We start from the raw sequence: 72,089 nt of genomic DNA on the forward strand, positions 1-72,089 counted from the left end.
CAAGGAGTACGAAGGAACGATTCGGAAAGGAGAAACAACAAGGATGGGCGAATGTACAAGAATTTCTTGGGCGCCAAGCCGTCAAGTCTTTCTGGAAGCCCAAAGCTTGTTGAGACTATGGATTGGATCTCCGAAATTGAGATGGTATTTGAAAGTTGCGACTGTAGCAACAAACAGAAGACTGTCTTTGCAGTTAGACAACTGAAGACTGGAGTCTTGAGTTAGTGGAAGTTGTTGGCAGATACTATGCCACGAGGAGAAACCCTGAAAATGTCATGGGAGGAGTTCTTGGAACAACTAAGGGTGCAATATTGTTCAGAGATAGATCTGATTGATCTGAAAAATGAGTTCCAAAACTTGAAGAAGGGGAGGATGAGCATATATAGATGACTATGCTATTGCATTCACTGAGAATATGAAGTTATTTATGTACCTAGTGCCAACGAAACTCTCTAAGATTGAGAGGTTCGCTAATGGACTACCTGCCGACTTTGGCCGACAGTCAAGATGGCAACTACTCTGAAAACAGTTGTTCGAGCAGCTAAGAATGTGGAGGCCCATCAGAAGGAAAAGGGTCTGGAAAGGATAAAGGTTGGTGAAAAGAGGAAGTTCGATGGAACTTCAGGGTCCAACAAGAAAAACAAGTTCTCGAAGTCTAGTTCGAGAGGAGGAGGAGGGGAAGCGAAATGGTGCGAAAAATGTAAGAAAAAGCATCATGGGAAATGTGAGGTAGTGGCCACATGCTTCAAATGTGGAAAGCCAGGGCACTATGCCAATGAATGCACCCTCACTAAGAAAGTTTGTTATGGTTGTGGTGAGGAGGGACACATGTCGAGGGACTGTCCGAAAAAGAAGGAGGCAGCAAAACCCAACATTCCGCCAAAGCCGAAGGCGAGAGCATTCCAGATGACACTGGAAGCTGCTAAAGATGAAGCTGATGTCGCTTCAGGTACCTTTCTCATAAACAAATTGCCTGCCCAAATTTTATTTGATTCTGGAGCCAACTACTCCTTTATTTCACATGAATTTGGTAGAAAACTAGCTTTGCCTGTTGATAGACTAGATAATGCTTTATTAGTCGAAGTTGCTAGTGGCAAGTTTGTACCTGTTAGTCATCGTATGAAAAACATCTTAATTGACTTAAATGGGAATAAGTTCCACGAGGAATTATTTTCTATAGAACTTAATGGTTTCGACATCGTGTTGGGAATGGATTGGCTTAGCGCCAATGACGCTGAGATATTTTGCAAGAAGAAGATTGTAAAGGTAAACCGGCCTGGGAAAGAGTCGTTTATGGTGTATGGAGATAAACGCAGAGTAAATTTTGGAATCATTTCATTGATGAAAGCCAGAAAGTGTTTGGCCAAAGGATGTACGTCGTATCTAGCATTTGTGATAGATGCTAAGAAGGAGAAAAAGGTGATGTAGAGCATTCCTGTCGTATGTGATTATCCGGAAGTATTTCCCGAAGATCTTCCCGGATTACCGCCTGATAGACAAGTGGAGTTTAGAATAGACTTGTTACCAGGGACAACGCCAATAGCAAAAGCACCTTACCGATTAGCACCGACGGAGATGAAGGAGCTGATGATGCAACTTCAAGAGTTATTGGACAAAGGTTTCATTAGACCTAGTTCATCGCCCCGCAAAGCTCCGGTGTCATTCGTAAAGAAGAAAGATGGGAGCATGAGGATATGCATTGATTACAGAGAGCTAAATAAAGCAACAATAAAGAACAGATATCCATTGCCGAGGATTGATGACATGTTCGATCAACTTCAAGGTTCGAGCTATTTCTCGAAGATCGATCTTAGGTTAGGATATCATCAGCTGAAAGTAAGAGAGCAGGATATAGAGAAGACTGCATTCAGAACACGATAAGGGCACTACGAGTTTTTGGTTATGTCGTTTGGACTAACCAATTCTCCATCAGCATTCATGGATTTAATGAACATGGTTTGTAATCCGTTCCTAGATAAATCTGTGATAGTGTTCATAGATGACATTTTGATTTATTCAAAAAGCCAAGAAGAGCATGGCAGACACTTGCAAGAAGTGTTGGAAGTCTTGAAGAAGGAGAAGTTGTATGCTAAGTTCTCCAAATGTGATTTTTGGATTCGAGAAGTCCAATTCTTGGGTCATGTGGTCAACCAAGAAGGGATAATGGTTGATCCAGCAAAGATTGAAGCTGTGATGAAGTGGGAACAACCAAAAAGTCCCACGGAGATCCGAAGCTTTTTAGGATTAGCCGGATATTACCGAAGGTTTATCCAAGGATTTTCTTCGATCGCTACTCCATTGACAGCTTTGACCCACAAAGGAGCTACTTATGCTTGGAGTGATAAGCATAAAGAAGCATTCGAGAAGCTAAAGAAGAAACTATGCGAGGCACCGATACTTTCTCTACCCGATGGAGTTGAAGACTTCGCTGTTTATAGTGATGCGTCTGGGGTTGGATTGGGTTGTGTTTTGACCCAAAGAGATAAGGTGATCGCATGTCTCGACAATTGAAAGAGCATGAAAAGAACTACCCGACTCATGATATGGAGTTGGCAGTAGTAGTTTTCGTTCTGAAGATATGGAGGCATTACCTCTATGGCACGAAGTGCAAACTTTTCACTGATCATAAGAGTCTCCAATATCTCTTTAATCAGAAAGAATTGAATATGAGGCAATGACGCTGGCTAGAGTTACTTAAGGACTACGACTGTGAGATACTTTACCACCTCGGTAAAGCAAATGTTGTTGCTGATGCTCTCAGTCGGAAAGTCAGTCTTGAAAGGAAGAGGCCAAGAGGGTTGAGAATTGAAGTTGTCTCGACCATTGTGGAAAGTATAAAGAAAGCTCAAGAGGAAGCTTTTGAGAAGAATGACCGAAAGGAGGAACGTTTGGGCAAAACGTTGGTGTTTGGTATAAACAGTCATGGACTGAAGGTGTTCCAAGATCGGATTTGGATACCTAAGATTGGAGGAGTCAGAGATCTTCTGATGGAAGACGCTCATAAGACCATGTACTCGATTCATCCCGGTAGCACTAAAATGTATAGGGACCTGAAACCCTACTATTGGTGGCCGACGATGAAGCTTGATGTTGCAAAGTATGTGGCTGAGTATGTGACTTGTGTGAGAGTAAAAACACAAAATCAGAAACCGTACGGGTGTTTAGAATCATTGCTTGTGTCTATGGGTAAGTGGGAAGACATTGTTATGGATTTTGTCACTAAACTGCCCAGAATAAAGAATGGTCACAACATGATTTGGGTGGTCGTTGATCGATTCACTAAGAGTGCGCATTTCATAGCAGCCAAGGAGAAATGGTCTATATATAAGCTTGCGAATTCTTACGTGAAGGAAATTATGAGGCTTCACGGTGTTTCGTTAACGATTGTGTCAGATCGTGACAACCGTTTCACCTCACGATTTTGGAAAAGTCTACAAGAGGAATTGGGTACCAAGTTGAGTTTGAGTACAGCTTACCGTCCACAAACTGATGGTCAGAGTGAACGGACGATACAAACACTTGAAGATATGCTGAGAGCATGTAACGTGGAATTCCAAGGTAACTGGGATGAATATTTACCTTTGGTAGAATTTTCCTACAATAATAGTTTCCACTCGAGCATAAAGATGGCACCTTATCAAGCTTTGTATGGACAGAAGGGTCGTACGCCGTCTTGTTGGCTTGAGGCTGGGGAAAAGCAGTTTATGGGACCGGAGATAGTCCATCAAACTGCTGAAAAGTTGAAAATGATTAGGGAAAGAATGTTAGCAGCTCAGGATCGTCAAAAGAGCTATGCTGACAACAAGCGAAGACCGATGACTTTTGAAGTTAGAGATTCGGTTTTGCTTAAAGTCTCACCGTGGAAGGGACTTATAAGATTTGGTAAAAGGGGAAAATTAAGTCCAAGGTTTATTGGACCGTTTAAAGTTCTTCAGAGGATTGGGAACGAAGCTTACAAGCTCGAACTACCAGAAGAACTGAATGGAATTCATAGCACATTTCATGTGTGTTATTTGAGGAAGTTCACAGGAGAAGTTCCCGACATGATTCCACTTTCGGAGTTGAGAATCGATGAGAACAAAAGGTTGATTGAAGAACCACAGGTAATCGTTGACCGAAAGACTAAGAAGTTACAACGCAAGATGGTCGAGTTAGTGCTTGTCCGATGGAAACACACTAATGAGCCGAATCTCACCTGGGAGACGGAGAGTGACATGATGGGTCGCTATCCGCATTTGTTTGTTGACGTGTGATTCCGGGGACAGAATCATTCTAAGGTGGAGAGAATTGTAACGCCTGTGTTTCTAGGCTTGTCATTAATGTTGATGTAATGGTCTAGGTTAACCTTTGTAACCCATTTTAAAATAATAAGAACGTATTATTTGAGTATTATGTGTTTTGTGCTTAATTGCTTAATTATGTGATTTGATTTAATTAAGAATAAAATAAGCGTCAAAATTTAAGTGTAAAATAAACCCGATATCTTTGCATAAAGTTGTGGTGGCCGAAACGAGGTTTCCAAATATATATAGAACGCCCAAATCTAACTTCGTATGAGGAAGTTGTGATTTTCTAAAGTTTCGACTTAGCAGTATGCAGCCCGAATACTCGATTTGAGATCGAGCGGTCTTTAGCCGAAACAATCTAAACGAGAATCGAAGATCTCGTTAGTAGTAGCGAAGCGATAAAAAGATAGGCGAGAACGGACGTCGGATAAAGAAGTTATGAATTTATAACGAAGTTTTCCTGTCCCGACCTACTAAAAATAAATAAAGAACGTCGAAATAATTAATATAAAAATAAAAGTCAAAATTAGCCGACAGAGTCTAAATGAAAGTTGTAGAGCATAGTCTCATCTACGCGTGGGTATAAAGAACGTCGAAAACGGAGTTTGTATGAGGAAGATATGAATTTTTGAAGTTTATTAAATAATTAATATATAAATTTAATTATTAAATCCGATATTATCCGAAGGGGAGTCACCGGGCTCATCCGAACTACGCCCAGCGTACAGCGAAGAATGACGACCCTCGCACTCGAGTTCTTCGGATACGTAAGCAGTGACGATTTTGGAGGAGTACGCCCCGCATAGAGCATTACGCCCAGCGTAATGCGAGGCCTCGACCTCCTATAAAAGGGCATGCGAGGGCAGCCTTATTCTTTTGCCAAATTCTTACTTTCTCTCTAGCTTTTGCCTCGATTTGCATGCCAATTATACCCCGAAGCTCTGGTATTATTCCCGAGCCCCGAAGCAAGTTCTGAAGCCCCGAAGATCCCGAGAAGTGAGATTCCAGAGCCGAAGCTCTACCCACGAGAAGCCAATTTTTGTGAAGATCTTCCCAATCTACCGAAGAATACTACTTCTGCAAGTCATAGTGTTGTCCGATCACTTCTGATCAAGTGAGTGTGTAGTTACCTTCTTCTAACACATAATTATGAATTATTTTATACGAAATATGTGTTATGTGTATATTTTGTTGTTATATGTGTGAATGTATATTCACTTTCTTCTATCTCATAGATCTGATTTATTCTCTATGAAATACGTGTTATGTGGGTGTGCCTCATCTGTTATGTGGAATATGTATTGAATGAGAATGCTATATAGGTTTTAAACTATGCATAAAAATATATATTTTTATCTACTAATATGTTGGGTAGAACATGGGTAGATAGTTGATGTGTGATAAACAGATGAGAGGTCTCGATGTTGTTGTTGTTGATCTAGTTATTCAGCGGAGTATGGATAACGACCACAGACTTTTTCTAGACAGTCCTGTGGAACGCTAGCAGGTTCATAACTTGTAGGTGTTGTGAACGATGTGTTCACGGTGTACTCTATCCCCCTCATGGTTGCCTTTAGGGTATCTATTGTTGAGGAAACCCCTTAGCAGTAATGTCCGTCCCGATGAAAATCCTAGATTAGGTCCCTTGAGATAGATGTTGTTTTAGGGACATAAAGTGAGGATAACGGGAATGGGTAATCGGATTATTGTTGGCTGGTGAAATTAAATATAATTATTTATTGTGGGTTGAAAACCCTATATGCTCACCAGGCTCACAAGCCTGACCCACTCAGTTTATTCGTATTACAGGTAGTGGCGCGAGGGCATAAGATGGATGAATCATCAAGTTGTTTTGTTTACAAGTCTGTATATGTATATATTTGTTGAATGACTTGTAATGTTATCGTCTATGCTTTATGGTCTGTATCGGAACATGACATCCCGAGTTTTGATTATATAATGAAAATGCATCTCTTGATGAAATGCTTTGATAAATATTATTTTATCATATTTTGTTTTGGGAAAAAATTCCGCAACTGTTTTAAATCAAAAGTATTTACTCTGAAATTATTTTAAAAAGCATAGATGAAATCGGTTTTTTCTGGCCGAGATTTTGGGGATGTCACACATAGGTGATGTGAGGTAGTAGCGAAGGTGATGACAATGGTGGTTGTAGTAATTATGATGGTGATGGTGGTGGCAATGTGTAGTGGCGAAGGTGGTGGGTGGTGTAGTAGTGGAGGTAGCAATGGTGGTAGTAACGGTAGTGATGATGAGGGTGGTGGCAGTGGTGGTGGTGGTGGCAAAATGATGACGGTGGTGGCGGTAGTGATGGTATGGTCATGGTGGTAGAGCGGGAGGGTGGTGTGGTAGTAGAGGTGGTAACGATGGTGGAGGTGGCGAGTGATGGTGACGGTGGTTGTGGTAGGTGGTTATCGTGGTGTTAGGTGGTGGTTGATATGGTGGTAGTGGGTGGTGACGAAGGTGATGTGTGGTGCTGGTGATGAGTGTTGGTGGAGGTGACGGTGCTAGTAGGTGGAGGGTGGTAGTAGCGGAGGTATTGATGGTGGTGGTGTGTAGCGGCGGTGGTGGGTATTGAATGATGGTGGAGGTGGCGATGGTGGTGGCGACAATTGGGTTTCATATGTAGTGCTAAAAGTAAAATGGGTAAAATGTTAACATTCAACATTCTTACTTGAAAGGAATTTTAATTCCTTAACTTTCTTGATGGAATTTATTTTCCCTTGTTGGAAGGAAAATTTGACTCATTTTGGAATCCAATTCCTTTTGAAAGCTTGAACCAAACAAAAGAAAGTGAAGGAATTAGATTTTAATTCCTTCTAATTCCAATGCATTCCAACGAACAAAATGACATCTAAGTCTTTCTTGGGACATTGTCGGGCGTAAGTAAGACTCAATAACTTTAGAAAACCTCCTTTCTGTAGATGTCATCATTATTGGAATAGTCAACAATATTCTATATGCAATGCTTGCATTTGGGAAATAATCAAGTTCTTTCAAAAACTTCAAAACATTTATAGGGTTGCTAAATTCATTGGTTTCCAACGTCTCAAATAATTTCAACTCCGTATAAAGTTCCTCGGTATCAATATCCGATCTTTCTTCAAGCTTGAGTGCTTTTTTAAGACGATGACAAGACGACTTAAGATCTTTATCTTCAGTTCTCTTCAAATTATATGGAAATAAAAAACCAAATACTTTGACATACTCTTTGAATTGTTCAAATCTTGTATTAAGATAAGAGATAGTTTGATCAACAGTGTATAAGAAATAATTGATTCTGAAATTCTCTTCAGGTGTAAATGAAACTTCTTCACTACTCGAACTCTCATCAAACATTTTTTTCCTTTCAATCAAACGCTTTTGTGGAAATATTGGATCAATATCCATTTCAATAGCAATGTCCTTAGTTTCATCAATCTCTTTTAAAAAACCAGTCTCTATAATCCTTGAAGTACCCCATCAATTTGTTTATTTTTGTAATATCATTATCAAGATGCATATCCTTTAACTATAACTTTTTACTCACAATATTCACATGGTTTAGTACTTCATGTCAGATAACAGTTGATACAAAAAATTGAAAGTCACCAAGTTCTTTTTCTGCTAGTGAAGTTGTTACAACATCATTATATTTTTATCCAACTTGAAGTAAAGCTTCTCGTACATCAACAAGTTGCATTTTAATAGCCTTTACACTCTCAACTCGGCTTTCCCAACGAGTTTGATACGATGACTTAAGACTCAAAAATTTTACATTATCTTTTAGGATTTCCCACCTCTTAGTAGAATTTGCAAAGATAGTATAAACGTGTTGGATGAATCCAAAGAAGTTCTTTCCTTTTACACACTTGTTAGCCATATCATATAATGTTAGATTAAGAGAATGGCAACCACAAGGAGTGTAAAATGCTCTAGGATTTATATCTGAAAATCTCTTTTACACTCCTTGGTGTTTTCCTTTCACGTTTGCTCCATTATCATAGTCTTGACCACACATATCATCAACTTCAAGACCAAAAGATTTTAACTCCTCAAGTGTAATATCAAATAGTCCTTTTCCGGAGGTATCATTAAAATTTAAAAAACCTAAAAAGGACTCCTCGACAATAATAAAATTATATGATAACTTTAAATACCTCACTATTTTAGTCATTTGTTCTTGGTGACTTGAATCAGGAGTACAATCAAGTATGACTGAGTAGTACTTTGCTTCATTTATCATCTTGATAAGTTCTTTTTTAATTTCTTGAGCTATGAAAAGTATTATGAAAAAACTCATTTTATCATCACAATATATATATATATATATATATATATATATATATATATATATATATATATATATATATATATATATATATATATATATATAATTTTTTTTTAAATTTGTTTTATAGTGGGGTAAGTTGTCTATTTATAATTAGTTGAAAACCTATAAGACCCACCAAATCATTGAAAAAGTTCATGTTAAGACCTTGTTAATTAATAAAATCTTTGTAAAAGCTTCGACTTTAAAAAAATTCTTCCAATGGTTTTTTCAGTTTTAATGAGCATTTTGGGGTGAAATTTATTTTGAAAAAAACTCTTATTGTGAATTCATCCAAGAATCATCATAATTTTTTTCTTTGACTATGTGAGTTTATATTTAAATTGATATTGAATGTTAGAAACTGAAAATGAAAAGCATTATGGTTTGTAAATAATGTACAGCTTAAAAAACCTTACGAATACAAGCCCAAAAAATAGGTTGAATTTATGATTATTAACCAATTAATCTTACATTGTGAGTATTCATTTTTTTTTTTTTTTGCAGTTCATATTACAATAAAATACACCATTGTTTGATTTCATCTCAATGTACAATTTGCATATATTTTTTTTGCAGTTCATGTTACAATAAAACACACCATTGTTTAATTTCATTCCGATGTACAATTTGTCTGTGAAATACCTTCGATATACACGAGCACGCTGTATACAAAAATGGAACAAAAAATATAGACTTGAATCATATCTAATTCTTTTTTTTTTCTTGGAAAATTCCATACATGGTTATGTAAATAATTAAGTTTATTCATCAGGTCACTTGTCCAATCAACATGATACCGATGGTCTCTAAGGCTAAGGGAAATGGTAACATTCTTAGCACCTTGTCACATCATTATTTTGAGTGTCACATCATTTTTCTTTCTTTATTTGAGGGGGAAAAAAAGAGATAAAAATAACAATAGCGAACCAATCATAATCAACCATTACATCTTTTCTCTCTTCTTTTCTTTCGCTATTTGCTTGGCGATCAATTCTTAACACCTCCTTTGGCAAATCCAAAGAAATGGTGTTTGATATCTTAGCATCTTGTTTGGCGAGATGGGTGATGAGTCCACTCCTTCAAGCCTAACGTGGATGGGAGTTGTAGATCATTTTCTCAACGGCCCATTGATAACTTATCCATAATGCTGGTGGTCTCCAATGGTTTGGCCGACCTCTTTAGCAAAGTTCTTTTTCTACCTTCCATTATTCATTTAGGGCACCTACCCACCGACCTTCTTCAGATGTTTGTCATTCAATATACAATAAGCCTAAAGAACAAATCATCCGATTAAGTTACCATTAGTTACCATTGAAACTGACCTTTTAAAAAGGGAAATCACGGACGAGAATCACTTTTCAGACCCAAATCAGAAAACCATCTCTAATATTTCAACAAATAAATGCATCCAAAATGATATATACATATCATGTTCAAGCACACAATAAACAATTCCAACATCCATCAACATTAGCCAGCGATTAGATTATATGATTTGTAGAAAATGAATAAGATTTTGAGAAAAGTCAGAAAAACGCAAAACAGAAGTTGGTTGCTGGCAATGGGACAATTTGCCTGACATGATAGAAATTTAGAGTTGAACAATAGAAATTTACCATATTGACCCTGGGGATCAGACAATTTGCCTGACATGAAATGCTAAGTCAATACATAAATCGTTTTATGCGGTCAAAGAGACAGTATATGTATGTTTGAGTTATTTATATTGAATTAATATTAATATTCTTTTTATTTTAGTTTACTGGTTTGTGTAATATAATTTTTTTTTAACAAATTATTAGTTTTATTATTTTGAGTAAAATTTAAACATAACAAAACTTTTTCATTTTATGTAATATATTATACAAAAAAAATACAAACTTATTCAATAAATAATAAAAGAATATATTATATATAGTATTAGATAATGTAAATTTGCAATTTATTTTCAGTTACATCTAAAATATTTTTTATAAATAGTTTAGAATTATATTTTTTACAACTAACACATAGCCTATAAATCATACTCTTAAATTACATGTTTGTCACCACATAACATGAACTTTCAATCTTTTGGGGGAGACACATTTTCAAACACATGATATGGTTAGGCCAATGACCATTTGTATTAGAATTAGATACCTTTTTTAATGAGTACTACATTACCGAAATGGAAAATACTAACACTTAAAAAGGGAATAGAATTCAAAACTCATAATGCTTTCTGCTCTAAAATCAATCAATCAATCCTATCTATAATCTATTTACTAAATGGTCTTTGGTCTAGCAATATTAGGAATTGAAAGATATATATCCATCATCTAAATTGATTATTCAAGTCTCATATGAGACGGAAAATATAGATTCAAGTGTAAAATAGTTGATGCATTTCGTTAGAAAAAATCTATAGGCTTTCTTTTTAATTATAATTGAATCTTCAATTAGTGATGAAAACGCAACTACCATAGACTATTTGTCTTTCAATCTTCAAACCCACTTGCAATGGTTGTGTATTTATTTATTTATCGAACTATTATTAACTACATTAGGCAACCTTATTTCGGTCTAAGTCCAAAATAAATATGGACCAGCCTTAACTACATTAGAAGACCTTCCAATATAAAGCAAGAGAGGAGATATATGCCACAATTCAAAGTCTCATTGCTCCAAACTTCCCATATCGTCCATAATTACCCTTATTTCCTTCATCATAATATGTTACATGCTCCAAACAATCATGCCATAAATATGAGGCTCCTGCTACAAGTTTATGCATACAAACTAACTTTGAAGTTCCTGAGTCATATGAAATTAATGAAAAACCACATAAACTATATATACTATTTAACTCCAATACATATTTGAAAAGTAAAAAATTAATTGGAATCATGTGTCTACTTTCACTACAAAAAAAAAATGACAATAGTGACGAAAACGTATGGTCACTAACAATAGAAGGCGTCGTCACTAAATGATTTAGTGACCATACTTCTAGTCGTCACTTTTCGTCACTATATGTCCGTCACAAAAATTGATCAGTGACCAAAATATAAAAGTGGTCACTAATTAGTGACTAAAATTTAATGGTCACTAAATCAGTGACGACCTATTTCGTCACTTAATGTTGTCACTAGTCACTGAAAGTCGTCACTGTTTTCTATAATGAGTCACCATAAAAGGTCGTCACTCTTTTGTGCAATTAGTGACTAGAAAAAGTGGTCACCGGTTTACTCAAAATAGTGACAATAAAAAGTCATCATAGGCTGCTATTTATTACATTTAAACCCTTTAAATAATTAGCATTGAACTTAGTAAATGATAAGATATACTATGATCATTTTATCAAAATATATGTCATCCAATGATAAGCATAAATTGCTCTTAAATTTAAACAAAACCCATAACATACAATACATAAATGACTAAATGGTAAAAACACATATTCACCTTTGTATAAAGTAGGATTATACATGATATTCAAAGAAAATGGATTCGACCTCTTCTGTACCATGAAAAAATAAAAAGATTACATCAATTTGTAAACATATTTAGAAGTTAATCACCTTCTCATATTCAAGAAACTTTGACTTCTCTTGTCCATTGGCATTATTCCCTCCTGAAATCAATCGATCATTCAATCACTAACTCAAATTAAATCAAAAAATTGTTCTTTTATTATGTTATGTCTCACCTTTGTGTAAGATTTGGTGAAGAGTTCTTTCAAAGCATCAAGGCTGCTATGCCATCTTGATTGAGTCAAACAAATAGCAGTATCTTTATCAAAACCAAGCTTTCTTAAAAATAATGCAATCTCTTATGCACTATATCCTTTACAACCCTTATGGTGTGATTTGGTGATTGGCGGAAGGCAGTTAAGCAAACATTAGTAAGAATTAGGACTTGGGAGCAACATACATGTGCAGTGGTTATGGGAAAAAATGGGAATAATAAAACCCAATGTTTCATGTGAATACAACGGTGTCCAATAAGGTAGACTGGATTAGGTACAAACTTGATAAGACAATACACATGTCTTAAGTTTTTATCTTTTCAATCTTGACACAAAATTAATGGGATTTTTAATCATCCTATTTAACCTAATCATATCAATTAATTGCTCTGTTTCTTAAACCAAGAATACCCAAATATGGTAAAAGTTAACAATTGTGAAAGTTAAGATGTGGTATTGATTGTTGGATGCATCTTATTTATGTATATTTGTGCTAATTACATTGGATATTGTCAACTATAATATTTCATGTATGCATTTAGGTATAATTGTTTAATTTACACCTTAAAACATGATCAATAGCTACAAAAAACTGAACACAAACCAAAGAAGTGCACCTGATTAAAAAAATGCAAGGGTCACAAATTCGTCCACAATTATTTTCTTCGCTTCATACCCTCCCCACAAAACAAGATCTTGGACATTCTGCACGAAGATCACATCATGGTCAATGGCATCTTAGTCATTTAGCTAAAAGTACATTTCAAATGATTTTCAAGCATATGCAATACATATTTGTGCAATGAGGATTGCTCTAATTCAAGGGTATATAAGAGAAATCAAGAGTATCGAAGCACTTTGTAACACCGATTAGCTTTCCAACAAAAACCTTAGAACTAAAAACTCTTTCCAAATGATTGAAACGCATTTCAATCTCTTCATCATCAAATTCTTGAAAGGTGTGATAAATAAACAGATTAGCACCAGGTAGAGTATCCACATAACAAAATATAGTAGAAATTTTAGCCATATACAGAAAGTTACTGGTGTTTGTATTATCCTTTCTCCTTAATTTAATAACTACCTCAAATAAAGTGGAAACAACTGAAGCCTTGGCGAGCTTCCTGAAATTCAAATAGCAGGGTCAAACCTTCAATATGACATACTACCAAGGATGGTAAAATAATGAGCTGATGATCATCCTTTGACAAGCATTTAATCGAACAGATGGAGTGCAACCGATAGCACAAAGATGACTAAGTTATTCTTATAGAAGGTACAAAGTTCTAATCAGAAAAGTCTTCAAATTTAGTAAAACTACCTAATTTATATGAAGTTTTAATCAAAATATTCTCCAATTTAGAAAAAAGGCCTAAATTATATGAGGCTTGAATCATAAAATTTGTCCTACTACAAGCTTCATAGCTGGAGCGACCTATTCCATTTTTCAACAAAAAGGTCGTTGATTTCAGAACTCTGCATCTTTCATTGTTATGCTTGATGTTAGGTAGTGATGACTGAAAGGGGAAACAATAATGGTGATGATGTTGATGATAGGAAAGATATGAAGTCGAGAGTTTACACTTATTATAAAAGAAATGAGCCCTAATTTTGAGAAAAAGTATGAGATAACTAACTTGTACGTGGAAGCTCTTGTGTTGCGCTCTAATTAGAAAAGCGTCGACTAATGAAGAAATCTGTCACGCAGTGTGTGGTTAAAGCGGTCGATAAACATCAAGCGCCGAGTAATTCAATTGGACCAAACAGATATCCGCCATGACGGAAGCATGGTACAGGAGGATGGTGACTGCGGTATAAGTTAAGCCTAAGGCGGGAAGCTGCTTGCAAAAGGATATACTACTGCCATCTGATCCATCGGAGGGTTGTGAAGGCACAAGCACTGGATCCTCTGATATATTCCAATCTAATGGCGCAAAAGAACAAAGAGGCATGCGAAAGATGATAGAGAGGGGGTGAGATCGAAGAGATACCGAGGTCCATAGACGGTCGACGGGAGAGGGTGGAGCGTGCTGGTAGACCGGATAGAGAGGTGCATCTATGTCGATTTAGGGCTGATTATGTCAACATTTGACGAGAACTAATTGTTGCGATTCAAAATTTGTGTTTATTTGATTTCTTTTCATGGTTGTGAAAGGTTTGTGAGTTGGGTCGGATAGTGTATGTTCCAATGGGATCAGTTTCATGGGTCGGGTCTTGCTGATGGATACCTGGTGATGTAAGGATGTTTCTTTACAAAGTGGATGTAATGTTTTTTAAGCAATTAAGGGGGTGTTTGGCTAAGCTTATTAAAACAACTTATTAGCTTATTAGTGATTCCACACCACTATAAGTTAAAAAAGTGTTTGGATGAAAAATAACTTATTCCGGTAGGGAACCTCTAATAAGTCATTTTTTCATAAGTTACCCCACACTTACTTATTAGCTTATAAACTAATAAGCTAATAAGTTATAAGTTAATAAGCAATAAGCTTTTTTTTGCCAAACACCACCTAAATATGGGTGAGATTTATGATGAAATAAAAAGAATACCTAAATAAAATATTGTGAATTTCGTAAGGTTTTTGGAGTGTGACAAGTACGTAAGTGGTGGATTTTGCAATTTTCAATCACTGTTTTATTTTCACTTTTTTTAGCTAGTGACCACTATTTTTGGTCACTATTTGTTTGCAATTCAGTGACCATTATTTTTTTGTCACTAATTGTTTTTTTATTTTGCACTTCAATGACCATTATTGAGTGGTCACAGCTTATCCACATAACACATAGCGTTTAGGTGGTTTCAAATAGTTAGTGACCACCATTTTTGGTCACTTTCAATGCAATGACCACTATTTTTTGTCATTAGGCCTCTAAAATGGTGACAATTATTTTCAGTTACTAATACATGTTATGATATCAAAAAATATATATTTTAATTTTACTCACGGTTTAGTGACTGATTTAGTGACGACAACATAGAATTGGGCATTAAATTTGTAGGATTACCGAATTTAGTGACGACTTAATATATGGTGACTAAATGATGTTGTTAGTGACTAAAGTTTAGGTGGTCACTAAAATATTGGTCACTAATAGAGGCTTTTTTTAGTGTTTCCCACTTAGATCAATCTTTGACAAAATAAATAAATAATAATAAATTAGTTCTAAACAAAAAACATTACAAATAGTTTATATTATCAGGAAACAAGGGTTGCTTGACAAAATTCAAAAACCAACGTCAATTTTTGCCACAAAACAGAGAATGCCAACAACAAACGAGGTTTCTTTTCTCACGAACATCACAACTTCAAGAAAACTAACCCAAATAGGATATATTCATTTTGATAACATAAATTTGTGAATATTTTAATTGTAAACATTCTTATATATATGAAGTTGAATAACTTTATTATTATTCATATTTGGTATAAATAATGCCATAAAGACACATGTATATGTTTCAACATACCATTACTATGCTTTAAGTACCCATGTTTCAAAACACTAAAACTTCATATATTAATTGAATTCCAAACACATTTTTGATCAAATGGCAAATATGGGTGCCGTTGCAACAACAACTTTGCTTTGCCTGAGCATATTGCTAGAGTCATCACTTCTACTTGAAGTTGCTGCTACCCCCCATATCGGATATCCAAGCCTATTTTATGGTGATCCGCCTTGTTTACCAAAAGATAGTAGACCTGCATGCAAGCCTCCTCCTACACCCATTGGTAGAGGTAATATACCTTTGTTGTCAGAAATGAACGAATATCCACCAGAGTAATAATTCATAGCTTTCTTTTTGGCATATATATATATATATATATATATATATATATATATATATATATATATATATATATATATATATATATATATATATATATATATATATATATATATATATATATATATATATATATCAAATAACGTGTATATGGACACGAGAGTACGAGATGCATTCTATTTCCATTCCATTAATGATGCACTCCATCCATATTCTCGCGTAGTTTATCATACCAACTGTGGCATGGTACAATTTTATATGTTAAATGTCTTAGTACGACACCATAAATATATGTTTGCATATAATCTTTTCGATACCCTTTAAAGTCTAACAAACAGTTATTACCGAACGAATTTAATAGTATTTCACATACATACATACATACCCACAAAAACTCATTTTACTATCATCTTTAATTAATTAGATTTGACTTTAACAGGGGACTATGGAAGAAGATGTGGTAAATGGGGTGACAGGGCGAATGTTGTGAGAGTAGCAGATCATGAATGAGAGATAGAAGGAAGAGGTGTTACAGGTGGGATCGTGAGAGTAATAAATGAAGAAGATGATATGTAGTGTTAAATAAGTAATAAGACAGTAAATTCTTTAATTTTTTGAAAAACCTTGTTGGATGCATTTTATTGGATTTTTTAGGATACTAATATGACACATGTTATCATTTAAATAGGTAGGAGGATTGATAGAAACAAAAGGTAGAAGGATATTTAATTTCTTTTAAAATTTTTAATGTTTTTGCAACCAAACGTGGAAATTTGTCGGAATTCAATTCCGATTCCTACCAAATCTTATAAATGTGACATCCCAAAATTCACAGCCAGAAAAGACCGGTTTAATTTATGCTTTTAAAATAATTTCAGAGTAATCATTTGATTAAAAGAGTTGCGGAATTTATTACCAAACAAAATATGATAAAATAATATTTACCAAAGCATTTCATAAAGAAATGTATTTTCATTATATAATCAAAACTCGGGATGTCATGTCACTACAAGAAAAATCATGAATAGCTACGGAAAATTTATATGAAATCAAAATCCGTAGCAATTTTAATACGGAATATGTTACAGAATGGCTTGTCGTAGCTATAATGCTATGGAAACGGTTACGAAATTGCATTCAATAGCTAAATCCTAAATAGCTACGTAAAGTTCCTATGGAATTAAGATTCATAGCTATTCTACTATGGAATATGATACAAAATGCTTGGTCGTAGGTACTTTGCTACGAAAATGGCTACGAAATTGCATTACGTAGCTGAATCATGAATAGTTGTTACGAAATCGAAACCCGTAGCTATTTTACTATAAAATATGCTACATAATTTTTGGTTGTAGCTAGTTCGTTATGAAACTTGTTATAGAATTCATATCCGTAGATACTTGGCTAGAAAGTTCGCTACAGAATCAAAATTTGTAGCTAGTTAGCTACAAAATTGAAATCGGTAGTTATTTTGCTATGAAAATTTGCTACACAATAAAATTGTGTAGTTAATCTACCATGATACTTGTGACGAAAATGCTAATCGTAGTTATTTGTGTATACAACTGGTTTCGGAATTTGCAAAATAACTACAAAAACCAAATATGTGGCTATTTCTCTACGAATTATTTCGTAGTTAAATAGCTAAGTAATATCTCTCCCCTAGCAAAATATAGAAAATTATTTTAAAAGGAAACTAGTAAGAATCTTAAAACAAAAGAAGAAAACTATATCATGGTAACTTAAAAAGTTATGATTTTTTCTTCATTGACATATATATATATATATATATATATATATATATATATATATATATATTACGTCTCATTATTTATTTTTACCTAAGCTACTTTTCACCAAATCATCGCAGTAACCCCCGTTTTGTGTTCCCTCGTTTTGTCTCCTTAACTTCGGTGGAAGCAGCATAATTTTCCCCAAATCATATCATATGTATCACATTTGGAAGTAGCATAAGACGATCGCGTATGAAAAGGAGTATCTATGACTTCGATGGCGAAGTTGATCCAAACATATCAGACATCTGCAATGTAATTAAGGAAACGGCGACATGTGATTGTGCAGCGAGGTTGTTGATCTCAAATGAGAAACGGTATTGATCAAATGGCAGAGGGAAGGGACGCCTGTGAGATCCAGTCTAGCAACCGATCAATTCTCACATCCCTCAACCTAAAATCGTACTCTCCCCCCCCTTCTCTCTCTCTCTCTCTTTCTCTCTCTCTCTCTTCAATTGTAGTCCAATAAGCCAATTGAATTAGGTTTTTACATCGGACTGGTGTTAAAATTGTTAAAAAATCGATTTTTATTCAAAGCACATTGAATAGGAGTTGGAGTCTTCCTACTAAGTTGTCATTATAACGATATAATTTGTAAATTCTTCGGAATTGGGATCGTAATCGACTAGTGCTGTTATTTTGATCTTACATGAGGTCGTAAGGAACTTTAATTCTTAATTTGTAGATTTGCAATAAAATAATTTGTATGTAGCCTCTTCCAAATTATGAAGAACACTATATTACAAAAATATATCTTTAGGAACTAGAAAATAGATCTTATATTATTATTCACAACGAGCTTTATCAATCATATTTCCTTAATATGACCTTTTGTGTAGCATTGTCATTACTTTTTGTGTGTTATTGATTAACGTAACGTTACTTGTAGCACCTTGTTTAACTCAATTGTCTTTCAGTTGGACATATTAGGATGAAAGGCTGATGTATAAGTTAGTTTGTAAGAAAACTCATTGGAGATATAGTTGGAGCCTAGAGGAAGGAAGACTTAAATTCTTGATCATAAAGAACTTACACATTACAACCTACGAATAATGCCTTGTAATATTCATAGGCCAAACCAAGTAATGCCTTGGACAACCTTCGATTACTCAGTGTTACTGATCAATAGCTTTTGGAGGATGCTTATGAAATAATATACACATTAAAATGATCAAGAGATTAGAATAATAACCATACAGTAAGCTAAGAATCTTAATTGAAAGTTTAAATGAAAATTTGGTAATTTCCATACATTAGATGCTTTTATTAACATATATAAATATTTTATTATGAGAATTATAAATAATATACTTGCACTAACCGTTGTATTTGACAGAATAGCAAAGATGATGGTTTAGACAACAATTTGATTGGTCAATTTGGTGTGGGATTTTATTATGCCTTCCAAGTTGATAAGGTGTGTCGTTTTTCAACCCTTTGATACTTCTTTTTATAAAATACCATGAATTATTTATGGAGTTTTTTTACTCATTTTTGTCCTGATTGTTTTATATAATAATAACAGGTGATGTTGTCAACAAGAACTCCAAACTCTGATAAGCAAATATGTTTGGGAAGGAGAAGCGAATTATAGCTCTTATATAATCTAAGAGGAGATTGATCTTGAGAAGTTTATTCCTTGAGGATCTTGCATCACATTACATCTCAAGGTATATTTTTTTTAGTGTGATCTTAATTTTATACCAATTTAATTTATATGCAGGGTGGATGCAGAGGATTTTACTCCTGAAATACAATACCATTAACACCTAAACTTGCTAATTGCATTCATAAACAAGGTGGCACCATAATCGGGACATCACGAGGTGGCTATGATAACAAAAAGATAGTCAATAGTGTTGAAGATCCTAGAATTAATTAGGTTATTATAAAACAACCAAAAACAAGTAATTTTACTAGTTTTGTGACATATATATGATACAACCTTGATGTTATTTTTTAATGAAGAAAAGTATAAACTTTTTGTATTTATACAGGAACTTAGAAGACGGGGTCTTAAAGTTGCGGTTATCGGGATAGCAAAAACTATCGATTATGACATTCCGGTACTTTATATTGAAGTGTTGTCGATTTTAGTCCTTCGTGTTATATGATTAAAATAAAATTCATTACTTTGATCTTGTTTTTATAGATTATTGATAAATCATTTGGATTTGATACTGCTGTTAAGGAGGCTCAACGTGCGATTAATACAACTGATGTTGAAGAAGAGAGCAACAAGACTTGTATAGGACTTGTTAAGTTACGTAATAATGGTAAGTTTTGTAAAACAAGATTAAATAAAATTTAGTGTTTGTGGTTTAAATTTGAAAATATTTATGAATACTTTATTTTTATTGTAATGTATGCGGCTCTTGCAAGCCTAGATGTTGATTATTGTTTGATCCCTGAGTGGCTGGGTCGCCTTTCTATCGTGAAGGGCATGGTGGTCTTTTTAAACATATAGAAAAAATATTAAAAAAAACGGGCATGTGGTAATTATTGTAGTAGAAGGTGCATGACAATAATTTGTGGCTAAGAGCTTAAGAGCCACCAACAACAAGGATACCTACGGGAACAAGGTTTTAGATGACATTGGCTTGTGATACCTAAGTTTTGTGACAATTGGAAACTTTTTTTAATGAATGATAGAATATTATGTATCAAATAACATTTTATGTTTAATTTATAGCCTTTAGATGTGTTGGATATTTATTTTAGTTTCTATATAGAAATACCACTTTTGGTTTTATATTAATTGTATTTTTAGAAATTGTTATAAGTAGTCGAATTCAAATACCGAATTTTATAAAATAATGGTACAAAACATTTGCTACAAAATTTGTTATGGAAAATTTTCTACAGAATTGGCTACGGAACAATTGCTATGGAATTAGCTATAAAACAATTGCTACGGAATTTGCTATGGAAAAATTGTTACGAAATTTGCTACGGAAAAATTACTACGAAATTTACTACGGAAGAATTGTTACGGAATTGACTATGGAAAAATCACTACGGAAAAAACGCTATGGAATATGCTACGGAAACATTGCTATGGAATTGGTTACGGAAAAATTGATACGAAATTTGCTATGGAAAATTGCTACGAAATTTACTACGAAAATGCTATGGAACTCAAATTGCAACGAATATATCTCGTAGAAACTATCATAGCAAAATTGCTACGGAATTCCAATTTTGTAGCTAAACAGTTTGCTACAAGAAATAAAGCAACGGAGTCTAATTGAAAATTTGCGTAGCAAATTCCTTAGTTATTCGGCTTTAGCTACAAAATTTCATGTTTTTGCTATGGAATTTTTCCGTAGCTAAATCGAAATTTTCTTGTAGTGTGTTATGATACAGACCAAAAGTATAAACGGCACATTATAAGCCTTACAACAGTTATTTACAACTACAGGTCTATAAACAAAATAACTTGATGACTCATCCAACTTATGCTCTCGCGCCACTACCTGTAATACAAATAAAACTGAGTGGGTCAGGCTTGGGGGCCTGGTAAGCATATAGGGTTTTCAACCCACAATAAATAATTAATTTAATTTCACCAACCAACAATAACCCGAATACCCATTCCCGTTATCCTCACTTTACGTCCCTAAAACAACAACTATCACAAGGGACCTAGTCTAAGGATTTTCATCGGGATGGACACTACTGCAAAGGGGTTTCCTCAACAATAAATATCCTAAAGGCAACCATGAGGGGGGATAAAGTACACAGGTGAACACATCTTTCACAACACTTATAGGTTATGAACCTGCCAACATTCCACTGGACAGTCTAGAAAGAGTCTGTGGTCGTCATCATACTCCGCTAGATGACTAGATCAACAACAACATCGAGGCTTCTCATCATTTTATTTCATCACACATCAACTATCTACCCATGTTTTACCCAACATATTTGTAGATATATATATATATATATATATATATACACACACACACATATTCATATATAGCTTAAAAACCTGTATAAAATATTCATTCGGTACTTATTCCAAATAACAGATAATATATAAACACATAGCACGTATTTTATAGAGAAATAATTCACATATATGTGTTAGAAGAAAGCAACTACACACTCACTTGATAAGACGATTATCGGACAACGCTTCGTCTCTTAAAATAATAATCTTCGATGAAACCGAGATATCTTCCAAAAACCGGGCTTCTCGCAGGTAGAGTTTCGGCTCGACAACTCTATTTCTCGGGATCTTCGGGGCTTCGGGACTTGCTTCGGGTGTCGGGATTGATACCGGGGCTTCGGGGGTATTTCTCGCAAGGTTGAAGAAAGTTTAACGGTTAAGAGTGGAAATTTGGCAACCACCAACGGCTGGCCTCACATTCTATTTATAGGGTGAGGCTGGCCTTCGGTACGCAGCGCTTTCCCTGAACGTTGGGCGTTCCTCCGAACGTTGCACGTAGGAGTGGGGTTTGGTCTCTATCCGATGAGAGCTCCGAGTCAGCAGAGACGTGGCTAATCCGAGGCCTAGCAACGAACGTGGGGCGTTCCCTTTCCAAACGTTAGGCGTTCCCTTCTGACGTGCCTCAGTTTGCGTGCCTCGAACTTCAGAAATTCATAACTGTCGCATACGAGCTTCGTTTTTTATATCCACACGTAGGTGAGATTATGCTCTATAATTCTCGTTTAGACTCCGTCGGCTAATTCTGACTTTATTTTAATTATATTATTATTAGTAGGCCGAGACAAGAAAACTTCGTTAGAAATTCATAACTTCTTCGTCCGACGTCTGTTTTCATTTGTCTTTTTACCATTGGACTACTATCGACGAGATCTTCGATTCTCGTTTAGATTGTTTCGGCTAGAAATCACTCGATCTCATAATCGAACTTTGGGCTGCATACTGCTAAGTCGAAACTTCGAAAAATCATAACTTCCTCACACGAAGTAAGATTTAGACGTTATTTTTATGCATGCTCTCAGTTTAACGTATTCTACGTCTTTCATTTAGATCACTAAGGCTAAATATTGCTCTATCGTAAATTCACTATTTACGTCACGCAGTGTCGTACCGGTTCTGTCGCGAAACTTCGACATATCATAACTTCTTCGTTATAACTCAGATTTCGGCATTCTATATATATTCGAAATCCTTGTCATGACCACTACCTCTTTATGTATACATATCAGACTTATCTAATATTTCATTTTAACTCTTATTTTATCCTTAATTCATTTAAATCACAACAATTAAGCATAAAACACATAATACTCAAATAATACATATCTATTATTTCAAAATGAGTTACTAAGGTTAACCTACACCATTACATCAACATTAATGTCTAACCTAGAAACACGGGTGTTACAATAAACTACCACATACCTAACGCGAAACCCCCTCTCCCTAAATCAGTTACAGATGTTCATTAATTTTGAGTAAACTACACGAATGATCTTTATGGTTTATAGTAATTTGAATGTTTGGTTCCTAACTTATATTTTAACTCGGAAGGTCCCTGCCATTTGTTCTTGTTACACGCTTGGTCCCTACTGTTTGATTTTGTTACGTTCTTGGTCTCTGTCTTACCTAAAAATATTATTATTTAAATAGGGAAAAATTGTGGAGTATGTAAGATAGGGTGAGGGGGTAGGGTTGGGTGTGTTTATTTAAATAAATTAAAAAAATAAGGGAAAATAATCTTTTTAGGTAAGACAGGGACAAAAAACGTAACAAAAACGAACAATAGAGACCTTCCGAGTTAACAAAAATAAGTTATGGACCAAACGTACAAATTGCCCTAAACCATAGGGACCATTCGTGTAATTTACTCGTTAATTTTAAATCTTTTTTTCGTAACTTACACTTAATTTGGTTAGTGAGATCCTAGCTTGGGCAAAGAGAAGGAAAAAGAAGATTTTTAATTTTAAAGTGGATTTTGACATGGCTTTCGACTCCCTCAATTGGGAGTATCTTGGAGATGTTATGTCTCAAATGGGTTTCCAAGAGAAATGGCTCAATCTGTTCTCAAAATCATAACAAAAGTGTTTGTTTGGGGCGATTTGGAATAGTTGGAACCATTTGGTGTTTGACAACAATACACATTGTATTAATTCTATTATGTTTGATATTAAGACCTTTGCTTTTCTTTGGCTTAATAGCAGGTGGAAAGAGGACGTAAACTTATATTAGGAGAGCTCGTGTAATTAGCCCATGGCTGCTATCTTGTAATTCCTTCCCTAGCTTCTCGCTAGGTGTGCTAGTTTATTCTTGTCTTGATGCCCAAAAAAATTAAAGGAATAATGCAATTAGGAAATTAATAAACGATAAAAAGTAATAAATATTTTTTTCATTTATAGATTTTAAGGGATAATCAAAAAATCTTATTTTTCGAGATCGAAATGGTGTCTGTGTGCGTTTCCTAAGTGTGGATCTTTCGATCCCTAGATTAATACATACCGATGAAGATCATCTAATTGCAAATTGCAATTATGCATGCAAAGCCTGTAAAAGTTTGCAAAGAAAACACCAATGTCCAACAAACACGAAAAAGAGAACTTAACAGTAAAATAAAGATAAAAAGAAAATATTTTTGGGCGAATCAAAAAGAGAAACAAACATTAAATGCTACTCAAAATATGATACAACATATTTATAGCTATCATACAAATCGACAAAACATATAATCTCTTCTCTTTATTCTAATAAATGAATAACTTTATATTTCTTATTGACAAGTGTCATAATATTAGACCTTTTCATTAATATTATATGTTACATATCATACCACATGTCAAGCTATTAATTCTCCATTTCAAATTTAAAATTTAAAATTTCACATCTCTAATTACATTAAATTAATAATTAATTATTCATCTCAAATTTCAAATTTTAAATTTCACATTCTAATTATATTAAATTAATAACATTAGAATAAAAAATAAAATAAAGTTTTTGGAAAATGGGTGTTAGAAGAAGTAGGGATAATGTCACTGTAGCACATGGAACTTTTATCATTTGGCTAATTTGGTCCTTAAAGTTTTTTTTTTTGGTACATTAGACCAGTAAACTCGTAATTGACCTTTTAATTACACTATTTTAGAAGGTTTCCCGGTTATAATGCTTATGTGGCATGCTGAAGTGTCCAATAAGCTTACGTGGGAAGCTTATGTGTCGAAGTAGTCCAGTTGTCGATATAGGCTTATTAATTGAAACCCTCATTCGGACCTCCTTTAAATCTTTACTTACCCTTCTCTGAAAAGTCAAAGACTTCTCCCTCCCCGACTATTTCCATCTTGAAGAAGAATGTCTTCGAGCTCATCGACGTCAAGGAATCAGCTACAAGTCACCCATGTTCAGTCGCAAGAAGGGGTAAAGGTTTGTGATTGTGTCGTTCCAGCTAAAGAACGAACCTGTTGGAAGATAACAAACCCTGGGAGGCGATTCTCCAATTGTCAAAACAGTATGGTAGGTCCTGATTCTCTTGATTTTGATAAGTTAGTATTTTATGGTTTGATGTGTTGTTTCTTTCTGTAAAGACGATAATGGTTATTTGTATTTTGTTTCATATGTTAAAAACCCTAATTTTATTTCCTTCTTGACGATCACTGTGAACAAAACCCATTTCGCTAGTACATTAAAGGTAGTTGATTTGTGATTGTCAGTCAAACCCTAATTTTATTGGCTTTTTATAGACTAGATTGAGGAAATGTAGCTTCTTTGAATGGAAAGATGAAGAACAGGCAGACGGGTACTACAAAAACCTGCTATATTCTCTGAAGCAGAAACTGGATGCCAAAGATGAACTGTCTGAGATGAACAAATTGAGGAGAAGGATTGCTGAAGTGGATTTTCTGCTGTCACAGGAGCAGTATAAAGTGGCAAAGAGTGAGAAAGAAGTTCATGATGCAAGGAAGGCAATAGGCAGGTACAGGATGATAGTTGCCCTGTTGTTTGCTTGCTTGGCCCTATGTGTTTTGAAGTTAGGGGGGTCAATGTAGTTAGTTTGGTTGGTTAGTGTAACCTTTTGTTTTTTTGGGATCCCTTGTATTTTTTGTAAAGGCAGACTGGAAAGTCAGTTCTATAAGGGGCATTTTGTATGTATTGAAGCTGGTTTTAGTTATAAGTTGGGGTTATCAACCTTAATGTGTTGATGTTGTAAGGTGGTAAGTCCCTAATGAAAAGGCATATGATAAGTAACGTAAAAAAATATTCAAAGTCCCAATAGTAGGGCATTTTGTATAATCAGATGATGTTTATCAAACATATGCACTGGTCTATATTCCCAACAAATATATTTAATTAGGAAGTGGTCCATGTGGAAGTACTATGTGTATGGGGACCATTTGTAGTCAGTGAGTGTTTTAATAATGAAAAAATGGGACCTGTGAAGCCATTAAAAAACCATATTCGGGACCATATAAAACATCCCCATGCATGCACATTATTCCAATTTTTTCCATGTATAAATATTCAAAGCCAATTGTCATGATTTTACTTAAAATGGTAACATACTTTCATACTTCATGTCATACATAAATAAATAACCAACATACCATTTTCTGTCATACATACTTAAATGACCAAATTACCCTTTTCTGTCATACATACTTAAATGACCAAATTACCCTTTTCTGTCATACATACTTAAATGACCAAATTACCCTTTTCTTGCATACATAAATGAATGACCTAAATACCCTTATCTGTCATCAATAAATAAATGACCAACATACCCTTTTCTTTCATAAATACTTAAATGACCAAAAGACCCCTTTTCTTTCATACATACTTAAATGACCAAAACACCCTTTTCTTTCATACATACTTAAATGACTAAAATACCCTTTAATGTCATACATACTTAAATATAAATTACCAACATCCTATTACATAAACTTTAAATATAAATTACCATCATCCTATTACATAAACTTTAAATCCAATTTACCATCATCCCATTACATAAACTTTAAACACAAATTACAATAAACACTAATCAATTACAAGAGCTTTTCCCTTCGAATTTCCTGGATCATCAACACCACCAATTGTTTTGCCTAATTTCAGCTTCAATATTCTCTCTGACTTTCTTCTCCTTATCCTCTTCAAAATATTTGAAATTGGCCTAACACAAACCTGTTGAACTTGGTTAACAGGAGCAACCTCCTTAACATTACCATTATCCACTTGGGCATTAGGATTAACCTCATCAACCTCCTAAACATTTACATTATCAACTTGGATAACAGGATCAACCTCCTCAGCCTCCTCATCTTGAACAGCTTGCTCAACCAGAACAGCTTCCTCAACCACATCAGCTTCCTCACCCATAACACCCTCATCACCTTCATAACATCTAGGTGGAGTAAATTGCATATAATGACGAAAATCCCCTGCACTATTAGATTCAACATCAGTAGGAGCAACTTGCATATCATTTTGAGTAGTATCCATCTCAATTGGAGTCATTTCAACCTCTTCATGTTGTTGTGGTTCACTTGTACTACCCTACATGGCATAATATAATTATGTTAGTGACAGATTATATGTAACAAATTATATGTAATTAATCTTATATTTTAAATTGTTTTACCTGTCCTGCATTTTGGTTCACACATACTTTTTGTTTCTTCTGTTTCTTCACATTTAACTTTTGGGGCCTTCTCTGTGGACAAGTGGCCTTGTTGTGACCTATCTCCTTGCAAATACTACATCTGATTTTCTTTCCAGCCTTAGAAACCATGTGTGTTCCTGTATTCTCTGTAGTGGATTTATTCCTCTTAGTAGTTGGCCTACCAGGCATCCTTCCATTAATAGGAGGCAATGGTGGAGTATAGTTTGTCTCTGGCCACATGTCACTGCTATTCATGGGAGCAATTCTGTAATTGTATGCCTTCCTAAATGTGGTTGTGCTAAACATGTTGTCTACATAGGCTTCTACATCCCTATTAAGAAAGGAAATGCTAGCTACAAAATGAGCATATCCATATCCATTCAATTGCCACAACCTACATGAGCATGTTTTCCTTTCTAAGTCCACCTCATATGCATCTATTGCTCCCCTTATCTCAAACTGGTTTAATCCACTTGGTAGTACCTGATAATGCCTTTGAGGTTTTTTAAGCAAATTCACCTTATCCCTTATCTCTGGACAAATATGATTTCCCCATTGTTGTCCCTTTAATTTCATGTTGTAGATTCTGTCCATCATGTATAATCTTATCTCCTCTAACATGGTTATTATGGGCTTCTTCCTGGCATCTACTATTACAACATTAAAACTTTCTGAGAACCCATTTTCAACTGCATCACAACATCTTCCAGTTTGAAAGAAAGCTCTAGACCATGTTTTAGGATCTTTCTCCATGAGATAATGATGGGCATCTGGGTTCAATGTCTCAATTTCTTTCATCACAACTTTAAAAGCATGCTCAGTTGTGGCTTTAGATGCTCTCCAAAACAAGGTATGATATATGGCACTAGTAAATCTCTTCTGCAAATTTTGGCAAATATGTCTAGCACACTGTCTGTGCTTTATATATGGCAGCAACTCTTTAACAGCCTCTATCAAACCTTGTAGTAGTAAAAAGGTTTAATTCAGATAGTGTAAAATTAACATAAATGCATTACTATGTAAAATACTAACCTTATGTTGGTCTAACATTAAACTGAAACCATTGCCTAAATTCAAGTGTAGATCATCAATGAGAAGCTTTAGAAACCACTTCCAATTCTGCTTGTTATCCACATTAACCACTGCCCAAGCAATAGGATATATCTTGTCATTTTCATCCCTCCCAATAGCACAAAGCAATTCTCCCTTACAAACACCTTTAAGAAAACATCCATCAAGACCAATTACCCTTCTACACCCTTCAATCCAACCTTGTTTAACTCCTTGAAAACAACAATAGAACTTGCTAAAATATTTCTTTCCATCTGGACCATCCTCTATATCTAGTTTCACAGTTGACCCAGGATTTGTCCTTAAAATCTCATGACCATATGGCCATAGCTTACCATAATGTTCAACAAGGTTACCTTCAACAAGTTTCAGTGCATACTTCTTTGCTCTTCTACATTGCCCCATACTAACTTGGATACCAAACTTGGCCATTACTTTTAACCTAAGCTTCCTTACACTTATTTTCTGACTTTCTACAATCTCTTTGGTATAGTGACTCCCAATCCATGCATATGTCACCAATGATCCAAACTTGAAGTTCCTAGCACAATTATGATCAACTTTTAGTGACTTGATTTGGAAACTCTCTTCCTCACTCATCCAGGAAGCCCATAATCTAAATGTGCAAGCACCCTTGCTACACCTCACCAAAAGTCTTGTCCTATCATTTTTTTCAAAACACAATTGATATCCATTAGCTACAACATAGTTACACAACATTGATTTTACTTGCCCTGGACCCTTAAATCTCATCCCTAGAATTGGTTTTTGTTTTTTCCAGTGTAATAGCTCATTAAATATGAAATGAGTTTGTATGTTAACTTCAACTTCTCTCCCATTGTCATCATCTACACTGTTGTTTGCATCCTCATCATCAACACATAGCTTACTCAAGAAAGGATCATTTGGTGTCCTATTCATATGCACTACATCCTCATTAAATTCAAAGGCAACATTTCTAAGTTCATCTATGTTGTCTTCATTTTCACCATCAATACAAGACTCATGTTCATCATCATCATTATCTTCATCATCATGCCACCCATCAACACCAACCCCAATATGATCCACATAACCCGAAATTACACCATCTGTTCCATAAGCATCAAAAATAAAAGAAGAATATTCCACATCATCTGAAATGGGATTAAGCCCTTCCATCAAGGACATGTCTGGTTCACAGTAGTAAAACTTTTTACATTCTTCATACATTAAACGTTCGCAGAAGGTCACAAACTCAGAATAAGTCATAGAAGAAAAGTCAACATCATTGAAGATGGTTTTAACACCACCAGTGTAAGAGAAAGGATTTCGATTAAATACCCCTTAGTAGTTGAGTTCCACCATCGCAAACAGTCCATTAGGTTCTGATTGTGCCATTGCTACGAGTTCTTTGTTTCTTTCAGCTTGATCACAAGAATGCTTCACAAACCCTAAATCAGTTTCTTTTACAGCTGAATAATGAAGACAAAGACTAGTGAAGTTCGATAGCTAAAGACGAAAGGCTTTAAGCGTCGTATTTCATTAATTGACGTGGCATATCTCACGTGGCATTGGATTAGACAAAAAATATATATTAATTGACAAAATGGCATCGTATAACCGGGAAACCTTCTAAAAGTTGCTAAAATGGTGTAATTAAAAGGTCAATTACGAGTTTAATGGTCTAATGTACCAAAAAAAACTTTAAGGACCAAATTAGCCAAATGATAAAAGTTTCATGTGCTACAGTGACATTATCCCGAAGAAGTAAATAAAAGAGTTTAATGGTTGGGAGAAAGAAAAGAAAAGTTCAGGGACCTTTATGCAAACATTTCTTTCTTTTGTAACTGAAATTGTAACTAATATTACAATTTAATTACATATTAATACACATTAATTTTGTGATTAAAGAAGTGTTTAAATGAGAGGTTATAGAATATATATAGTATAAATACTACTACTATACAACTATTTGAGGACACAAATTAGAATACAAAAACTCTGTCTTTTCCATTTCATAATTTCGCGTTCTCAGTTTTCTTGCTGAATTAAAGGTAAAATCTAGTCTTATTGAGGGTTCGGATGATCTGGAAGAACTATTTCAAACTGTTGTATTCTGAGAAACAAACGCCCGATAGCGAACAAATTTGTTTTAAATATAATGTGTTAAACACATGTCTCAGTCTTTTCTATTTTATTGTTTGTTTTCGTACATTTCCGTAATATAATTCCTAAAAAAATTAATATATAAGGTGATATAATTTCATTTATTTATTCAAATCAACGATTATAAAATATAAAATTATTTATCAATTATTTTAAATAAATTAAACACGTTATAAAAAATATTTTTTATAACGTGTCACAGCTTCCTCGTATTTTTTTGTTTTGTAATGACGAATATTTCTTTCCTATTTACTACGACGACAAAGAATCAAATTATCATTATATTTATTTCTTTTTCTACTCCTTTTTCCTAGTATCGGATAACCCCAAGGGTTGTGGGTTGTTTTCTACCAATTGGGGCCGTCCTTCACCGCCCCGTGGATGGTCCAGAGGATTCATAACTACTCCTCTTCTTACAAGGCGCTTATTTAGCTTAGATCTGGCTATAATTGATAAATAATTTTATATTTTTATTATAAAAAACTAATTAATTTTATAGCCGGGTTATAAAAGTGTGCGGATAAATTAATCCTGTAAATGTTAATATCACTTTTTTTTTTTTTTTTTTTTTTTTTTTTTTTTTTTTTTTAAGAGAAGGAAGGAAATCTTGTTTTGATCTCGAATATCGGTCCAACTTATCTAGAGGATTAAACTGGAACCTTCCACTTCTATCTAACCCCCAAAATCTGCAATTTACGACGAGCAGGGTTCTCAAATCTCCATTAAATCTCAATCCCACTATATACAAACCCAGGTAACCTTTTCCTCTAAACAATCTTATTTCGTTCTTAACCCTAAATTGCGAGTGTTCATTCTTAAGTTTGAGCATAAAAGATGGTAATTGTCTAATTGAATTGAAGAATTGCTTACGAACACACATAAGCCCTTTCATCTCAACGACTCTAACTTCCAGTTATCATTTTGAATTTGATCTTTCGTTAGGTCTCACTTCTTACTTTTTCTCTGTGAGTTTTTAATTGACGAGAGCGCTCGAGAATTTGGATAATTACGTGATACGAACCTCTTTTATCTGCATGATCTCTTCTCAAATTGTTACTGTGACTTCGTGAATCGTGATCCTCCAGATTTATTGATGATGGTTGAAACGAAAAACTCCCTCAAGAAATCATTCAAATGAAGTTACTCAATCCGTTCATATTCAATTAACTTAATTCATTCTCCACATGCCTTTTCTATCTTCACTCTCAGAACTTTTTACCATTCGTGATTATTACTGATTCATGAGTTCTACCTCTTCAATACACCTTAAATTGCAGAGATTGACCACTGAATTGAGCATAGGAAACTTAAATTGGTATTGACCATGAGATTTCGATATGATTAGCCAATGAATTCAACATCAAATTAACTCTTATATCTGCAGAACTAGGCTTTTGGCTTAAAAAGGACTAAATTTCTAGGATTTATATATTGTATTGGTATCAGTGCATTTCCTAAATAAAACCCTTATCCTCATCATGTTAAAAAATTGTCTTTTTACAGAGCTTCTCAGTTTGAATAAAATGGAGGAACAATTTATACTGAGAGTGCCACCTTCTGTTGCTGAACGTATAGATCGTCTTTTAAATGAGAGTGGCTCAGAGTCACTGGATTTATCATTCTCAGGTATGATATGACATTTTATTTAATTTACTAAATACAAATAAAAATATAAAAGTTCAGAGAAGAATTAATATTCGATGCAGAAGATGGAAGGAGTGGTGCATTTATTATAGGTGAAGACCATTTTCCTGCATCTCTTTTAGACCTTCCTTGCATTGTGGAGTCTTACAAGACTTATGATGACAATGTTTTGATCAAAACTGCAGATGTTGGCCAAGTATGTTATTTTATTTTTCTTATTTTCTTATACATGTTAAATTGTAAAAAAACATGATTTCTATTGTTTTTAATATTCATTTTCATGTGATGTGATGTGATGCAATTGTGTTATTGTGACAGATGATTATGGTGAGAGATGATGGTGATCCTCCACCAGAGGTGGTGGAGCACCGCCATGGTCTTACGCCGCCCATGAGAGATGCTCGAAGGCGGAGGTTTCGTAGGGAGCCGGATTTGAATGTAAGAAATAGCAATGTACTTTCTTTGAGTTAACATATTATAGCATTTTATAAAAAAAAATTGAAAAATATAATCTTATAAATTATAATAGATATTGATTTGAATTGTAGCCTGAACTTGTTAGACGAGTAGAGAAGGATCTGCTAAACATCATGAATGGTGGAACAGCTGAAAATTTCGATATCCTTTCGTATTGTCAAATTTACTTTATCTGTTAAATGCAAGAAATAGCAATGTACTTTCATTTATTTGTTTTCATAGCACCAATTTTCTTAAAGTAAAATACCTTAATAAGAAAAAACAAAGTACATGTTTATATTTTGTATCCTTGACTTAGAGGTTTACATATGGAAATGGGTGAGCAAGAGGAAATTGGTAGGAAGAAAGCAGGACCCACGCGTGTAGAAAAACCTGATGTTTCGGAGGCGGGAACAAATGTTGTTGAGCCTGAGAGAAGCGAAAGTGATGAGTCTGATGATTCTATGTAGAGAAAATTACACCATTGGTCCCTCTGGTTTGTTTGCCAGAACTAGCTGGTTGAGGACAACTATGAAAACCAACCACGCAAGAAATTGAAACCAGAGGGACAAACGTGTGGTTTTCATAGTTGTCTTCAACCAATTGGAAAACTAGAGGACCAATTGTGTAATTTTGTCTTCTGTATAACATGTCTATGTAGAAACATGTATATATGTGTGCGGTTTATGTATAAGCAAATTTGAAAAAAATTATTAACATACAATAAAGATTGTACTTTTATCAATAAAGTGACTTAGTTTGTTTTGGTTTTGTTTCGGTTAACATTGTAATGTAATGCATTTTAAGGGTGGTTGCCTTTTATGATATATTAAGTTCTTTATGGGTAAAGTGGCTGAATGAGTGATGACTTATATCTAGATAAAATGGTATACATAATTTATGTTTCTTTCCTAGACTCAATAAACCGTTTGAATGAAACTAAATCACTACCTAACCTTTTTCCAAAAACTTCATAAATTCATCGATTTTTTCAATAGTAATCAATTTTAAATTGAGCTGAGTTGAAGTAGAAAAGAAGAAAGACAAGTATGTAAAAGGTTGGCATCTTAATATATTATGCCAGATTTTTGGACTTTGCCTATATTGTTGCTAGGTTCATTTTATCTGTCATTTACCATATTTTCTAAATCGTTTGACATATAATTAACATTCCATTTTACATCTAATCATCACATATTTTTTGAATATTCTTACCCTTTAGTTTAAATTTGTGTATATTTATGCAAACAGGTAATGCTAAAGTGATTGAAATCTTGCAACAACATTCGTGATCAAGGAGAAAAACAAAACGATATAAATAAATGTTCGGATTTTTACAATAATGATCTTAATAAAGTGATTGGATTTTGGGCCAGGTGAACAGCATTACAATTTACAGCAGCAAAAATCTATCCAACATAAAAGCATTTAAACTCAGGCCGAAAACCTGATTTTCTTATTCCATTTGCTGCCCACGTTTGGAAATTAATAGCAGCCCATAAAATGAACTAAATGGAAGCCCAAGTCACAATTGAAGAGCCCATTAGCGTTGTTTGAGATGAAGTATGCAGGAAGGAAAAAAGAAAGGGGGGATCGTCTATAAAAGAATGACACGCACACTTTTTTCTTCTTCTTCTTCTTCTTCTTCTTCAACGCACGACAGAAACAGAGCAAGAGGGAGCGAACTACTTGATGTTTTTTTTCTAGTGTTCTTAGCATCAAAACAATCTTGAATTTCCGTTTGTAAGTTTTAATTTATTGTTGATTATTTTGTAGTTTTTGGTGGTTTAGGCGTCTTAAACGGTATCATGTGAATGATTTTAGATTTTTTTTTTTTTTTGATCCAGCATTAAATTTTGTTGTCTTAGTTTCTTTTTATCACCTTAATTAGGGTTTGGATGATTGAATTGTTATGTTGATTGTTTGGTTACATAATCGACCATTTAATTGACTAAAGTAGTGATAATGTTATTGAGAATGCAATAGATGTTGATTGATATTATGAAATCAACTGGTACAGTCGTTGGAGCTTATGAGAAAACCACTTGTTGTTGGTATATTTGTTTGAACATTAATGCAATTTTCATATAATTATTGAGAGTTTGTTCAATAATTATGTAACATGTTTTAATTAGATAATTTGTAACTTAGTTAAACAGCTTGTAATCAAGTGGTAGAAAAATTGGATTTATTATGGATAAGCTCGTTAATGAGTCTCATCAACCTAAATTTAATTAGTGAGATTAGGTTTTATTAAAGAGTTTGTTTTGAATAATATATTTGGCAAGTGAAAAGATATTGAAGTTTGTTAGTGTTTTTTAGTATCGATTAAAATACAAGTTCACGACAATTCATAATTAAATTGTACAATTAGGTGCATAGAACGTAGAACGGAATTGTTTTTACTTTGTTTATTGTTAACTAGGTGTGAGACCCATGTATTACATGGGTTTAATTAAAAAAAATAAATATAAAATTTTAACAATTTGAAAAGTTTGAATTTATAAGAAAAATAAGAAAAATTTGAATTATTAAAATTAATGAGACTTTAATGTATTGAATACATTACATATATAGACTTTTTCTAATAAATATTTTACATATATATTACCTTACACATTAAATGTGAAATTTTAATTTAATAAAATGAAAATTACAATAAAATGACAAGTGGAAAATAAAAAATTTAAAAATTCTAGAAAATGTCATGTGTCCAAATGAATGAGAAGAGGACATGTGGCAAAAAAAAACCTTCATTTATTATAGTAGATTTTATTTGCATAATAATGATAGTTTTAGCTTAGCTTACTCATTTTCAAAATTGTTCTATTTTTATACGTTTGAATAAAAATATGACTAGTTTGATTTATTTATTAAATTCGATTCTCTAAGGATTGACACTATAGGTCCAAATAGGATTTATAATTTGATGGATTCACACACTCATCATCTGCCATTACTTTCAAATGGAAAAAAATAATGATCTTGTATAGTTTTTCAAATTAAATGCTTAACTCATTAAGCTAATAAATAAAAAAGACAGTTACTTAGTTTTAATCAATGTTATATTTTACATTCTTTTTTATTGGTTATGTATGTCTATGTTATATGTTTTGTTCATTATATAACAGAAAGTTACTTTATAGATTATACTTTTTTTTATAACAATTATCATATAAAGGAGTTTGTCTTAAAAGATCCCAACGAGACTTCAATAATGATACATTTTGTATAAAATGTTTTTGATCTTTAATTGATAAATATTTATCATATTATATGACATAACCAATATATGACAATTAATTAATAAGAGGGAAATTAAAATTTTAATGACTAAAAACTTAAAATAATAAATTAGTATTTTAGATAAATGGATTGTGTTCCATAGAGCATGATTGAAATTACGCTCCAAGCTCCAAATATTGTGTAACCTTAAGAAAGTAAAACTATTATTTTTAATAGAGAGAACATTAGGAAATAAAAAAATATATAGTCATTTACTTTTAATGATAATAAATAAATGTGAAGTCAATAAATTCAAGAAAAGGGACATGAAGTTTACCAATACAACTTGTTTGACAAGCTCCACCATGGCGACATCGTTTTGGCCCAAAACTTGCTCTACAAGACTACAAGTTCTCAAACAAACATCTGTCCTATGTGTGTGCGTGTGAGATGACGAGAATATAAGAAGTCAACTGTTGTCTTTTGGACCCAGCATGAAGTAATTCATTATCCTTTTTCTCTTTTTACCGGTCAAGGGAATTTGCCATTAATAGATATTCTTTTGTACGAATTTCAAAAAATAGAGATAAAAAATTAAATTTTCAGGCATAGGCATGAATTCCGTAGAGATGAGTTTCGAGGGTTCCGTGGAATCAACTTAATCTCCGAGGAATCGATGTGGCAAAAAAAAAAAAAAATCTCAAGATCCATTTTGCAGAGGGAGTTCCGAGGAATGGATCTTCAGATTTTTTATTTATTTATTTTTTTCATATCGATTCTTTAGGGTTTATACTCATTCCCCAACTAATAATTTTCCATAAAAGATTATGATAATATGAAATTTTCTTGATAATGTTTGGAATGAATGTGAGGTGCAAAAAAATTGGTCTTTTAACCGGAGATCTTTGCATAAAAGAAACATGGGAGGTGAGAAAAATTTTTTGAAGATCCATTCCTCGGAGGTAGCTCCGCGATATGGATCTCAAGATTTTATTTTTATTTTTTTGTCACATCGATTCCTCGGAGATTAAGTTGATTCCGCTGAGCCATCGGAGCTCACATCCGCAAAATCCATGTCTATACTTGGAAATTTGATTTTTTGTGTCTATTTTTTGAAATTCCCCCAAAAAATATGTCTATTAGTGATAATCTTCATGCCTAATAAAAACCTCCCTTAAACGCCACGTGTCCATCTTTTAGACTAACCTTCTGCCACATGTCATCTTTTTGTTCAACCCGGTTTTTGTTTCCCGCTCTAACTTCTCTCTATGTAACGCTATGTCCGATTTTTATTTTGATTATTAATTATCCCATAAAATCAACAATAAATCTTTCGTAAATCAAGCTTATTGCAAGAAATCAGGAGCACAATTTTGATTGAGATCTTCTATCGTCTTCTTATGTATAACACGATGTGCTCTCTAGGGTTTTTTATTGTGACTGCTACTACTCTCCAAAATGCTAATCAATCATTTATCCACAACCTCGATAGGTAATTGAAAATAAGTTGTACTTTGTTTTCCATACGTCTTTTTTTTGTATAATGGACTGCTTCCTTTATATGTCTTTTCTTCCTTTGATTTTTGGGTCTCAGCCTGCTTCATTTGTTCATGTATCTTTTTTCATATTCATCTCTTTTGTTTATGGTTCTATCTATATTGTTTGTAAGGAATAATGATTTTTCTGATTGGCTTTCATTATTCACAAATTCGTCAACTAAAATTTTCTTTGTTAACGTTGTTTATAGACAAAAACACCAATTGTTCGACAAAATTCCTCAATGACGTAGAGGCGTTAGGTATGATTTCTCCACCTTGCTTCTTCTCATAATCCTAACTCCAATTCCATCTCTCTTGCTCTCTGTTATCATAACTCTTAAGCATCAACTCAAAATTTTGATCATCGAACCATGCGATCGAAATCCATCTATTACGACCAGAATCAACTTACTCTTTCTTTAAGCTTCCTTACTTTTCTTTGATTCTACAAAACATCAAAATGTAATTACATTACATCATGTATTAAGAATCTCCAAATAAGAACTTAATAGAGTTAGATAGTGGACTTTACCTGAAGTAGAGTCAAACCTTTTTGACTTTACCATCCTTATGATCTTTCAGGTAAAATAGGCAGCTTCATAACCAATGTCCCTTTTCTTGGCAATAGAAATATATGTACTCTTTGGAAATGGTGCACGAGACTATCTCAGAATTAGCCTTTCTCTTTACCATTAGGTCAAATGACTTGACCATGGTCGATCCCTTTCCATTGGGAAGAGAAAGATTTTCTGGACTTTCAATGTTACCATTGTTAATGTCCAAATAGGTTTGGGAAGTAGATCTTCCAATCAGATTTGCTTTACCAGTGCTCCAAATCATTGTTGATTTAGCAGCAACAAGCAAATAGGCAAGACCATTAAAGGTCAAGTCATGGACTGTCACATAGTATTCCTTAAAGAACTCACTATATGAATTGGGAAGTGATTGAACAACCCAATCAACATCCAACTTCCTTGAGACTTTGACACCCAACTCTCCCAGCATGCCAATAAGGATTGAGTGACTTAGAGCTTTTCAAGTCTTGAAACTTGTGGGATAGGGAGAATTATTTAGAGGAGGTGTAGGAAGTGAAGTATGATTTCCAGTCTCATTAATGTACAACAAAGGGATTAATCTTTCACCTTTATTGCCATTTGGGATATTATCTTCATTAGGAAAGCTCTATCCAAAAGGATGAGGAAGACCATATTTGTTTGAACTTAGACATCTATGAGGGAGAAATTCAAGTTTCAGTTGATTTAAGTACTTAACATAACACTCAATATGAAATATTAAGGCTAGGACCCAACAAACTATTTTATAACTTGGAAGAGGGATGTCGTTATCCAAGCTACAAAATATGTGAAGGTAGGTAAATGACGATTTACCAATTTCGACCATGAAAAATAAAATAAATTATTAAGTTTTAATTGGATTGAAACTCCTAGATCTTTTGAGATTCATTGAACTTTCAATGACATGTTTAAATCTCGATCGTGCCCTCTCAAGTTTGTGACTGGGATGCCGAGGATCACAAACAAGGTGTGAATAACCATGCAAATTGACTTGGTACCCTTAATTTTATCACCCAATCGATGTGCTGATTAACCACACACGCTCCACCAATCTATGATAAAACTAAAGTCACCCTTTTCCACACATTGTCAGTCCCATGTTAGTGTGCCGGTTAACCAGACATGCTCCACTAACGATTTAACAAGGGTGCAAAGTGTAATTTAATGGGTTAGCACCAAATTCACATTTTCCTAAGTAACTAAGATTGAGAATTTATAAGTGTTTAGTTACTTAGTATTTATCATTATACTTTTAATGAAGGGAGAATTATAGTCCTTTCCTACCCGTTCGGCTAACGACCCTCCACCAGTCAAGGAAGCGATCAGTGAGAGTGGACACCCATTAAACTTCCATTTTATAGGCAGTAACCTGGCTTCGTGAATGAGGCCTACTAACGGTAAGAATGACTTTGTTCTTATACTTATATATAAGTATTAACTTTTAATATTATAATAGTGTAAGGGTGTATTTTACACATTTAAAATATTTGGTGATTTAATATTATTAATTAAACTATACTCTTAATTTAATTAAAGTTAAACCATGTCATTATGGAACTATTAACACTTTTAATTAAACACTTTAATTAATTTAATGAAGTCCATAAAGTTTGAATTTTAACTTTTAAAATTCTAGGGTTTGGAATTAAAGCATTAATGTGTGTGAGACTTTACAAATTCCAAAACTTGAGGGCAAGTTTTGAAACTATTCAAAACCTTTCATATTCGTAACATATGAGTTTAATGTTTCTTTAATGGCAAGACTCTTGAAAATCCATAACTTGAGGACCAGTTATGGAGATCATAAAACAATTTACGGAAAAGAGATTTTTCAAGTTTTATAACTTATGACTTTTTAATGATCCATTTAAAAGAAAAACCTTTGGAATTCCATAACTTGAGGACAAGTTATGGAGTCCATTAAAATCATCAAAAACAACAATTCAACAGAGAATGTTACAAGTTCTAGACTAAACTCATATGAACTAGGTAATTTAAGTCAAACAAATTCCATGCAATTAGACTTAATCATATAAACTAATAGAAAACATGAAATTTTGACAATCACCTTTCAAATTGATTAGCATGATCATTATCATATCTTAAAAAAATATTTTTATGATTTAAAACAGTTTGGATAATGATCTTATCCATTTGGGGCCAAAAAACGTTTTTTTCTGCACTCTGCCCAGCCAACTCGACGAGTCCATGAACATGACTTGTCGAGTTGCACATTTTGTACATGGACTCGTCGATTCCATCAATGGACTCATCGAGTTCATCACCCAGAACGCAGAAAACTTGATTTTTTTTCAACTTTAAACAGCAAGTAGCATCAAGTATAATTGAAAACAGTCATAGGCTCTGATACCACTATTTGGTTTTGAGCATTCTAACACTCCTAAGGTGTACATGCAACCCTAAATACCTTGGATCTATGTTTTCTCTATTATACATGCAAACTTGAATATTCCAAGGTATTACCCTAACTAGCAGATAATCATATGTTACTTTCATAATAAAACTAGATAGAATTACATACCTTTTTCTTGTGGTTGATTCCTTGGAGCTTTAAGAGCCTAGCACCAATAATGTGAATGCCTCAAGTGGAATCACAAATCACCAAAACAACTTGGAAGAACTTTGACAGAATATGGAGCTCACTAAAATCGGCCACCTTTTCTTTCACACACACTAGTGCCAATTTTGTGAGCCAAGGACCCCTTTATATATTATGGAGGATTATGGTTACATCCATGTGAACCCTAATACCAATGACCTTTCATTTACATAGGATCCATGGGTTAAAAGCTCCATGGACTATCCATGGACTTCCATACACTCTTAGCACATCCTAAATAAACCTTGGCCCATTCCATATATATATATATATATATATATATATATATATATATATATATAAGAGTCCATATTTAATTAGTCTTTTTTTATCACTAAATTAATTACAAATTAATTACAAATTAATTATTGATCAATACTAATTAAATAATATGATTTCATATTAATATATTATAACTTATAATATATTAATAAATCATAAATATCCTTTTCTCATAAGTCTATCCATACAAATTGTTCCGGTGAAGTGTAACCCAAATGGACCATGCCGGGTCGGGTCAAGTCGTACCAATTATAGTTATGGACTTAGACACTAATCCAACAGTAAGGAGGCCATCCAAAGGTTATAATGCCTTTTAATAAGGCGCAACACCCTAAAAATTAGGGTTTCTTAGCCACCAACTCGTCGAGTTGGTCCAAAAATATGTGCGGCCCAAAAGCCTTCAACAGGTCGAGTTGAGGCCATCAACTTGAAGAGTTCCAAGGGGAATTTTCCTTTTAAGGAATAAATCTCATACCTGGAAGTCAATATGTTACACTTTCTGAGGTTACAAATGTATCTTCTAGATAAATCTTTTTCTAGTACAATCACATCATTAATTTCATAAAGAATTCCAATTGTTTTGGAGATACTACAAATAATTATAATGTCCATAATGGATTTCTTCATCCAAGAGCCTTCATTAATGCATCATATGCTGCTATATACTAAGTTTCTATGGCAATTATATCTTGCATTGAAGTTTTCAAGTATATAGTAGTCCCAATCGACCAAGGTCACAAAGACCAATAGTCAGTTAGGCAAACCACATATGTGCGCCTTCTTTACTTGTTTGTAACAGCCCGAAATTTCAGGTATTGTTATATTTATGATTTTGGGTGTTTTAAGAGGGGACTCGGCGAGTTGGAGCTCAGACTCGCCGAGTAGGATCGCGGATCTGGTCGCGGGTTCGCGACTGGACTCGACGAGTCCGGATATGGACTCGGCGAGTCCGCGCTGTTTAGCGAAACCCTAACCGTCCAGGTTTGGGACATATATAAGGGGCCTTATGGCCGTCATTGTTCACCCTAGTCCTTTGAGAGAAACCCTAATTCGATTGTGAGCATCTGGAGCAAGGTAGAAGACCATTATTGATCTTGGAAGTGTTATTTTGCAAGGAGGAGGAGGCTTGGTTAAGGGAACAACAGGAGAAGCCATATTCTGAGGGTTGGGGACACAGAGCAACGTTATTCAGGTAATATTTTCGAGTTGTTCCCTTCTATGTTGATGTGTATATGGATTTAGGGTTTATTGAACCCTTTTGTGGCTAGATTGAGTGTTTCCTTAGTCCCCCAAGCGATTGGAACCCTATATTGGGACCCTTAGAAGTCCAGAATGTCCCATGCCTGAGCTTTTCGGGAATCAATGGAGGTTTTGGATTGGAATCCTTATGCCTTAGGTCAAAACGTAAATTATGAGTCATGGGGTGTATTATGAGCACCGAAATGAGGACTTTACGTGATGAACCAGTCTAGGAAGGCCAGACCTATGAATTGTCGGAGCAGATCTGACCTTAGAAAGCAGTTTGAGCGGTTGCATGGCATGGACTCGCCGAGTCCGATGAACAGACTCGGCGAGTAGCTTGAAGATTGCCTTAGAGTGGTCCTGTCCGGGTTATGGGTTGGATCGGTGAGTCAGGGCGAGTTAGAGAGGGTTAACAGGTGGCCTGAGTCGAACTGGGACTCGTCGATTTGTTCTTCAGACTCGGCGAGTTGAGTCGGGGTGGCCCCGCGATTCTTTCCGGAGGAACTCGTCGAGTCAGGGGGGATACTCGACGTGTAGAGAGGGGATCTTAGAGAATTGGTGAGAACGTCTAGACTCGCCGAGTCGCCCTAGCGCTCGCCGAGTCCGGTCAAAGTTGACCGTTGACCGTTGACCAGAGTGGACCTGTGTTGACTTCTTAGGGATAGTCAACATTAGAGATATAAAGTGTTAACTAGGGACATATGATGTTATAGGAGGATTAGAGCTCGGAGAATCGGGCACGAGGGATTCCCAGGTTGTGAGATATCGAGACACGCGAGGTGAGTCTTCTCACTATACTTTACCTTGAGTAGGTAACCAGAGTTATGTGATAGAGTATTTGTATGCTATGTATGTTATGTGTTGCACTGCATTCTTCTATGTGATTTATGCTATGCTTGTTTACAGAGTTAGAACCTGAGGGTTCACAGAGTATGGGTGCACGGACCCACAGAGTTATAGCCTCGAGTGGCTAATATGTGTTATGTGTGGTATTTTGGGGAACTCACTAAGCTTTATGCTTACAGTGTTGGTGTTATTTGTTTCAGGTACTAGTGAGGATCGCGGGAAGGCGCCGGCCTGATCAGTGCACACACGCGGGATTTTTATATTATGTGATCTTGGGGTTTTTATATGTTATGAAATGAATTACAAACAATGATGTTTTTATGAATACTAAATGAATTTTGCCTTTATAAAATGCGAAAAATTGTTTTTAAATTCTTGGTGTTACATTGTTGGTCCTTGTTAACAGTTTATAGACCAAAACAAGTGTTATGTTCTTCACATGTACTTCTATTTTTATAACTATCCAATGATGATCATTAGGATTTTCTGGTTATTCATTTTTTGCTTTAGTACATTACTTTTATAAATGATTGATCCATTATGCATGGAATATGGAATCTACTATTTTGAAATTATACATTGAGTCTCATTCAACCGCATGTTATGTAACGTAGGGGTAATTCCATGCTGGAATCTACCATCTTGAACCAATTCAAGATATTACCTTTGTTGGTGCTTTAATGTAACAACATAATTCTAGTATAAGGTACACCAAAAAAAATTCTTTTTAACTCTTTTAATATATACATATGGTGTACTGTATACTAGCAAAAGATATAAGCAATATTAAGAACCATAGTTAAAGTACAAAAGTATATTGTTGTTTCATGATGTTACATAACTACATCATCAACCAACATAAGCACTTATCTTCTAGTCCTTTTACATCATTTCAAAATCAATTATTTTACTTATGTTACTATTACTTGCACCATAATCATTTAACATAACAATAATGGTAAGTTGCAAAGAGCTTAGTTAGTAACATGTATGTGTTCATATATTACAACTTATAAACGTCTTAACACTATCAACTGTTGGAATAGTGTCTAAGGCTGTAACTATATCCGGTTGTGCATGGTCCTTTTGGGTTGCCTTCACCATAGCAACTTGATAGGATGATTTATTAAGAGAGAATAAATATTATTAATATATTATGGGAATAATATAATGAATAATATATATTGTTATTTGATTAATATAAGTCATAGAATTAATTAGAATTAATTTGGTGACTTAAAGAGATTAATTAAATAAAGGGGTATAAACTGTCAATTGTTTGATAGTTAAGCTTTAGACTGTAAATCCATTTGGATATACTATGGACGAATTCTAAGAGGATTAGGATAGCTAAAATCGTCCATTAGAGTTATCTAGGAATGGATTTGGATAGCCTTAAGAGAAGATTATCCAATTAGGGTTTAGGTTGTAACCCTTAAGGAGTCTACAAGTATAAATAGACCCCATGGCATAGGGAATTCGACACCTCTGATTAAGTAAGAGAACTCTGGTCGAAATTCCTCCCCTCTCCTCTCTCCCAAATCATCCTCCTTGCTTTGGTGTTTGTAAGCCATTAGAGGAGTGACATTTGTGACTCTAGAAGCTCCAAGACCTCAAGATCAACAAGGAACTCAAAGGTATGATTCTAGATCTGTTTCAGTGTTCTTATTTAACCTAATTAGTAATTAGAAGTCTTGGATTCAAAGCATGTTTATTAGAAAGCCTAGATCCAAGCATTAGGGTTTTGCATGCGCACATAGGAAAGTTCTTATGGCTAAAACCCATCAGTGGTATCAGAGCCTAGCTTGGTTCTCTGTAAATTGTTGCTTGATTAACTGAAACAAACCTGCAAAATTCGATTTTTTGGTTTCTGAGTCATGGACTCGGCGAGTCTCAAAGTGGACTCGGCGAGTAGGCCTGACTCGGCGAGTCCCTTTGTGCACTCGGCGAGTCCAGGCGTCAGGAATGGCCAGATTCGGGATTTCTTTGTGTTTATCTTATCTTAACTTACCATAAAATAATTAGATCAATATTAATTCGTTTTTCTGATAAATATAACTATTATCTTGATCTAGTTAAAGGTAATTATCAACTAATTAAATATTTAATTTCCTTATATGATAATTAATTGATTATTTTGATTATTTTGGTAATTATCTTAAAAGGAAATCTTGAATAAATCAAATATAGATAATTAGGATATTAATTGTTAATTGGAATTATTTGTTATTTGATCCTCCATGTTTTAAATGTTTAAAACCTACCCTCATGTTTTGAAATTTACTTTTGTGATTAAAAGCTTTAATTTAGACAACTTAAATTTCAAGCCCTAGATTTTAAAAGTTTTAAAATGCAACCCTATACTAATATGATATTACTAGAATAATATATATATGTATAACTAAATGCTAGTCTTACCGTTAGTAGGCCTCATTCACGAAGCCGATCTATAAGGTGGGTATAAGGTTGCGGCCTATAAAATGGCGCTTAATGGGTGTACACTCACACCCACCGCTTGCTTGATTGGTGGAGGGTCGTTAGCCGAACGGGTAGGATAGGGCAACCTCATCCTCTCATTAAAAGTATAATAAGAAATACAAAGTAACTACACATATTTTAAAATTTCCCAATCCTAGTTACTTTAGGAAAAGTGAATTGATGCAATCCCATGAAATTACACTTTGCACCTTGCTAAGATGTTGGTGGAGCGTGTGTGGTTTACCGGCACACTAATTGGTTCTAAGCGAAGGTGGCAAAGGGTGATTCGTTGTTTATCATAGTTCAATGGAGCGTGTGTGGTTTACCGGCACATCGAATAGGTGATTGTTACAATGAAGGCGCCATGTGAATTTGCATGGTAATTCACACCCGCTTTGTGATCCTCGGCATCCCAGTCACAAACAAGAGGGGCATATCGAGATTTAAACATGCCATTGAATAGTTTCAATGAATCTCATCCGAACCTAGGAATTCTCAAAAACACTTAGGACTAATAGTTTAAGTTTCGTAATGGAGAATTAGTGAATCGTCATTCACTTACCTTCAATTTATTTGCATGTTAGATTACGGCATCCCTTTTCTAGTATGTAAATGTTATTGTTGGATCCTAGCCCTAATTTTCTTATTGGGTGATAATTAGGGATTCTTATCTATCTTTGTCCTTTTCTAATTGTAGATGTCAAACGCAAACAACGCTGCTGCTAGTTCTTTCACGTTGATGAGCCTTTGCCAAAAGGTCACCTTCGATGGAACGAACTTTAGCGAATGGATAAGATACATTCGCACCATTGCTCGCTATGAGGACAAAGAGTATGTCCTTGATGAGAAGCTCGAGAAAATCAATACCGAAATCGCTACTCCAGCCGAAATCACCGCCTTTGAAACTCATGAGCGAGATGCAACGAAGGTACATTGCATCATGATCGCCACCATGAACTCCGAATTCCAAAAGTCCTACGAGGACATGTACCCGTACGAGATGCACCAAGACCTATTGGAGAGGTACCACCAAAACGCGAGACAAGAGAGGTACGAGATTTTCACTAACATGATTTCCGCGAAGATGGGTCATGGAGAATCTCTTACCGTGCACTTGCAAAAGATGCAAAGGTATGTCGACCGCCTTCGCAAGTTAAATGTTGACTTCGGTGAGGATTTGGCGATCGACATGGTGCTTCACTCTTTACCTCCGATGTACAACCAATTTAGGATGACCTACCACATGAACAAAGAAGAGGTCACCCTAAGCAAGCTCCAAGGTCTCTTGAGGGTTGCTGAGAGCAACTTCAAAGACAAGTCTGTTGCACCTACTCCCAATCCGCCCGCTGCTCCTGTCTTGGCTATTGGACAAGGGAAGGGAAAGAAGAGGAAAGCTTCATCGAAGAACTATCGCAAGGTGAAAGCCCGAGATGGTGCCTCTTCTAGTGGGACCAAAGTTGATCCCGCCAAGCCCTGCTCTAACCCGAAGGAGGCAGAGTGCCACCACTGCCACAAGATAGGACATTGGAAGAGAAGCTGCCCGGATTACCTGCAAGCAATCAAAGAAGGAAAGATCAAGCCATCTTTCGCAGGTATATATACAATCAAATCTAACGATTCTAATCATGCTATTTCTTGGGTTCTTGATACCGGTTGTGGTTATCACATTTGTTCTAATGTGCAGGGACTAAGAAGAAGTAGGGATGTGGAGCAAGGAAGGATCAATCTAATCATGGGGAACAGAAGATCGTCGCCTGTAACCAAGATTGGAGTGTATTCCTTAGTGCTTAGGAATAGTTTAGTTTTAGATTTGAACAATTGTTGCTATTCGCCAGAAATGGCAAGAAACATCATTTCATTTCATGGTTTATTTAGACAAGGATTTAGATTTTCTTTTAATAATGAGAATGGTTCTATTTTGGCTTATCTAAATGGTGTCTTTTACTTTGAAGCTATACCATATAATGGAATATATGAAACTGTTATGATTGTTGATGACTTTGGAAATGATGTTTTGAATATTGATTCTTCCACTAGTATGGATAAAGCATCCTTGTGGCATTGTCGTCTTGGACATGTCAACAAGAAACGCATAGCCCAACTCCAAAAGGATGGAGTGTTGGAGTCATTCGACCTTAGGGAAGATGACACATGCGAGTCTTGTTTGCTTGGAAAGATGACTAAGTCGCCCTTCACGAGTACTTGTGAAAGGGGCGATGGTCTATTGGACTTAATACATACCGATGTATGTGGACCGTTTAGATCAACCACAAAGGATGGGAACCGCTTCTATGTGACTTTTACCGATAACTATAGTAGATATGGGTATATCTACTTAATCAAGCAAAAGTCAGACACCTTTGAAAAGTTCAAAGAATTCAAGAATGAAGTGGAGAATCAATTGGGCAGGAAAATCAAGATGCTTCGATCCGATCGAGGAGGAGAGTACCTAAGTCTTGAATTCCACGATTATCTCAAGGAGTGTGGAATAGTTTCGCAATTGACGCCTCCTAGGACACCGCAGTTGAATGGTGTGGCAGAAAGGCGTAATCGAACCCTATTGGATATGGTTCGCTCTATGATGAGTCGTGCTTCACTACCAATCTCTTTTTGGGGGTATGCCTTAGAGACTGCCGCCCATATCCTTAACCGAGTCCCTACTAAGAAGGTTGCCAAAACACCTCACGAGATGTGGACAGGGAAAGCTCCCTCGTTGGCACATATCAAGGTTTGGGGTTGCGAGGCTTTCGTAAGACGAGATACTCACGACAAGCTTGAACCTCGAAGTGAGCGATGTATTTTCATCGGCTACCCGCAGACATCCTTTGGATATCTCTTCTATAGACCGAAGGACAATGTTGTCTTCGTTGCAAGGAGAGGAGTTTTCCGAGAGCGAGAACTCATAAGCCAAGGAGACAGTGGGAGGCAAATCGAACTTGAAGAGATTCAAGAGTCGATGGATGAAGGAACCTCTACCGCTGGCACTCAACCCGAGGAGGAAACTCCGGTTGAACCAATTGACGAATCCTTACCTCTTAGACGTTCCGATAGAGTTAGAGTTCATCCCCAGTTTTATGGCTTTCATATTACTACCGAAGGGGACACGTATATTAGTGATGGTACACTAGTAAATCTTGATGAACCTAATAGCTACAAGGAAGCCATGGCAGGCCCGGAGTCTTTAAAGTGGAAAGAGGCAATGGATAGCGAGATCCAATCCATGTATGATAACCAAGTTTGGAATTTGGTTGATTACGTGCCCGGACGTAAGACCGTTGGGTGCAAATGGATCTTCAAGAAGAAGACCGACGTGGATGGGAACGTACACACATATAAAGCGCGATTGGTCGCGAAGGGCTTTACTCAAACTCCCGGAGTTGACTATGATGAGACCTTCTCACCAGTTGCGAAGATTAAATCTATTAGAGTGATGTTAGCAATTGCCGCATTTCATGATTATGAGATTTGGCAAATGGATGTCAAGACCGCTTTCCTTAACGGAAAGTTGGCTGAGGATGTTTACATGGCTCAGCCAGAGGGGTTTGTGGATCCGAAGCATCCGGATAGAGTGTGTAAGTTTGAGAAGTCCATTTATGGACTTAAGCAAGCATCTCGCAGATGGAATCTTTGTTTCGATGAGAAAGTCAAAGAGTTTGGATTTGTACGAAGCGAAGACGAATCTTGTGTATATGTCAAAGCCAGTGGGAGTATAGTAAGCTTCCTCGTTCTATATGTCGATGACATATTACTCATAGGAAACGACATTCCGACTCTGCAGGAGGTAAAGTCCTGGCTCGGGAAGTGTTTCGCTATGAAGGACCTCGGAGAGGCTTCTTACATTTTGGGAATTAGGATAATAAGAGAAAGAAGTAAGAGACTAATTGGACTTAGTCAGAATACTTACTTAGAGAAGGTACTAAAACGTTTTAGTATGGAAAACTCAAAGAAGGGAGAACTACCGATACAAAGTAATGCCAAGTTGAGTAAGACTCAAAGTCCGAGTACCGAAGCTGAGATAGCAGAAATGAGCCGAGTACCATACGCTTCCGCAGTTGGCTCAATCATGTACGCTATGACTTGTACTCGACCTGATGTAGCCTTCGCTTTGAGCATGGTTAGCAGATATCAAGGGAATCCTGGCAAAGCACATTGGATTGCGGTGAAGAATATCCTTAAGTACCTTCGGAGGACGAAGGAATGGTTCTTAGTCCTCGGAGGAAGTGATGACTTGAAGGTGCGAGGGTATAGTGACGCCAGTTTTCAAACCGACAGGGACAACTACCGTTCACAGTCGGGCTGGGTCTTTACCCTAAATGGAGGAGCAGTGACATGGAAAAGTTCCAAGCAAGAAACCGTAGTTGATTCAACGTGCGAATCAGAGTACATTACAGCGAGCGAAGCGTTGAAGGAGGCAATATGGCTAAAGAACTTCATCGGTGATCTTGGAGTCGTACCTGCCATAAAGGAGCCAATGGAGATTTTCTGTGATAACGAAGGTGCGGTTGCCTTAACCAAGGAACCGAGGGATCATGGTAGATCAAGACATATCGACAGAAAGTATCACTTTATTAGACATCGTGTAGAAGAAGGACAACTCGTAGTTAAGAGGATATCATCAGAAGATAACCCAGCAGATCCGCTTACGAAGGGACTGAGTAGGGTTAAGCACTTGCAGCATGCTAGGAGTATTGGGCTGAAGGATGATATTAGCATAGATTAGATAGTATTAGAAACGTGTAATAGATAAATGTAATTGACATTTGATGATTAAATAAAGGAGTTTTATTTATGAGTAATGTTACTATCTTATGTTAATTGTTTAGCTATTGTTTCACTTTGCATGTTTTGACTTCCAGAATAATTGAAATTATTAGGAATAATAGAATTGTTCAAATGGTCCACAATCATTCATATATTGGAAGTAGATATGAAAGAAGATTGTCATGAATTGGTGTGTAGAATGTCTAAATGGTGTTAGACATAGCAAAGGATTGCTGCAACGTTCATGAGTGCTTATGAACTAGTTTTGAGCATTGGAATAAACCCGCGCTTGCTGGAATCACCTTATGGAATAAGATATAAAAGGTGATCGCAAGACGATAATATCATATAGTCTTAAAACCTAGATATATGGTTTATTATTTGTTAATTGATTGTACATTGATAATACGAAAACGCATCAGTAACTTGATGTTATAAAACGTATTGTTGTGTATAGTTGGTAAATGAATAAGTAAATGCATATAAGTCGAAGTTTATCTGTAACTTTTATCTAAGAAGGTAAAAGCGATATCTCGGCCGCTCGATGATTTGATTTGACTTATGTGCCGGGCCCGGTCAGAACTGAATTGATGTGTTCGATTAAGTTCTATGTCAAATAAATCAGAGATCGAGAAACCTAAATGCTTGACTAACCATTCCATAGGATTGTCAGCATGATATCTAACAGAGGACTGTACGTTCCCTTATCTAAAGGACAAGATTGATTAGATCAGAGTTGACAGCGTCTTTGAGAGCTACGATTGCAAACCGAATTTTACTTGTATAGTTACTAGACTTATCCAAGTGGGAGACTGTTGGAATAGTGTCTAAGGCTGTAACTATATCCGGTTGTGCATGGTCCTTTTGGGTTGCCTTCACCATAGCAACTTGATAGGATGATTTATTAAGAGAGAATAAATATTATTAATATATTATGGGAATAATATAATGAATAATATATATTGTTATTTGATTAATATAAGTCATAGAATTAATTAGAATTAATTTGGTGACTTAAAGAGATTAATTAAATAAAGGGGTATAAACTGTCAATTGTTTGATAGTTAAGCTTTAGACTGTAAATCCATTTGGATATACTATGGACGAATTCTAAGAGGATTAGGATAGCTAAAATCGTCCATTAGAGTTATCTAGGAATGGATTTGGATAGCCTTAAGAGAAGATTATCCAATTAGGGTTTAGGTTGTAACCCTTAAGGAGTCTACAAGTATAAATAGACCCCATGGCATAGGGAATTCGACACCTCTGATTAAGTAAGAGAACTCTGGTCGAAATTCCTCCCCTCTCCTCTCTCCCAAATCATCCTCCTTGCTTTGGTGTTTGTAAGCCATTAGAGGAGTGACATTTGTGACTCTAGAAGCTCCAAGACCTCAAGATCAACAAGGAACTCAAAGGTATGATTCTAGATCTGTTTCAGTGTTCTTATTTAACCTAATTAGTAATTAGAAGTCTTGGATTCAAAGCATGTTTATTAGAAAGCCTAGATCCAAGCATTAGGGTTTTGCATGCGCACATAGGAAAGTTCTTATGGCTAAAACCCATCATCAACGTGATAACATCAACTTATCTATACCAACAGTAAGGTAATTAGTGAATATGAATAACTTTCTTGTGATCTTAATTTTAGCATGTTGTAAGATATTGTCTCTAAATGTACAAATACAAACACATCCAAATACAAGACTAATATAAGTACACCCCCATTTAAGACCAACATAAATACATCCTCGTTTGGTACGAATAGAGATACATCCACATTTCAGGATGATTACAAAATGCATTCCTAAGAGTGGCCATTAAAAATACATCCACTTTTGGGACTAATAGAAATGTATCCCTATTTTGAGACCATTAAAGATACATCCCCATTTGGTACTAATAAATATACATCCCCATTTCGGGGCCACTAGAAATATATTCCCATTTAGGACATATAGAAATACATCCTTATTTTGGGACCATTATGAATACATCACTGTTTGAGACCAATAGAACTACATCTTCATTAGAGGACCATCGAAACATCCATATTTGGGACTAATATATGTATAATATAATAACAACATATCATTTCTTAGGTACATACTTAGTTACTTACTTGCATAGCCATTTCTAACCCTTTCACTTGTTCTATATATCATTAACATCACTTCAAGTCTTACTAATGAAACTTTAGTTTTTCGAAAAAAAACACTTTAAGTTTTGCTTCTTTTTTTTTGAAAAAAAACACTTAACTTATGCTTTCGAAAAAAGCTACACATGCATTTGAAAAACTTTTCGTAGTACCAGCTTTTTTGTTTTGGCTCATAATCCTCTATTTTTCTTCTTCTTGTGGTTTATTGTGTTCTTGATAGTTTTAGCTCATGATTCTCACGTTTTTCTTTTTGGTGGTTCTTTTTATGATGTTCTTGGTCTTCAACATTAAAATATAAATGAAACATTTGAGTTTTTTAAACAAAGAGAAAGATTGGTGTGTGTAATTTTTTGTTGAAAAAATGCATATCAAAATCTATTTCCAATGTTGAAAGATAGGACTAAGTGAAGAACGACGTTGTAGACTGGTTTGGAATCTAATTTCTGTTTTTTAAGTTTTCCACGTTAGAAACATTTTCAAACTCAAAACTAATTTGATTAATAATAATCTCATTAGTTTCATCTGAGACTCGTTTCTTCTCATTAATAGTAATATCAATAATATTTTATAGTCAATAAATTTTTTACAATTGCACTATTATTCAATTTCAAATTAGGAGGCCGAAATGTAACATCTGAAAGATCTTGTATGTTCAAGAGTCATATTAAAGTGTTATTGTTAATTAACATGTGATCCTAAAGGTCACACTAACAACAACTTGATACAATTGCTTATTTATTAGAAATTGATTTTAATAAATATTCAATAAACTCTGATATTTAATTAGGAATGATTTATTTCTTGGAAATAATAATTTTCATTTGTAAGTAACTTAATATATACAATATGGTATAATTTATTAAGTCATGTACGACATTTTGGAATAGAAAGACACTTTGTCTTCTAAAAAAAAGTTAAGGTTTATATTTTATAAAATTCACAAATTTTCTATTTATTTTATTAGTCAAAACCATGACTTCCTATATGCTAGACAATATATGGGCTTTGATTAAACAAATGGAAAGTAAGACATGTATAAAAGCAAGGGGGAACACTTAGACTTTAGGGGACATGATATGCTTAAAGTGCTAAGGACCTAAGGATAAAGAATTAGCTTTATGAAGTGAGATAGACTTTCATTTGGGCATGTAAAATCTGAAATACTCTCTATCTCTATCATTCTCTCTTGCTTTTAAAGATCAAGAGTTCAATTTACTTGCATTTTTACTCTCTTAAAGTTCATACTTTGGTTATGAACTTTAAGCTTGAGAGTTTTAAGAGTATTATAAGACTAGCATATTAAATCAAGTTGAGTTCTTGTTGGTGTCTCAAATGTTCCATATTCTCCATTAACTTCCAAGCCTCCCTTAGAGGATCCAAAGTCTACAAAGGTTGTTAAAATCTTCTTCTTCTTTGGTGCTTGTTTTCTTTCCAAAATTTGCAAGAAGATTCATGGTTGGTTATAACTAGTTTATAATTGTTCAAAAATACTCTCAAGTCTTACGTTGCTAAAATATTGTTTTTTAAACTAACTTTTGAATAAAAACTTAACAATTGGTATTAGAGCTACCTTGCAAGTTTGGTTATATTTTATGATTTTTAGAAATCTTATTTTTTGGAAAATATTGATAACTTGTTTTTGTAAGGAAATGAGTTCATACATATTTTCTATGACAACTTTATAATTGTTATTTTTATGAAAAAAGTTTCCATGCACCTTTTGTCATTTAAAGTTGTCTTAGAAAAACAAAGGTTGTTATATGTGTATGTCGATATGTATGATGTGCATAAACTAGCCAAAGACCATTGTGTTGTTGTTTTTGTTATAAAATGGTTGTAATTATTTATTTATTCATATGCTATGTAATAAATTAAATAGATTAGTTTTCTTGGTTTATTTTTTTAAGTAATAGATTAGTTTTTAGAAATAAGTTATTTGTACAAAAATGTAACAAAAATGAACTTGGAGCCATTTTTTGAAGACAAATGGGTAATTTTCGAAGTTATAAGCATGCTGGGAAATTAGTGACAGTTTCTGTAAACTGCAACTAAAGTTGTTCCTTAAGGGTTGCTAGACTTTTCACGACAGCTGCTGAACTATTACCTTCAAGAGGTTTTTTCTAGTCTTTTGCAAGCAATGATTGTTTTATCAAGTGAGAGCTTCTACAACAACATTACTAGAAGTTTTTTGGTCCCTTTAAACGTCCCTTTAGGAATGGAATTGACATCTTTTGTGTTGGCTCACAAAAATATAATTAGTTGGTTATATTTATGCACCTATATTTTAGAGTAAATTACACGAATGGTCCCTATGGTTTGGGGTAATCTGCGCGCTTGGTCCCTAACTTATTTTTTTAACTCGAAAAGTCCCTATTGTTTGTTTTTGTTACGCGCTTGGTCCCTACTGTTTGTTTTTGTTACACGATTGGTCCATGTCTTACCTAAAAATACTATTATTTAAATAGGAAAAAATTGTGGGATAGGTAAGATAAGGTGAGGGGGGTTGCGATTGGGGTGTGTTTATTTAAATATTTTGAGTAAATTACACGAATGGTCCTTATGGTTTGGGGTAATTTGCGTGTTTGGTCCCTAACTTATTTTTTTAACTCTGAAGGTCCCTATTGTTTGTTTTTGTTACACACTTGGTCCCTACCGTTTGTTTTTGTTATGCACTTGATCCCTGTTTTACCTAAAAATACTATTATTTAAATAGAGAAAAATATTGAGGTAGGTAAGATAAGATGAGAGGGGTGGAGTTTGGGGTGTGTTTATTTAAATAAATAAATAAATCAAGGGAAAAATAGTCTTTTTAGGTAAGACAGGAACCATGCACGTAACAAAAACAAACAGTAGGGACCTTCCGAGTTAAAAAAATAAGTTAGGGACCTAACGCGCAAATTACCCCAAACCATAGGGACCATTCGTGTAATTTACTCAAATATTTTAAAAAATCAAGGGCAAAATAGGTTTTTTAGGTAAGACAAGGACCAAACGTGTAACAAAAACAAACAGTAGGGACCTTCCGAGTTAAAAAAATAAGTTAGGGACCAAACGCGCAAATTAACCTGAACCATAGGGACCATTTGTGTAATTTACTCTATATTTTATGCATGTTTGTGTTGTTTATTTTTTTGCAATTATTATGTGTGACTGATAAATTAGTTTTTCACATGCTAAAATAATTTTGGACAAAATAAACATCACATGGAGTTTGGTTTTCAAAATTTAAAATATGGACATAAGATGTAACAAGTTATTATTTTTAAATACAAACTGGCTTTATAAAAATATTAATAACGACAAGTTTTTAATTACTCAATTGTAAGTTTTAAAATAGTGATTTTGTAACTTACACAAACACCAAATATATAAGTAATAAAATAAAGTTTTATTAAAGATATCAAAGGTTCAAATGCGTTCAAACTTAAACTTAATATTAGTTATTAAATTTAAAATTTAATCGCGTTAAATTATATAAAAACTAGCTTTTTATATTGAACCTTTAAAAGTGATTTTCTTTTGAAAATTGATACCATAGCTTATTAAATACATGTAATAACCATGATATCATATGTTTTTAAAACTAGACTTATAAAAGATAAAAATACTCATTCAAACGTCAAATCTATGTAATCCATTTTGAAGAACACTCGCACATCTCTTATATGCACTAGTGGGATAAATGACACATAACCGCTTAGTGTTATCTTTTGATGGCCGAGGTGTCTTCGCGATTTTTATAACCAAGTTATAGGCCGATTACACAAGTTTTTTCAAAATTGGATGATTTGATCGAAAATCTTTTATGATAAAGGATACCTAAGCAAGAGAGTTCTGAGGCATAGATGGGATAAAACATGCCTAATTAAATTTGTTATTAGCGATCCCATAAATCTAGGAATTATATACTAATATATAATTGATAATTGATATCTACTGGGTTGGATTCAAATGGATAGGATAAAGGATACATAATCATTTATGTTTTTCAACTTGGATCCTAAACATTGATAAATTAATGTTTTTGGAAACTAAAAGGGTATTAATTATTAAAAATTGAATATTGAAAATACTAAATGAACTTTGTAGATATAACTAATTACCATGAAATGTCATTTTCTTTAATGGCTTAATGAAACAATAACATTCAATAGATACAACTTCAATGAACGGGTTCATGTCTTAAGAGACAATCTTAGGTTCATGTCTTAAGAGACAATCTCATAAGAGATGTGAAATTGTATATATTTAAAAGTCCTAGTCCTAAAAAACCTGCTTTGAGCAATAAATCTGAACATGATACCTAGTAAAGGCATCAGTATGAAGCTAAAGATGTTTCTAACATCAAACTAGGAATATTTATTTGCTGACTTCCACGAAGTCTTAGATAATTCAGATATATATATATATATATATATATATATATATATAACAGGTTAAGCAATATTCCAATAAATATAGTGATATTTTGTTTTTTAACTGGTTTCAACATTGGAATAATGCAAGGCTAAAAGAATCACCTTATATGACCTAAGAGGCCCATGTTTTATGGACTGTATACCTTTAATCCCAAGAAATCAGTAAGACCTATATAGATGGATCTGGTTTCTTTTATGGAGAAGTTGGACACTAGAAGAAGAATTGATCCTCTTATCCGAAAAGAATGTCTGGAAGAGACTAGTATTTCAGGTATCTACTAGATAGAACTTATATTTTTCATGTAACACTTAAGTACTTGGTACTTAAATGTTAATATAATATTTGTAAATGGCATGAAGATATTTACAGAAAAGCAACCAGTTGAGCAAAAACAAGGTGGAACTGTACTCTCGGAGTTTAGTTTATTATTTATGTTTAAAACATAAATTACTTGTAATATAAAACAATGTTTGTTTTGGAATACTGAATGTTTTAATTGGAATATTGTATGTTTTAATTTAGCTTGTCTAAATATATTTCTCAGTTATTTTAATTTATGAATGATTTACTATTTACTTAAATCGTTTTTCATAACGATCACTTTCATATTCGGAAATGATTAATTTTTTATGAGACTAGATCTATTAATGAGAATTATAAAGTAAATATCAATGTTTTATAAATAACAAGTTCTATATGCAAAATACTTTTTGACTTAAACTTGTTTTGAATCAAACTCAATTTTCACTAAGTAGTAGATAAAATGAATTATTAAGGGAATATACATTGTGATGTATGACTTCCTTTCTAATGGATGTCTAAGATTTAGCACAAGATACCAAACCAGCTTTATTAACAACTATAGTAGTTATAATTATATTTTACATGGTAAATTATAATTGTGAAACCTTTGTTTAAGTTTTCAAATATAATTTTGAGACACAAACCGGTAAGAACTTTCTAAAGCCTTAATGATAATAAATGGTGAATTAAATCTTACCTGGTATGGTTAACTTTCTAATCGGTGGAATTGTCCTCCTTTTATTTCCTTAGGATAACACCTATAACATTATCAATTGTACCTTGACTACAAATACAAACTAATAAGTAGATAAAACATTTTCTTTATAAGATTTTGTATGGAAAGGCTCCATCCCTATCTTATTTAACTGTTTTGTGGTTTTGAAGCCTATGTTAGACTAAATCTTCTAAACCTAATATCTACTAAATATATATTTATATAATGCTCTAAATTTGGCTTAGATTACTATATGTAAACCCACCAAGGATAAGTTCTCTTTTTCTTGTGAAAGCTACGTTAGTAGAATGCGAGCTTCTAATGACAAAGTAAGTGGGAGGAGCATGGAACTTGAAGCAAATCAAGAACCAAAGTCTGATGTAGTAACAGTTGGCACTGGTTTTAACAAGGGATTGTTAAAATTGAATAAGAGTTATGCACAAACAAAAATTGTTTTCATTGGTGGTGGAGATCATCTATGACTTGAGAAATGTGGAATCTCTCATTGATGGGCTCTTCTTCATGGTTTCTAGCAAATCCATCAACTACCAAAATGCTATATCAACTCTCGGATTTGATATATGAGTTAGATTCATGAACATGAGATGTAATCCATGTATTATAATCAAGTGTAGTCTTGATCAAACTTCCTCCCTATATCAAGGCTAGAAGGACTAAGTGATTCTGCTAGAAACAATACATTACATGGATAACTATACACATTTAAAGCAAGACTTGTTATAAAAGAATTTTCTCATACTCATTTCATTGACTATGGTCCTTATCATACTCATGACATTGACCATGATCAAACCTTTTTCACAAGTAGTTATGATTAGATCAACAAGGATATTATTTACTATAAATTCATATTCTTAATATGAGATATAACAAATAGATTTCAAGAAAGACCACTTTTCTTGATAGACATCTACTAGAAGATATCTATATAGACTAGCCTATAGGTTTTTCTAATCCCTGTTATCCTAGGAAAATGTGTAAAGCCTGAGATCCACTTGTGGATATAAAGCAAACATCTCAAGGTTGTAATCATAATTTTATTATAAAATCACAAGGTGGGCTTTTATATCAAAATAAATCGAACATGTATGTTTACTAAGAACTAGTGGGAGCATAGTGACATTCATTATCTTATATGAATGATACATATTTAATCATGAGAAATTTCATTCTGACCATGCCAAGCCTTTTCACCTTGACTCGGAATGTGTTTCTAAGATGAAAGAAGTAGGAAGGACAAGATACATTCTTGGAATGTAAAATATATAGATATAGATAAAATGAACGTTCAAAGTTTTATATCTTTTTGAATATATTGACAATATATTGAAAGAGATCAAGATAGAAGATTCCTTTGGAGGAATCTTAGCATTGTCATATGGCACCAAGTTTGAGTCAGCCTCAAAAGAACATAACTCATAGGTTTGAACTAGCTAAAATGACTTATATTCGATTTGCTTAGCGAATGAATCCATCATTTATGTCATATTATGCATAATACCTGGTATATGATCATGTTATGAGAATATCATAAGATACCAGTTGAATAGATGGTTAAGTCACTGGATAACTATGAGAACAATCTAAGATTACTTACAAAGAACTAATAGAATGTATATTAGATAATTAGTTTAGAATAAAATATTCATGTAAAGAGCTATACATGATTCAAATTTCTAAAAAATATAGATAATTGTGAATTATAATTGGATTATGACTTCATTGTGGAATGAATAGTAAGTTTAGTTGTAATGTGGTTCAAGAACAACAAAATGACACGATCTACTACAATATAATACACTATTTTAGAATTTGAAATCAAATATGATTGGATGAATGCCATTTGAGAATCGCATAGAAATATTTGTAACATCGAGAGTATACTTAATCAATCTAAGAGACTCTATGTAATGAAAAACTCCAATCATATTCTCCAAGATATTTAACTATACTTAGAGTAAAGTCAAATATGGAGATGAAAGTATTCTTAGAATTCACACTAATTAAGTTTAGTCGAACCTATTAACAGAGCCCTTCTTCTGAGCTAAGTATGAATGGTCACACTTCAACTATAAGACTTTATTGTTCTAAAAATGGGATTTTGATTTGGATTTAGTATTTGGATATTGGAACATTGTGACAACAACTACTATATAATTTTTTGATATGCTGGGATTTGATCATAACATCAATACTTATGAATAATCTTATTATTCTAAAAGTTCATAGTTAGTTATAATTGTGGGAGCAATTTCAAAGTAAGACTAATATGAATTGGATTGGTTGACTCCCATCAGGTGAAAGCAGGCAAGTGGTTGTAACCAAGTTTCATATGTATTGGTCAGAGAACTATTATTGAACTGAACCACATAAAGATTACCTCATGGATCGTTATCATGAGTGATAACTGATTAAAAAGCACTATCTTTGTAACCTTAACACCTGAGATAAATAGTGGGACTTAAGTATAGGGAGTGGTGTGCTTTGATATGGTCAAATGTTGTTCCTTAACTGGGCAGTTATACAAGCCATTTTCAAGTATGGTGTGAGCTATGCAAGAGGTTTATGTAGTCATGATTGTATTTGTTTCTCTTATGTTTTGACAGTTAGACATCTAAGGCGCCTTACCAAAAGTTGAACACCAAATGAGAATGATTGTGATCCACATATCATGTTCAATAGGATGCATGTGACAAAGGGATAACATGTAAATTACCTTATACACCAACTGTAGCTTTGAGCTTCTAGGGAATTGGGTGTTGAGAAAGTGGCACAAAGTCGTATGTTGTTAGGGGCACTGAAATGTTACTAGATGTTCACCACTGTTAATATCAATCTAATATAAGTCTTGCACAAGTAGGAGATTGAAAGGTCTTGTATGCTCAAGAGTCATATTAAAGTGATATTGCTAATTAACATAAGATACTAAGGGTCACACTAACAACAACTTGATACAATTGATTATTTATTAGAAATTGATTTTAATAAAATATTCAACAAACTCTTATAATTAATTGGTAATTATTTATTTCTTGGAAATAATTATTTTCATTAGAAAGTAACATAATATATATATATATATATATATATATATATATATATATATATATATATATCATATGGTATGATTTATTAAGTCATGTACAACATTTTGGACTAAAAAGACACTTTTATCTTTTACCAAAAAGTTAAGGTTTATATTTTATAAAAGAGTTTATAAAATTCACAAAATTTCTTTTTCTTTTATTACTCAAAACCATGACTTCGTATATGCTAGAAAAGTTATGTGCTTTTGAATAAACAAGTATAAAGTAAGATATGTCTAAAAGAATGGGGGAACACTTAGACTTTAGGGGACATGATATGCTTAAAGTGATAAGGACCTAAGGATAAAGAATTGGGTTTTATGAAGTGGGGAAGGTTTTCATTTTGGCATGAAAAAACTTAAATCCTCTCTATCTCTTTCATTCTCTCTTGCTTTTGAAGATCAAGATTTCAAGTTACTTGCATTTTTACTCTCTTGAAGTTCATATTTTGGTTATGAACTTTAAGTTTAAGAGTTTTAAGAGCTTTACAAGACTATCATCTTAAATCAAGTTGAGTTCTTATTGGTGTCTCAAAAGGTTCCGCATTTTCCATCAACTTCCAAGTCTCCCTTAAAGGATCCAAAGTCTACAAAGGTTGTTAAACTCTTCTTCTTCTTTGGTACTTGATTTCTCTACAAACTTTGAAAGAAGATCTATGGTTGGTTATAACTAGTTTATAACTGTTCAAAAATACTCAAGTCTTCCGTTGCTAAAATCTTGTTTTTGTAACTAATTTTTTAATAAAAACCCAACCACATCCGAAATTTAAGACTATATTGTTAATTTAATATGGTAAATAAATAAAGGGTTATTTATGTAATTAAATCAATATGGGATAATCATATCATTAGTTGATATGAAGTTTAGAAATTTAGAAGCGAAGATATTAACATTTTAAAAGTTAAAGGACCAAAAGTGTCAAGTTGGAAAAGAGAATTAACCAAAGGGTTGGCTCAACTAATGAAGGGGGCTACCAAATTTAAAAATGGACGAGGAAGGACTTATTATGACAAAAATTAAGTTAAAATCACAAATATTGTGGTTTTGGTAGGTTTTGGCCAAAACAAGTAAACTAGAGGGACCAAATGTGAAAAAGTAGGGAAATAAGATGCATACCCTATCCATTCTCTTCCATATCCGTGTTTTGCATCCAACAGACTCCCCAAATGGCATTTTTTCATCTTATTTCCATCGCAAGTTTGTTTTAAGTGGGGAATTGAGCAACCAAGCAAAGAATGGAAGAACCAAAGGCTTGCAAGATAAAATATTATCCCTATTTAACCTAGAAATTGTTTTTGTGAAATAGGTAGAACGCCCATGTTGATTTTGGATTCAATTGATGATTTGGTTTTGATTTTTTAACCTCCCTTGAGAAGGTTACATCGTTCTAATCTCAATTTAATTATCCCAATGATGGATTTGATGATTTGGGTAAAAATCTCCATGAACCCTAGAAATCTAATTTGAGGATTTTGTATCTATAAGTTAATATGGAATGGATTCAATGACCTATATGATTTTTGATAAAAAAAAAAATAAATCTAATTGGAATGCTCAAACTCATGCATGATGGTAGAATCATGTATAAACATGGATTTGTGATGGTTTTTGGAGAAATCCATGGATAAATACATGGAGATTGATGACATTCATGAACATGAATTAACACTCTAGTGATGAAATTAGAACATAAACATGAACGAATGATATTGAACTTCTAGCTCTAGTGATTTTTTAGCCTAATGGCAATTTGGGAATATGAAATTGGGCAAATATGATGACACTAATGGATTTTATGTATTATGGTATATTTGGTGAGCAAATAAAATTCAGAACCATGAATGGATGCTATTAGAACTATTTGCATGCAACATATTAAATGTTGATTGGCTATTAGATGAATCTATGTAGTCTCAAAAGGGCAAAATGAGAAAGTTGGAATGGAATTGGACATTCCATAACTTCATTAAGGACTAAACATGAGATTTGTGTAATGTTAAACACTTGACAACACCCAATAATGTATTAAATTATTTGGGAATAATTCATATTGGTTGAAGAGTTTTTTTAAGCAACTTAAGTTCTTAACCCTTTGATTTGAGTGTTTGTAAGCATTGTGAACTTACATTTTGATTGAGGACTTAATGAATTAAGTTAAATGTTTTGACATGATAAAATGTCCTCTAAAAATGCTTAGAAACTTTTAAAGGTGTTACAATTGGTTACCTAAAAGACCAAAACCATTCATGCAAGTTTAAGCCTCAAAAAATGAGGTTTTGGGTGTGTTTGGGGTGCCTCGGGACGCGACCCGCATGGTCAGGGGCGAGACCTGCGTTCAGGGGTCAGAATGCCCAGCTCAACCAAATCCGGACTTTAGTATCTTCCTTATAACTTTTTCATACGGTCTTATATTTATGCACAATTTTCGTCTACATTCATATTTCTTCATAAGGAATGAGTTGAAGCAATAAAACTTAGTAATGGAACCTATGAGAGGTATTTTGGTCATTTATTAACTTGTATACATGTTATATAGGTGGTGTTTGGGGGTGTTGCTCTAAGAAAAGGAAATAGAAGAGGACTAGTCAATCATCTTATGACTAAGGTGAGTACATGTGGAATTTTACCACTTTGGTACATGGAAAAATGATTTTATGATAATGAAATACCAATTGATTGATATATGAAATGTTTTGAAATGAAAGTGTTAAATACTTTTGAAAAGAATGTTTTCAAAGTATTTCTTTCTAGTAACCTATGTTGTTATAAATGATAATATAAGTATGGATAACGGGGAATGTGAAAGCTAAAAGAAAGTAAAAGGGCACAATGAAAAATGTCCTAACCATGATACCTTATAAGAGGCCTTGGAGGAATATATTGGGATGGTACCATCCTTTCTCGAAGTAGATGTCATGAGAAGCATAATATCTTGGTGGATTGATTTGTTGTGACAACTGAGGCAAAAGCGTCACCGAGCACCATTAGAAATTGATGTAGATAAATAAGTGTAATAGGAAAACGATGTAATATTTAGATATATTAATAAATATATTCGATTATGTCCTTACCATATACGATTATTTCGACTAATAGGCTCATAAATAAATGCACAAAAAGTCGTGTTATCTTATGAGCAAGTTAACACATTCAGAATGTAGGTGTCAGCATGATTCCAAAAATATAAACTTGGTGAAAATCCGACTTAGCATGGAGGAGATATGATTTTTATAATATATAAAAATCAACCATGGATAAAAAGTTACAACGTCAAAATTTACAAAGAGAATTGTTGACATCTAACAAAAGTCACCAACAGGGAAATCGTAGTGCCCCTCAAAATAGAAATTTTGAGAGTAAGAAAGTCAAAGACGGACCCCGTATGAGAGAGATATGATTTTGGTAAACCAATCACGGGTAGAAATATAGGCTAAAAATGAAAGTTAGAATTAGGAAAAACGACCAAAAGGAAAGTTGTAGTACACGTCAATACCTACATGGGGATATAAGAAACATCGAAAATGGAGACCATACACGGGAGATGCAGAATTTAGAAAACGGCGTGTGTTTTTGACGTCGAGATCTGTAAGGATACTGTTGACGTGGCATAATGTGGAGACGACACGTGGCAGCTCCTGAATGGAACCATGTGCACAACACTCGCGACGCACGTTTCAAAATTTCTTATAATTAAATAAAAAGTTTTGGCCGATCATTTTGCACACCTTCAATTCCCATTCCCTTTCTCAATTTTCAATCCTTCTCACCTCTCGAGTTGTCCCCGAGCTTTCGACGATTTGACACCATCCCCCTGTTGGAATACTGTCTAAGGCTGTAACTATATCCGGTTGTGCATGGTCCTTTTGGGTTGCCTTCACCATAGCAACTTGATAGGATGATTTATTAAGAGAGAATAAATATTATTAATATATTATGGGAATAATATAATGAATAATATATATTGCTATTTGATTAATATAAGTCATAGAATTAATTAGAATTAATTTGGTGACTTAAAGAGATTAATTAAATAAAGGGGTATAAACTGTCAATTGTTTGATAGTTAAGCTTTAGACTGTAAATCCATTTGGATATACTATGGACGAATTCTAAGAGGATTAGGATAGCTAAAATCGTCCATTAGAGTTATCTAGGAATGGATTTGGATAGCCTTAAGAGAAGATTATCCAATTAGGGTTTAGGTTGTAACCCTTAAGGAGTCTACAAGTATAAATAGACCCCATGGCATAGGGAATTCAACACCTCTGATTAAGTAAGAGAACTCTGGTCGAAATTCCTCCCCTCTCCTCTCTCCCAAATCATCCTCCTTGCTTTGGTGTTTGTAAGCCATTAGAGGAGTGACATTTGTGACTCTAGAAGCTCCAAGACCTCAAGATCAACAAGGAACTCAAAGGTATGATTCTAGATCTGTTTCAGTGTTCTTATTTAACCTAATTAGTAATTAGAAGTCTTGGATTCAAAGCATGTTTATTAGAAAGCCTAGATCCAAGCATTAGGGTTTTGCATGCGCACATAGGAAAGTTCTTATGGCTAAAACCCATCAGTGGTATCAGAGCCTAGCTTGGTTCTCTGTAAATTGTTGCTTGATTAACTGAAACAAACCTGCAAAATTCGATTTTTTGGTTTCTGAGTCATGGACTCGGCGAGTCTCAAAGTGGACTCGGCGAGTAGGCCTGACTCGGCGAGTCCCTTTGTGCACTCGACGAGTCCAGGCGTCAGGAATGGCCAGATTCGGGATTTCTTTGTGTTTATCTTATCTTAACTTACCATAAACTAATTAGATCAATATTAATTCGTTTTTCTGATAAATATAACTATTATCTTGATCTAGTTAAAGGTAATTATCAACTAATTAAATATTTAATTATATGATAATTAATTGATTATTTTGATTATTTTGGTAATTATCTTAAAAGGAAATCTTGAATAAATCAAATATAGATAATTAGGATATTAATTGTTAATTGGAATTATTTGTTATTTGATCCTCCATGTTTTAAATGTTTAAAACCTACCCTCATGTTTTGAAATTTACTTTTGTGATTAAAAGCTTTAATTTAGACAACTTAAATTTCAAGCCCTAGATTTTAAAAGTTTTAAAATACAACCCTATACTAATATGATATTACTAGAATAATATATATATGTATAACTAAATGCTAGTCTTACCGTTAGTAGGCCTCATTCACGAAGCCGATCTATAAGGTGGGTATAAGGTTGCGGCCTATAAAATGGCGCTTAATGGGTGTACACTCACACCCACCGCTTGCTTGATTGGTGGAGGGTCGTTAGTCGAACGGGTAGGATAGGGCAACCTCATCCTCTCATTAAAAGTATAATAAGAAATACAAAGTAACTACACATATTTTAAAATTTCCCAATCCTAGTTACTTTAGGAAAAGTGAATTGATGCAATCCCATGAAATTACACTTTGCACCTTGCTAAGATGTTGGTGGAGCGTGTGTGGTTTACCGGCACACTAATTGGTTCTAAGCGAAGGTGGCAAAGGGTGATTCGTTGTTTATCATAGTTCAATGGAGCGTGTGTGGTTTACCGGCACATCGAATAGGTGATTGTTACAATGAAGGCGCCATGTGAATTTGCATGGTAATTCACACCCGCTTTGTGATCCTCGGCATCCCAGTCACAAACAAGAGGGGCATATCGAGATTTAAACATGCCATTGAATAGTTTCAATGAATCTCATCCGAACCTAGGAATTCTCAAAAACACTTAGGACTAATAGTTTAAGTTTCGTAATGGAGAATTAGTGAATCGTCATTCACTTACCTTCAATTTATTTGCATGTTAGATTACGGCATCCCTTTTCTAGTATGTAAATGTTATTGTTGGATCCTAGCCCTAATTTTCTTATTGGGTGATAATTAGGGATTCTTATCTATCTTTGTCCTTTTCTAATTGTAGATGTCAAACGCAAACAACGCTGCTGCTAGTTCTTTCACGTTGATGAGCCTTTGCCAAAAGGTCACCTTCGATGGAACGAACTTTAGCGAATGGATAAGATACATTCGCACCATTGCTCGCTATGAGGACAAAGAGTATGTCCTTGATGAGAAGCTCGAGAAAATCAATACCGAAATCGCTACTCCAGCCGAAATCACCGCCTTTGAAACTCATGAGCGAGATGCAACGAAGGTACATTGCATCATGATCGCCACCATGAACTCCGAATTCCAAAAGTCCTACGAGGACATGTACCCGTACGAGATGCACCAAGACCTATTGGAGAGGTACCACCAAAACGCGAGACAAGAGAGGTACGAGATTTTCACTAACATGATTTCCGCGAAGATGGGTCATGGAGAATCTCTTACCGTGCACTTGCAAAAGATGCAAAGGTATGTCGACCGCCTTCGCAAGTTAAATGTTGACTTCGGTGAGGATTTGGCGATCGACATGGTGCTTCACTCTTTACCTCCGATGTACAACCAATTTAGGATGACCTACCACATGAACAAAGAAGAGGTCACCCTAAGCAAGCTCCAAGGTCTCTTGAGGGTTGCTGAGAGCAACTTCAAAGACAAGTCTGTTGCACCTACTCCCAATCCGCCCGCTGCTCCTGTCTTGGCTATTGGACAAGGGAAGGGAAAGAAGAGGAAAGCTTCATCGAAGAACTATCGCAAGGTGAAAGCCCGAGATGGTGCCTCTTCTAGTGGGACCAAAGTTGATCCCGCCAAGCCCTGCTCTAACCCGAAGGAGGCAGAGTGCCACCACTGCCACAAGATAGGACATTGGAAGAGAAGCTGCCCGGATTACCTGCAAGCAATCAAAGAAGGAAAGATCAAGCCATCTTTCGCAGGTATATATACAATCAAATCTAACGATTCTAATCATGCTATTTCTTGGGTTCTTGATACCGGTTGTGGTTATCACATTTGTTCTAATGTGCAGGGACTAAGAAGAAGTAGGGATGTGGAGCAAGGAAGGATCAATCTAATCATGGGGAACAGAAGATCGTCGCCTGTAACCAAGATTGGAGTGTATTCCTTAGTGCTTAGGAATAGTTTAGTTTTAGATTTGAACAATTGTTGCTATTCGCCAGAAATGGCAAGAAACATCATTTCATTTCATGGTTTATTTAGACAAGGATTTAGATTTTCTTTTAATAATGAGAATGGTTCTATTTTGGCTTATCTAAATGGTGTCTTTTACTTTGAAGCTATACCATATAATGGAATATATGAAACTGTTATGATTGTTGATGACTTTGGAAATGATGTTTTGAATATTGATTCTTCCACTAGTATGGATAAAGCATCCTTGTGGCATTGTCGTCTTGGACATGTCAACAAGAAACGCATAGCCCAACTCCAAAAGGATGGAGTGTTGGAGTCATTCGACCTTAGGGAAGATGACACATGCGAGTCTTGTTTGCTTGGAAAGATGACTAAGTCGCCCTTCACGAGTACTTGTGAAAGGGGCGATGGTCTATTGGACTTAATACATACCGATGTATGTGGACCGTTTAGATCAACCACAAAGGATGGGAACCGCTTCTATGTGACTTTTACCGATAACTATAGTAGATATGGGTATATCTACTTAATCAAGCAAAAGTCAGACACCTTTGAAAAGTTCAAAGAATTCAAGAATGAAGTGGAGAATCAATTGGGCAGGAAAATCAAGATGCTTCGATCCGATCGAGGAGGAGAGTACCTAAGTCTTGAATTCCACGATTATCTCAAGGAGTGTGGAATAGTTTCGCAATTGACGCCTCCTAGGACACCGCAGTTGAATGGTGTGGCAGAAAGGCGTAATCGAACCCTATTGGATATGGTTCGCTCTATGATGAGTCGTGCTTCACTACCAATCTCTTTTTGGGGGTATGCCTTAGAGACTGCCGCCCATATCCTTAACCGAGTCCCTACTAAGAAGGTTGCCAAAACACCTCACGAGATGTGGACAGGGAAAGCTCCCTCGTTGGCACATATCAAGGTTTGGGGTTGCGAGGCTTTCGTAAGACGAGATACTCACGACAAGCTTGAACCTCGAAGTGAGCGATGTATTTTCATCGGCTACCCGCAGACATCCTTTGGATATCTCTTCTATAGACCGAAGGACAATGTTGTCTTCGTTGCAAGGAGAGGAGTTTTCCGAGAGCGAGAACTCATAAGCCAAGGAGACAGTGGGAGGCAAATCGAACTTGAAGAGATTCAAGAGTCGATGGATGAAGGAACCTCTACCGCTGGCACTCAACCCGAGGAGGAAACTCCGGTTGAACCAATTGACGAATCCTTACCTCTTAGACGTTCCGATAGAGTTAGAGTTCATCCCCAGTTTTATGGCTTTCATATTACTACCGAAGGGGACACGTATATTAGTGATGGTACACTAGTAAATCTTGATGAACCTAATAGCTACAAGGAAGCCATGGCAGGCCCGGAGTCTTTAAAGTGGAAAGAGGCAATGGATAGCGAGATCCAATCCATGTATGATAACCAAGTTTGGAATTTGGTTGATTACGTGCCCGGACGTAAGACCGTTGGGTGCAAATGGATCTTCAAGAAGAAGACCGACGTGGATGGGAACGTACACACATATAAAGCGCGATTGGTCGCGAAGGGCTTTACTCAAACTCCCGGAGTTGACTATGATGAGACCTTCTCACCAGTTGCGAAGATTAAATCTATTAGAGTGATGTTAGCAATTGCCGCATTTCATGATTATGAGATTTGGCAAATGGATGTCAAGACCGCTTTCCTTAACGGAAAGTTGGCTGAGGATGTTTACATGGCTCAGCCAGAGGGGTTTGTGGATCCGAAGCATCCGGATAGAGTGTGTAAGCTTGAGAAGTCCATTTATGGACTTAAGCAAGCATCTCGCAGATGGAATCTTTGTTTCGATGAGAAAGTCAAAGAGTTTGGATTTGTACGAAGCGAAGACGAATCTTGTGTATATGTCAAAGCCAGTGGGAGTATAGTAAGCTTCCTCGTTCTATATGTCGATGACATATTACTCATAGGAAACGACATTCCGACTCTGCAGGAGGTAAAGTCCTGGCTCGGGAAGTGTTTCGCTATGAAGGACCTCGGAGAGGCTTCTTACATTTTGGGAATTAGGATAATAAGAGAAAGAAGTAAGAGACTAATTGGACTTAGTCAGAATACTTACTTAGAGAAGGTACTAAAACGTTTTAGTATGGAAAACTCAAAGAAGGGAGAACTACCGATACAAAGTAATGCCAAGTTGAGTAAGACTCAAAGTCCGAGTACCGAAGCTGAGATAGCAGAAATGAGCCGAGTACCATACGCTTCCGCAGTTGGCTCAATCATGTACGCTATGACTTGTACTCGACCTGATGTAGCCTTCGCTTTGAGCATGGTTAGCAGATATCAAGGGAATCCTGGCAAAGCACATTGGATTGCGGTGAAGAATATCCTTAAGTACCTTCGGAGGACGAAGGAATGGTTCTTAGTCCTCGGAGGAAGTGATGACTTGAAGGTGCGAGGGTATAGTGACGCCAGTTTTCAAACCGACAGGGACAACTACCGTTCACAGTCGGGCTGGGTCTTTACCCTAAATGGAGGAGCAGTGACATGGAAAAGTTCCAAGCAAGAAACCGTAGCTGATTCAACGTGCGAATCAGAGTACATTGCAGCGAGCGAAGCGTCGAAGGAGGCAATATGGCTAAAGAACTTCATCGGTGATCTTGGAGTCGTACCTGCCATAAAGGAGCCAATGGAGATTTTCTGTGATAACGAAGGTGCGGTTGCCTTAACCAAGGAACCGAGGGATCATGGTAGATCAAGACATATCGACAGAAAGTATCACTTTATTAGACATCGTGTAGAAGAAGGACAACTCGTAGTTAAGAGGATATCATCAGAAGATAACCCAGCAGATCCGCTTACGAAGGGACTGAGTAGGGTTAAGCACTTGCAGCATGCTAGGAGTATTGGGCTGAAGGATGATATTAGCATAGATTAGATAGTATTAGAAACGTGTAATAGATAAATGTAATTGACATTTGATGATTAAATAAAGGAGTTTTATTTATGAGTAATGTTACTATCTTATGTTAATTGTTTAGCTATTGTTTCACTTTGCATGTTTTGACTTCCAGAATAATTGAAATTATTAGGAATAATAGAATTGTTCAAATGGTCCACAATCATTCATATATTGGAAGTAGATATGAAAGAAGATTGTCATGAATTGGTGTGTAGAATGTCTAAATGGTGTTAGACATAGCAAAGGATTGCTGCAACGTTCATGAGTGCTTATGAACTAGTTTTGAGCATTGGAATAAACCCGCGCTTGCTGGAATCACCTTATGGAATAAGATATAAAAGGTGATCGCAAGACGATAATATCATATAGTCTTAAAACCTAGATATATGGTTTATTATTTGTTAATTGATTGTACATTGATAATACGAAAACGCATCAGTAACTTGATGTTATAAAACGTATTGTTGTGTATAGTTGGTAAATGAATAAGTAAATGCATATAAGTCGAAGTTTATCTGTAACTTTTATCTAAGAAGGTAAAAGCGATATCTCGGCCGCTCGATGATTTGATTTGACTTATGTGCCGGGCCCGGTCAGAACTGAATTGATGTGTTCGATTAAGTTCTATGTCAAATAAATCAGAGATCGAGAAACCTAAATGCTTGACTAACCATTCCATAGGATTGTCAGCATGATATCTAACAGAGGACTGTACGTTCCCTTATCTAAAGGACAAGATTGATTAGATCAGAGTTGACAGCGTCTTTGAGAGCTACGATTGCAAACCGAATTTTACTTGTATAGTTACTAGACTTATCCAAGTGGGAGACTGTTGGAATAGTGTCTAAGGCTGTAACTATATCCGGTTGTGCATGGTCCTTTTGGGTTGCCTTCACCATAGCAACTTGATAGGATGATTTATTAAGAGAGAATAAATATTATTAATATATTATGGGAATAATATAATGAA

General features: G+C 34.7%; 1 protein-coding gene and 1 pseudogene across 2 annotated transcripts; both read left to right on the forward strand.

The window, feature by feature from the left end:
- Window positions 1-13,862: 13,862 nt before the first annotated feature.
- On the forward strand, window positions 13,863-25,924 carry LOC145058272 (ATP-dependent 6-phosphofructokinase 6-like; annotated as a pseudogene).
- Window positions 25,925-31,357: 5,433 nt separating this feature from the next.
- On the forward strand, window positions 31,358-33,630 carry LOC145094159 (transcription initiation factor TFIID subunit 7-like). Of its 2 annotated transcripts, none has more exons than XM_079032454.1 (6): window positions 31,358-31,513; window positions 32,263-32,385; window positions 32,466-32,599; window positions 32,722-32,841; window positions 32,952-33,021; window positions 33,187-33,630. In XM_079032454.1, exons 2-6 carry the CDS (start codon window positions 32,283-32,285, stop codon window positions 33,327-33,329), a joined length of 570 nt encoding a protein of 189 aa, XP_078888580.1. In that variant the 5' UTR covers window positions 31,358-31,513; window positions 32,263-32,282; the 3' UTR covers window positions 33,330-33,630. The 2 variants fall into 2 exon arrangements, with proteins under 2 accessions (XP_078888580.1, XP_078888588.1); XM_079032462.1 differs by having other exon boundaries at window positions 32,469-32,599.
- The last annotated feature ends 38,459 nt before the right edge of the window (window positions 33,631-72,089 follow it).

The sequence above is a fragment of the Lactuca serriola genome, chromosome 1 (assembly GCF_051521515.1).
Source record: "Lactuca serriola cultivar US96UC23 chromosome 1, Lser_US96UC23_V15, whole genome shotgun sequence".
In the NCBI taxonomy this organism is placed as follows: Eukaryota; Viridiplantae; Streptophyta; class Magnoliopsida; order Asterales; family Asteraceae; genus Lactuca; species Lactuca serriola.

Excerpts from the sequence above, each read along its gene's own strand:
- LOC145094159 (XM_079032454.1), top strand. The coding sequence starts at position 32,283 with ATGGAGGAACAATTTATACTGAGAGTGCCACCTTCTGTTGCTGAACGT. Across the intron at positions 32,842-32,951 it reads GTAGGGAGCCGGATTTGAAT|CCTGAACTTGTTAGACGAGT; the intron begins GTAAGAAATAGC and ends TTTGAATTGTAG. Across the intron at positions 33,022-33,186 it reads TGGAACAGCTGAAAATTTCG|ATATGGAAATGGGTGAGCAA; the intron begins ATATCCTTTCGT and ends TTAGAGGTTTAC.